Source organism: Eschrichtius robustus, chromosome 1, assembly GCF_028021215.1.
Source record: "Eschrichtius robustus isolate mEscRob2 chromosome 1, mEscRob2.pri, whole genome shotgun sequence".
Classification (NCBI taxonomy): Eukaryota; Metazoa; Chordata; class Mammalia; order Artiodactyla; family Eschrichtiidae; genus Eschrichtius; species Eschrichtius robustus.
In genome coordinates, this window is record NC_090824.1 from 166,873,990 (window position 1) to 166,946,078 (window position 72,089).

General features: G+C 44.1%; 1 protein-coding gene across 1 annotated transcript; it reads right to left on the reverse strand.

Moving 5' to 3' along the window:
- Window positions 1-476: 476 nt before the first annotated feature.
- On the reverse strand, window positions 477-56,313 carry ABHD17C (abhydrolase domain containing 17C, depalmitoylase). The gene is made up of 3 exons (XM_068558987.1): window positions 55,582-56,313; window positions 5,808-5,987; window positions 477-1,945 (listed from the first exon to the last, which is right to left on the reverse strand). Exons 1-3 carry the CDS (start codon window positions 56,169-56,171, stop codon window positions 1,726-1,728), a joined length of 990 nt encoding a protein of 329 aa, XP_068415088.1. The 5' UTR covers window positions 56,172-56,313; the 3' UTR covers window positions 477-1,725.
- Window positions 56,314-72,089: the final 15,776 nt, after the last annotated feature.

Sequence of the window (72,089 nt, forward strand, 5' to 3'; positions counted from 1 at the left end):
GTTCTCCCTCCTAGCCAGGTCACAGTGAGATTGCCTTCATCATTCTTGTTTCATAGCCAGAATCCATTGCCCTCTCTATTTGGATTCCATCTGTACTTTACTGCTACAGGCTTTATATCTTGGCTTCTCCAAAAGTAATCTATGGTCTTTTACAGAACAAAAACACACACCTTGAGACCTACTGTATAGCAGCACAGGGAATTCTGCTCAATATTACGTAACAACCTAAATGGGAAAAGAATTTGAAAAAGAACAGATACATGTATATGTGTAACTGAATCACTTTGCTGTACACCTGAAACTATCACAACATTGTTAATCAACTAGACTCCAATATAAACTAAAAAGTTTAAAAAAATATATACACTTTGAGAAAGGTAGTGACGTTTGTAAGCTCCAAGGGTTTCTTCTTAAATCTAGACAGAATGTTTTCTTTGATGGAGAGATGAAGGAAAAAACCCACATGAGCCCACACATTCTGATCCATGCATCCTTTATTCCATGACCAACCGCTGTGTCGCATCCAAGCAACAGTACACAAACTGGCAATCAACCGCAATCCAGCTGTACAACAATCTGAGGCTTACAGTACATTTAAGGCTTTTAAATTTGGAAAAAAAAATTTTTTTTAATAAAACCAAAGAACCCTCAAACCCAAACCCCCAACCAACACAAGTAGTGTAGCAATTTTAAGCATCTTACACTTCTGATGCTTACTGGCGCAACTCCAGTGTCAAAACCCAAATAACTCCTAAACTAAAAAGATTAGTTTAGTGAAATTTTAATTACATAAATTTTTCAAAGCATAAACTTGTAATTTTTTGTCTTGGAAATGTTATAAAATTTTTTAATAGCAAAACATAGGAATAAAAACGTATTAACAAAATGTATTCAATCATTTACATTACAAACAAGGAATCTGCAGTTCATTGTTGTAGCCTGACAAAAGAAAACTATCCATTAAGAATCTATGCACAATGTAATTGCAAATATGTACAGTACTTTAAAAAAGCCTACAAGGAGGACCTTACAGAAGGAAAGTCGGCTAGGTTCTTTGTTAGACCAACCAGACGATCAAAATATTAAAACTCTGTGGACTAGTAATAAATTTACACTTAAAAAAAACCCCAGTTTCCTTTTAAGAATATTCCAGTTATATTTATATGGTTCCAGTTGATGAAGCCGTTCATGATAGTTCCAGTAAATTACCCTTTAATTGATTTGTTTGGGGGAAAGATCGGAGTGTTAACAAAAATTAATGAAGGAATTTTCATCACGATGGTTTCCAGTTACACTATCACAGCTTCACAAATGGATTGGACCCATGAATCTAGTGGCTGAAAGAGAGATGCAGGTCACATACTGAGAACACGGGTGGAGAGAGGCTGAGTCCTGCATAAATGAATCCTACGTGGTGGGTAAGGAAGAGAAAGGGGTGTGAGCATCTTTTATAGCACGAGAAAACGGTCCCCCCACTCAGCTCTCATTCCCATTCTGCAAGGCAATGAAGCTGGGAATCACAACTGTTCAGTTTAACATGATGTGTGAGTTAGTAGAACCTCTGGATATGAAAGACCAAGATGCCCTCAGCTCTTTGAGTAGGACCCCTGAAAAGCTGGGCACTTCCTCGTGGTTATCCCGCCATGACAGCTATCCAGTTAAAGCATGTGCAAAACCGAGGATTCTTGTGTTCACAGTAGATGAGGTAAAATCAAGTCATCTTCTTCAGGAATTAGGAAGTTCGTGAGATATGAACTGTTTTAGCCTTTCTAGGTATTGTGCATAAAGCTCTATGTCATTATGGCCAGCCCCTTCGACCCAGAGGGGCTCCACGGCCCGGGGACAGCGCTCGTACATGGCCAGGCCGTGGGAGAAATCGATGACCTCGTCCTCTGTACCATGAATGACCAACACGGGAGAGGTAACTTTAGATATCTTGTCAATGCTGCAAGACAGGAAAGGGGGAGGGGGAGAAAAAGGACTCCTTTAGTTATGCTCACAGATGACAGACATCACACTTAATGGAACCGAGTCGGCGTTCACAGGCAAGGAAGGTAAGCACGCGAGGGTTCTTTCCCCCCTCACTTTTCTAGTAATTCACTTTTTAAAAAATTAATTTTGCATTTTGCAATAATTCTGGATTTACAGGAAAGGTACAAAGATAACATAGAGCTCCCATCCACCCCAACCCCTTTCCCATAAGGCCAACACCACACGTTACCAATAGTATATTTGCCAAAACCGAAAACCAGCATCGGTACGTCACCAAACTCCGGACTTTATTTGGATTTCATGAGTTTTTCCACTGAAGTCCTTTTTCTGTTCCAAGATCCAATTGAGAATACCACACTGAATTTAGCCGTTGTGTTTTTGTTAAAGTATTTTATTAAAAACAGAACTCCTAAATGTCATCAGACTAGCAATCCAGTAACTAATATTTCTGATATATTCATATTTTGGAGAGAGGATTTTTTTTTTTTTAAATAAACAAGCTAGACCTTAACATACCAGAATGAATACCTCTCTTGAAATCTGAGCACTGAATCCACAGCCACTCAAGTTTTCAGGACTCTTTCCGTGTAAGCCACCTTCAGCACCGATTAACAAGATCCTCAGAAACCTCATTTCATAAAAACAAATACCTCATTTTTAAATAAAAACCATGCTATTTAGCTTGAAAACTTAATGTACAACACCAAGATTGAATTCTGAATGATTTCTGACTGTTTACAAAAATCAAATCTACCCACAAAGGATGAATATTTGAGCATCTCCAAAAGAATGTGCTGCAGACTCTGAAAGCATTTCCCAAAGAGGAATTAAGAAGACTGTAAACCTTGTTGGGCTGCGTGTGTAGGCAACTTCTCTGACAGAGGTAACTGTCATTTCACCTGCAAACACATGGAGACAGGCGACCCTCTGTCCAGTCTGGCCTCCTGCCAGAGACCCCCTTCCTGTTGACTTTCTGTATCTGATCCTAGCCAAAGTTACAAAGGGATCAAATTGGTACTACCCGTAGGGATCATTTTGTTAAAAGTCATAGCTAACATTTACTCAGCATTGACCACAGCCAGGTGCTCTGCACTTTACATACAAAACCTCATTGCATCTCCAATGAGCCACAGTGAAAGAGGAAGGACCATCTCTGTTAAACCAAGGAGGGAACTGAAGCTCGGAGAGATCATTAAAGGACAGACGTGAGGCTGTGGTGATAGTACAGAGCTCTGACATCCATTACACATTGCAAAGATCTACAAACAGCTGTCGCAGAGCCTTATTAACAACTCAGGAAGTTGCCAGCCACCTCAAGACATCCGGGAAGACTGCAAAATCTCATCAGCCGTGTCATTTGCCAAGATCAGGGCCACTGTGGAAGGGGTCAATTTTGCAGATTAGGAATCTTGTTTAGAAATCTACTTTCCTCTTATATTTAAATTTTAAAGTGACTTCTTCTAAGAATGCAAGAGTCCAGTTATATTCAATTTAAAAATCTATTTACTGACAGCTCCACGCTGCATGAGTTAGGAGACTCTGCAACCTGGAGGATGGACGTACCTGAGGTTAAATGCCACCGTCTGATTCTAAATGTAAAGGAGGTAAAAGAAAATAAACCACCAACCAAATAATAATCAGGACTCCTTATCTCTATTTTTTTAGTACTAAAAAAGAAATGGGAAAGTGCCTTCCTTTAAAGACAGGGGCAGGCACTTCCCTGGTGGTGCGGTGGTTAAGAATCCACCTGCCAATGCAGGGGACATGGGTTCGAGCCCTGGTCCGGGAAGATCCCAAATGCGGTGGAGAAACTAAGCCCATGAGCCACAACTACTGAGCCCATGTGCCACAACTACTGAAGCCCGCGCACCTAGAGTCCGCGCTCCACAACAAGAGAAGCCACCGCAATGAGAAGCCCGCGCACCACAATGAAGAGCAGCCCCCGCTCGCCATAACTAGAGAAAGCCTGCGCGCAGCAACGAAGACCCAACGCAGCCAAAATAAATAAATAAAATAAATAAATTTTAAAAAAAGAGAGAGAGAGAGGGACACAGAGACAAGTGTGCATTTGGTAGCAATGGACAACATAAGAAAACATTCCCCAAATTCAATTAATGATGAAAGTCCATGTGACTGTTAATGGTTTGAAATCTATCATATTAATACTTTACGGTACTGAATAGGATGAATGGCCTTTTCTGGCTGTTTCCACTCACCAACCTTAATTAAGCTGCTTAAATCGCTTAACTTTCTAAGCCTCAGTTTCCTAACTGTAAAATGAGTCTTGTGAGATAAGAAGCGTGAAATGTTTAGCCGTGGGCTGGCAGATCAGACAAACCCAGTAAAGACTAGTTGCTGGTTTCCTATTAATGAATAAGCTATAATTAGTTGTCGTGGCTGTATTTTAAGGTATATGCTAATTTAAGAGTCAGGGGGAAAACCTATTCATTTTGTTGCCAGGGTAACTCTTGGCATAGCTTCCCACAAACATGCTAAATATCTCCCTTTCAACAAACTGGCCTCTCAATACCCATTCAGCACAAATAAGGCCACATTTGAGTCGCACATGGGCCCTACTTATTAGCATTCTCAGCCACGCCACTGGAAATTTGCAGTTCGTTCAACTTTCCCATGAAGCTGAACTTCATTGAACCTGGTACAGGGTGCACAGAAATGAAGTTCACCCAAGGTGTTAAGAGAAAGTTTCTTCTTGTGAAACAAGCCAGTCTGTGGAACAGATGTTTATGTAACCAAATGATGTTCTTTTTCTCTCCCAGCAATAACAGAATGACAGCAATGAATGGGTCAATCAAAATCTGAAAACTGTACATACTTCTGTTGAGGCTTTTTCTACAGTGTGGCCGCGTGAGTCCTGTTGTCAGAATCTTGGCCCGTTTAGCAATGTACCATGGGCAAATAGTTTTCAGTAAATACTTTCCTCAGCTTAGATTTTGAAAAACAAGCAGAAGTTTTCAAAGAGAGGTATTCAAGAAAGCAGTGTGCTTGCTGCTTTTGCGTGTATATACAGCTGCCCGTTTTTCTTCCTTCTATTAGGGGCCTAGAAAACAGCAGGGACTGGGCTGGCAGGAGTTCTGCTGCCCCTGGGGCGCCGGCAGGAGGGGGCCCGGCTGTGGGCTCTCAGGCACACGCTTCCAGCGGAGGGTGCCGGCCCCTCCGCAGGGGAGGGGGTCTTCAGTGGGCGGCAGGAGGAATGAGTGTTCGCACTGGTCTGGGGCTGTGGGGAGGGGAGGGAAGGACCATCCACTTACACGGTCCCTGCAGCCCATTACCAGCTTGCAAATAGCTCACGTCACTTTTTCTCTTACCTATTGGCCTGACTGAAAAAGTAACAGAAATTTCAAAATTGGGGATGCTTGCGGTTTTTCTTTGAGTGTCTAGACCACTGCTAATGGCCTCATCACAGATTTTGCATTTAGCTCTCGTGATTCAACAATACACGTCCATCTGAGCGAATGAACGAACACTGAACTAGACGTTTCTTTAAGACATGTGGGCACTTTTTTTTTTTATCCCGCACATCCAGCTAAACCAATTAATCCTGGATATCGGTACAAGCAAGGTCCTTATACATCATCTGGCAGATTGTTTTACAAATGAGTCCAGCCCAGAGGACCAAGTTTCTGGCTGGTGTACATGTCATATCCACCTCCACGTTCCCTGAGGAGCCCAGCACAGGGGCTGACGTCCGGCTGCATTCAGGAGACATTTATCAGTAGCCCACAATTAACGGTGGCATCTGATGTGAAGCTGGGTCACTGGACGCCTTAGCACTAGTTGGACAGGAGTGAGCTTACCTGGGGAAAGCATCAAAGCAGTACGTTTTCCTGGTATCGGGAAAAGCCACGCGCAATCCAGACATCAGAGGCGAATGGAGAATTACGGCCGCACACTCGTACCTGGAGGCCAGGTCTACGGTGGGGACAGTCCCAATGCTCTGACCATACAGGATGATGTTCTCGGGGCTTACGCCGTACCTGGAGAAATCAGAGGGCGTGGGCCGTTAGCTGATGTGTGAAAGAAAAAGAGAGTGAGACCAACACTACAGTATCATAAACTCACAAAACGCCCACACCTGCCAGTTTAAAACCGTATCATCTCACGGGTACCCTTTAGCTGAAGATGGATGTGAACGCCACAAAAATGTAAGGGGCCTAGCTCAGTACTAAGTGATAGCTCAGTACTAAGTGACTGAGATTCTGTCCTCCACAACTTTTGCAAAAATAATGAACATGACATTTTTTTCCGGAAATTAACTATATAAATGCCTCATAAACTTCATTTCAGTGTTCCCAGAGTCATTTCATTTCCTACTCTCCCCTCTTGAGTTTCTTTGGCCATCCTAAATGTATTTCTGAAATAAAAACAGAAGCGTGTTTACTAGATCATAATATTATTATTAGAGTCCTTTAAGTGAGGTTTTAATAAAATACGAAAGAAATTAACATTTATCATCAGGAAAAGGTACTGGGAGACAATTACTTTAAAGGCGAATATATTTTCTACAGCCTCTCCTTGGGGTTTAACCCTCCCGAGTCTTTCAATCCATCAATGGTCTCCCCCTCCACTGTCTGCCAAGGTTTAGTTGGGTAAACAGCTGTGTGGAATACAGGCTTCATTTCCTGGCCTGCCTGGCAGCCTGGTGTGCAGACAACTAAGCTTTGGGCGTAGGCTGTGAGCAAAAGTGACATGTACAACCTGCAGGTCATAACTTTAAATAGAAGGCTCCATGCCCTCCCCTTCCCGTTGGTGGGGAGTAGATGTGATGGTGAGCTACCCTGGCCCAAGCAGAAGAACAAGCACCCAGACGTGATGGAGGAACAAAATAGACGAATCCCAGCAAAACAGGTATGCTACATATGAACCTACAAAGGATATCCAGAATATATTAAGAGTACATAGAAATAAAGAAGAAAAAGACAGACAAAAGAAATGAAGACATATGGCAGAAAAGAAAACGTGATGCCTAATAAACACGTAAAAAGATGTGACGCTCAACCTCGCTAGTACGTGAACATGCAAATTAAATCCACGATTTATTTTTTTACACCTAAAAGAAAGGCAAAAACTAAAAAGTCAGACGATGTCAAGGCATAGCAAGGACATGGAAAAGTAGAAGTCTGTGACATTGCTTGCAGGAGTATAAATTGGTATGAGCCCTTGGGAAGATAATGTGATATTATCTGGTGAAGTTGAAGGCTATAACCCAACGATTCCAACTTCTTTGCATAAATACCCACTGTAGTTTACAGGGCAGTAGGACATGCTTTCTTTTCTTTCTTTCTTTCTTTTTTTTTTGCTGGGTAATGTAGTTTATTATTATTATTATTATTATTATTATTACATTATTATTTTTAATTGAAGTAGTTGATTTATAATGTGCCAACTTCTGCTATACAGCAAAGTGACTCAGTTATACACATATACTTTTTTTTTAATTTTTAAAAAATATTTATTTATTTGTTTATTTTTGGCTGCGTTGGGTCTTCGTTGCTGCGCCGGGGGCTTTCTCTAGTTGCAGTGAGCGGGAGCTACTCTTCCTTGCAATGCACGTCCTTCTCATTGCAGCGGCTTCTCTTGCTGCGGAGCACAGGCTCTAGGTGCACGGGCTTCAGGAGTTGTGGCTCGCGGGCTCTAAAGCACAGGCTCAAGTAGTTGTGGCGCACGGGCTTAGTTGCTCCACGGCATGTGGGATCTTCCCGGACCAGGGCGCGAACCCGTGTCCCCTGCATTGGCAGGCGGATTCTCAACCACTGCCCCACCAGGGAAGTCCTATACATTCTTTTTTTAAAATATACTTTTCTATTATGGTTTATCCCTAGGACATGCTTTCTGGTAACAGCCTTCAGTGAGAAGAACTGTCAGGCTAGAGCTGAGGCGGGTGGCAGGATTTCACTGAGCTGCCTCCCCCTCAGGCTCCCTCAAACTTCACAGGAAAATGAGGGCCCTTAGGAAGGAATCTGGGGAGGGAATGGCTATTTCTGGCTGGTAAGTGCTGTTCTGTGCTTTACAGAGAGGCGACATCTGGGCTGTGCCGTGAGGGGCGGACAGAGGCTGAACACGTGGGGATAAAGAGGACTGTCGTTAAGCAGCAGCAAGTCACACAGGGCCGGGGTGGAGCCCAGGGAGCAGCTGGGGGGCTGGGGGGCTGAGGCGAGGCTGCGCAGGCCAGCAGGGGGACGATAAGGAGGTAGCGCTTGTCCTGGAGGAGGTGAGGGGCCACTGGAGATGTTCAGGCCCAGGGGACAGGAACAAGGCTGTGCTTCGTGAAGATTCACCTTCCTGCGGCACGCAGGGCATGACAGAGCATAAAAAGGAAGCAGGGAGATAGGTAAGGGACTGTTAAGAATCCTACAGGGAAGAGGAAACAGGAACGTAAAAATCGAAGACAAACAAACCAACAAAAAAGAGATGCTCTCTCCTCCCCAGACGCAGGTAGGAAATCACCTGCTCAGAACGAGGATGCACCCTCTCTTTCTAAAGGGAAGTTTCCGTGTGGCCCCAGCCCTTTGAACTTTGACACCGTCTAATACAACTGTGCCTGTGGAGGAGGGTCCCAAGATGCACGTCTTGTCTGATGTTCTTGCCTGGGCTTCATTTCAGTTGGAAGAACAGGTTATTAAAAAATGGTCAGCAAAAGGAGTTTTGACGGAAGGTTTGAGGAAGGAACTCATGTCTGCAGCATTCTGTGCCTTAAATCCCTATGTCAGAGACCATAGCTTTTAAAACATAAATCCCTTCAATCAGGATGAAATGATGAGAGATGTGAGAAATGAACCCCGTTCTAGTGCATCAGCAGGCCATCACCCAGGGTGATGCTTTTTACTGGAGGGAAGTTATCCCAGGGACCTCCCTCCACTGTAACTGCCACTGAATTCCTTCTTTGATGGACTGGGAGGTCCATGTCAGTTGAATTTAACTGAGAGTTCAAAGTCCCTTGGAGGGGGAAGTATAAATAAGATTAGGGGTCTCCTTCTCCCTCCACAATTTTCATCAAAAGTAGGCTATGACATCCCAAAGCACGAGGGCCATCGGATGCTGCATGCGGTGGGGTGTGGGGGTCAGAAGGCACCTGAAGGTAAGAGTACCTCCAAACCTCACATTTGAAGTGTAGGCTCTTTCCACAGTGGCCATCCTGTGGCAGGATATTTTGCTATTAATTATAAACAAATAGATCATAAATCAAAAAAGGAAGAGGAAGAGGAAAATGAAAACTGAACGTAGTTATTGAAGGACAGAGGATTAAGAGATGATTAATACTAAAAATCAAAAATAAAGCAGAAGACTTCCAGACTGAAATGGCATCAGACTCACCCTTACCTTCTTTGATCAAATTTGTGGAATGATGAGAATCACATAGGATAACCTATCACAGTAATGAGTATTATCATTGAGTAATGAGAGTTATAGTCGAACCTATTTTCTCAGCATCTTTTTTTTTTAACATCTTTATTGGAGTATAATTGCTGTATAACAAAGTGAATCAGCTATATGCATACATATATCCCCATATCCCCTCCCTCTTGCGTCTCCCTCCCACCCTCCCTATCCCACTCCTCTAGGTGGTCACAAAGCACCAAGCTGATCTCCCTGTGCTATGTGGCTGCTTCCCACTATCTATTTTACATTTGGTAGTGTGTATATGTCCATGCCACTCTCTCACTTCGTCCCAGCTTACCCTTCCCCCTCCCCGTATCCTCAAATTCATTCCCTACATCTGCGTCTTTATTCCTGTCCTGCCCCTAGGTTCATCAGAACCATTTTTTTTTAGATTCCATATATATGTGTTAGCATACGGTATTTGTTTTTCTCTTTCTGACTTATTTCACTCTGTATGACAGACTCTAGGTCCATCCACCTCACTACAAATAACTCAATTTCATTTCTTATTATGGCTGCGTAATATTCCATTGTATATATGTGCCACATCTTCTTTATCCATTCATCTGTCAATGGGCACTTAGGTTGCTTCCATGTCCTGGCTACTGTAAATAGTGCTGCAATGAACACTGTGGTACACGACTCTTTTTGAATTATGGTTTTTCTCAGGGTATGTGCCCAGTAGTGGGATTGCTGGGTCATATGGTAGTTCTATTTTTAGTTTTTTAAGGAACCTCCATACTGTTCTCCATAGTGCTGTATCAGTTTACATTCCCACCAACAGTGCAGGAGTGTTTCCTTTTCTCCATACCCTCTCCAGCATTTATTGTTTGTAGATTTTTTGATGATGGCCATTCTGACGGGTGTTTTTCTCAGTATCTTGATACTGTGTTTTATATCCTGCTCCATGGACCTTGGGGGCCACGCTGAATAAGTAAAGGAGAAACGGGCACAGACTTGCCCAGACAAGGGGCAGAGGTGGGTGTATGGTTACTGGAACAGCCTTTTCTCGAGTGCCCTGAATCTGTCCATCCTCCGAGATCATGATCTCCTTGAAACGCCTTATGGAGAAGCCTGAGTATTTCACTGAAGGACCCTCAGCTTTCAGCTTTCCACTCACAGGCACCAGGACACACCCAGTACCAATCTCAACAAATTCCACCTTTGACACACAGACATTTGTAGCCTTAATGACAACAAACACTTTGCAACTCAACGTTTTCACTGGAAAACTTCATCACGTAAAACAGTAGCCATTAACAGGGGAAAATATGACAACTGATATTATATTAAAATGAAGAACTTCCGGTCATCAGAAGACATCATTAAGAAGGTAAAAAGGCAAGTGGGAAAAGATATTTGCCACACATATAACCAACAAAGGGCTCACATCTACAAAATATAAAGAACACATCAGTGGGGAAAAAAATGACCAAATACAGAAAAACAGCATTTCACAAAATGGGCATTTCATAAAAGAAGAAATCTAAATGGCAGGGAGGGAAGAAAGGGAGGGAGGGAGGGAGGGAAACTCAACTTCATTAGTAAAAACAAAATGAAATTTCACCAATGAAAACCACAATGTGATACTAACAAAAATTTAAAAGTTGACAATACCAAGTGTTGACAAAAATATGACCACAGGAACTTTCATTCCCTCCTGATGGGGGTGTTAAGTTAATAGAAGCACTTTACAAAAAGTAAAAGCGAAGATATAACACGTACCCAGTGACCTAGCAATTCTACTCCCAGGTATATTCACCACAGATTAGAAATGTCTTCAAGACCATTTGTGAGCGGTTGGAGACAACCCTAAGGGGTGTCAACAGCAGGGCGGATAAGTAAACGGGGGTGAAGTTGTGCCACAGAATATCATAGGGCAACGCTGATGAATCTTAAAGGCTTGCTGTTAATCAGAAGGGGCAGACACAAGAGAACACAGGCCATGTATACGACACCATGTGCAAAAAACTTAAACCCACCCAAATTAAACTTTACTGCCTAGCGATACTTAACTGAAAGAAAAGCAAGGAAGTGAAGCCCTAAAAACCAGGATAGCAGTTAAGGATGGGGGAGGGGAATGGGTTATGGCTTGGAAGAAGCATGTCATTTTGGGGAGGCTTATGGATCGCTGGTTATAGTCTATGTCTTTTTTTTTTTTTTTTTGGCTACGCCACTCGGCATGCCGGATGCTAGCTCCCTGACCAGGGCTCGAACCCTCGTCCCCTGCAGTGGAAGCGTGGAGTCTTAACCACTGGACCGCCAGGGAAGTCCCTATAGTCTATGTCTTGTCACGAGTGTTCCTTTTACAGTTCATTAAGCCGGATATGTACATCTTATGAACATTTCTATCTGGCTACTTCTGTTATATTTCGCAACAAAAAATATTTTTTAAAAGTTCACCAGATATTTCAGATATGGAGACAACCCTCCTCAAAACTGTTACAACTCATGATAGATTTTGTGCTAAAAACAAATCTCCTAAGGAAACATGAGGCCATTAAAAATTATGTCTCATCAAGAGCTAATGTGGGGAAAACTCATGTTGAAAGGTTCCATAAAAAGCAGCCTACAAAAAACAGGGTCACAATTATGTTCCTTCCAACAAAATCTCTATATGGAAAAGGGACTTGAAAGTAATATATTAAAATGATAATAATGGTTATCTTCAGGTGGTGAGACCAGGTAATGTTTCTTCTTTCAAATTTTCATTTCTAATTCGGGTAATTATTAGGTAGTGATTTGTTACAATGAATAAATAAAGGAAGCGGTATTGCCGGACCTTTTTGCATGGAGTCAGCAAGCTTTCTTTACAGTGTCTGTATTTGAAAAGGCTTTGAAAACTGTAACGTGCTAGTGAAGTGTTCAGATTTGTCAGTATTACATTAAGGACTTTTCCACTGTTTTTCCCTGTTTATTATACCGTCTGACAACACATGAGATGCCTGGGAGGTGGGGATGGGGGCCAATTCTTTGAAGGTATGGAAGATTTTCGGGAAAACTCTAAGAGACCTCTGTCCCAACACCCGCCGCTTGCAGACGAGGATGTTGAAGTGGAGGGTCCTTTTCATGGCACCACTAGGGTGTTGTGTTTGACAAAAAAAAGCTAGAAGACTGATGACCTCTATACCAGTGGTTCCAAAATGAGAAGTATCTGAATTTCCTGGGACTTTTTAAAAATGTAAATTCCCTTACTTATAGAAATCTTCCGTACGTAGAAATTCCAGCGGGTTTGTGGATCCCTCAAACTAACCACTGTTTGATACTGAGTAAAAAGGGTCAGACCAGATCCTACAGACCTTTTAGCTCTCAAATTCAATTAAAAGATAAAGGATAAAAAAGAGAGATGGTAAATGGAATCTATTACTAAGTCTGTGTGAAATACAGGGCATTTAAAGATCACAGCTTTTCACAAAACAGCAGGATTAAGTGCAAAGTATTTTTTTCAAAAACATCAACAATCCCAAAGTCCAAAACCTTTATCCTAAAGTAAAACAGATGTTACACCCTCCCAACCTGGAACAGGACAGTTTTGTAGCAGGCAGACATGATACATAGGCAGGCAGGATTTTTTGCATTTTTACTCAGAATTTGCTATTTCCGGGTACGACGATAGCAAAACATTAAAAGTGATTTCTCCTCGCTCGTACCACCTTTGTGGGCAAGATACAGGGACGGGAGGAACGGCAGCAACGGCCTACGAACAATGTTTCCTTCAATGCGTCCAATCCCCAAGGCAGGCTTTTACAAGTAAACTTCCGCATTGCTCAGCTACAAACACACCAGTCGCTGGGTGGATGACTTCAGGTCGGGAGACAAGGATGCCGTCCCTCCCTTCCTACGCCTACCAGCTCTCCTTCCTCTGCTGTTTCCCCTTGCTCCCTGGTGTGTCTGGAAGAGGCACTGCTTTTCCATCCCAGGGCTAACCTTCCACCTGAGCGCTGGACTCCCACCCTCCCATGACTTTAAGAATTTCATCGCCACCCACGCCGAATTCCAGTCTTATTCCCAACGCAACACATGTCTCCAAGTCTCTGAATCTAAGAAAGGGCCTGTCTTCACAGGTGCTTCATCCTTTAAGTGACGGCCCCATCTCTCACCTCTGTTTCCCTACTGCATCCTCAACCCTAACAAAGGCCCCTGAAACCCACCCTCTCCTCCCACAATGTCCCGAAAGCTGCTATCAGAAGTGCCAGGTCCGGGCTTCCCTGGTGGCGCAGTGGTTGAGAATCTGCCTGCCAATGCAGGGGACACGGGTTCGAGCCCTGGTCTGGGAAGATCCCACCTGCCGCGGAGCGAGTGGGCCCGTGAGCCACAACTGCTGAGCCTGCGCGTCTGGAGCCTGTGCTCCCAACAAGAGAGGCCGCGATAGTGAGAGGCCTGCGCACCGCGATGAAGAGTGGACCCCGCTTGCCGCAACTACAGAAAGCCCTCGCACAGAAACGAAGATCCAACACAGCCTAAATAAATAAATAATTTAAAAAAAAAAAAAAAAAAAAAAAGTCCTTGTTCTCAGGGGACTGAGTTTAAAAAAAAAAAAAAGAAGTGCCAGGTCCAACCGCTTTTTCCCACTCCTCATCCAATTTGACTTCTCCTCGGCAGTTCACGCTAAGAATGATGCCTTTCTTCTTCAACTCCATTCCTGGGCCTCTGAGACATTGAGTCACTCTTGGTTCCTCCACCATCCCCACCACCAGCGGGCTTGGCCCCTTCCCTGACTCCGCTCCTCCTGCCGTAGACTTCCTACTGCACTCTTTTTTTTTTTTGCTTTTGTTTTTTTTAAAATTTTATGTGGCCGCACCACGCAGCATGCAGGATCTTAGTTCCCCGACCAGGGATCGAACCCGTGCCCCCTGCAGTGGAAGCACAGAGTCTTAACCACTGGACCGCCAGGGAAGTCCCCTTCCTATTGCACTCTTACATCTTCTCTCCAAATGATTTCACTGAATCCCAGGCCTCAACTATTAACTCTCTGCTGGCAAGTCTCAAATATTTACTTCCAGCCCTGGCCTTTGTCCTGAGACAGAGCAGAATGCCCCCCTGCCTGAAGGGAGGGGAGGTGGATCAAATACAATGTCCCCTGCGCCCACCTTTGTTCTCAGTACTGGCCCTGACCTCACGCCTCATTCCATCTTCAGTGATCCTGGGAGGGGGATATTCTTGTCCCCGTTTTATATCTGAGGAACTTGATAGTAAAAGTTAAGTAACTTGTCCAAGGTCAAGTGAGCGGTGAGGCTATGAATTTAATACTGTTATCTGTGACAGATAAATTCCAAACTCAACGTGTCTAAAACCAAATTCGTTATTTTCTCCCCTCAAAACCTTCTCAATAACTCAGTCATCAGGTAGAGTTCTAAAAACTATATTCCCCTCTGTTGCCAATCCAGTATCCAAAGTCAGGATGAAGACAAATTATGAAAAGGAGTGGACGGTTACATGACAGATTCAGCTGAACATCTAAACTTACTTCTGGCAGTGACCGATTAGCTTGGTGATTATGCAAACTGTGGATTAGTTTCTACACCTGGAAGATGTCACCTATTTTTTTTAAATAATGCATTCAAAAAATAGTTACTGAGCACCTCTTTTGGACTAGGCATGGAACCTCTGGGGGTGCAGAAAGATGAATGTAAAACATTTGGTGGTCTCAAGGAGCTTATAGTCCAGTTGGGGAGGCAAGGAATGTATACAAAAGTATGGGGAGACAAGCAGAAGCCAGGTCTAAATCTGAGTCATTAGGACACAGGATGTCACAGCAGATGAGGCAAGAGATTCAAGGTCAGGCCAGGGTAAAAGCCATGTGGACAAAGGCCTTCATTTGCTACGAGCCAACTACAGCTATATTTGCATGTCAGACAGACACATGTTCTTACCAGACTATCCCTGGACCTCCTTGTGAAATCTGTGGGCCTGACTTAAATATGTAAGTAGGTGTTATTTGCACATGGATCTCTAGGGAAAAGCCGTTCTTAGCCAGTGAGATTCAATGCATTCATTTTATAGCAGAGTCTCAAGTTAGAGCACCATCATCTCCTGCTGGGGTACGTCTAGGACTGCCACAGCTGGCCCTGGGGACCCACGGCAGGTCCCGACACTCAGATCTGACCCTTGGCATGTGGCTATATGGAACAGCTGAAAAATGTATTTATACAAGAGCTATAATTGGGCCCGGCGGTCCCAATACTAATGATCAGAATTCCAAGGCTGCCAATGAAGAGGCCCTAGTTTCACAGCATCTTAAACATCAACATCGTACCAAACAAAGGTCTCCATCTCTAAGAGTCTCCTCTTGAGTACCATTCCTTAACCCTTCTTTGGCTGGATCATAAGCTCTCATCCCTCAAATTTCTCCCAAGCTAGAATTCTGATTCCGTTAAGTCCCACACACCCAAGCACAGTCCCTCTGGTCTTCAATTCCCAGTGTTACAACCCCCAGAATCCTTGACCTCCTGACCATCCTGCTTTTATCAATCCCCAGTCCCCAGACTTAGGTAAGAAGAACTGCCAGAGGAGAAGGGGTGGGGGTGGGGCAGGTGGTGGATGGATCCTCTTCCCACCACGGAGACCATGGCTCTATCCAAATGGCCAGAGCACCAAGTACCTTAAGTCCCCTACATGTGAACCCTCAAGTTGCGAACTTTCAAAGATGCGAACCAATCACATATGTTAGTTCACGTGTCTGGCGAACATTGTCATGTGCGTGCATCCTCTACAAGTGGCTGTGCTTCTGTGTACTTTACTGTACAGTACTGTATAGATTCCAGTAGTATAGTTTCTTTATTTCAAGCCCAGGATGTCCAGAATCAAGCGTAAAAGCGACGGTGATGTAGCTGGTACTACTGTACTTTTCAAGGTACTGTACTGTAAGATTAAAAATGTTTATTTTTTGTGTTTGTTTTTTATGTATTATTTGCGTGAAAAGTATTATAAACCTATTCCTCTACAGTACTATAGAGCCGATTGTGTTAGTTGGGTACCTAGGCTAACTTTGTTGGACTTACGAACAAACTGGATTTAGGAACGTGCTCTCAGAACGGAACTCGTTTGTATGTAGGGGACTTACTGTATAGCCTAAAAGATGGAATTCATGATGCTTCTCATCAGAGTCTACAGATGAGCCTGAGAGGGCTCAGAACCCATTAGGTCTTGGAACTAACATTTTTTCTAAGGAGCTCGAGACATAGCTTAGGAGAAAAGATACTAACATGGTGGTAATAGGCATATGGTGCTGCATAGGGAAGACAAGCAGGGAAGAGTCCCAGAGGTAAGTACTGAGGTCAGGATGAGCTACAGGTCTGAGGAGGTGGAGGGGGTGAAAGCTGCTGGATGTTGTATCAAGGGGTTAGTTAGGCAGCGGAATCAGGAAGTCTGCATGTGTGGAACAGGTACGACCAGAAAACAAAATAAACAAAAGCAAACCTAGGCACAGACTGGGCAGCCGGGATTCAGAAGTCAGACAGGGAGCTGGTAGAGCCCAAAGGTGACATTTGCAGAGGCATGGATGGACCTAGAGACTGTCACACAGAGTAAAGTAAGTCAGAAAGAGAAAAACAAATATCATATAATATTGCTCATATATGGAACCTAGAAAAATGGTACAGATGAACTTATTTCCAAGCAAAAATAGAGACACAGGCATAGAGAAGAAACGTATGGACTCCAAGGAGAGAAGGGGGGGGGGATGGGATGAATTGGGAGATGGGGATTGACTTATATACACTATTGATACTATGTATAAAATAGATAACTAATGAGAACCTACTATATATATAGCACAGGGGACTCTACTCAATGCTCTTCCTAAATGGGAAGGAAATCAAAAAAAAGAGGGGATATATATATACTTAGAGCTGATTCATTTTGCTGTACAGCAGAAACTAACACAACATTGTAAAGCAACTATACCCCAATAAAAATTAAAAAAAAAAAAGAATCTGCAGAACACGTATGTGACACCAGCAGTTTAAAAAGGAGGAAGAAAACGCCCACAGAGGAAAAGACTTTAGTAAAGAGAAAACTCAAGCAACAGCTCACCTGTAAATTCGTAGAAATACTTGGATGACCCAGAGTGAAGGGGGCAAAGGTCAGGGTGGGTTCTGATAAACACATACTAGAAAACTCAAAATGCAGCACAGTAACTAAGGCACGCCACGTGAGTTGTTATGTGGGGCCCTGGGGGTCAGGACGAGAGAGAGCTCACGGGTAGGTGGTGGGTTTGGTGGGCAGCGAAGGCTCTGCTGCCTTTCAAGGGATGGTGTGAAGGGTGAAGTGTTTCTGCGTCAGGGAGAGGTGCTCAGTCAACGTTAGCTAGAGACGACCATGCCATTCTTTAAATGCTCTTCGCCTGTGGCTGCCCCAGTATCACACTGGCCAGATTCTTCTTCTCGCTCTTCTGTTTCCTTTGCTCACTCCTCTCTCTTCTCCCACACTTACCTGGGCATCCCTCAAAGGTCAGTCCTCACCCTCCTCTGGAATCTTTTCCTATGTAGTCCCTTGTTGAACTCTTCCAGTGCCAGAGCCTAGCATAGCACAGCGTCTCTTCTATAGTAATCGTGCAATAAACACGTGGTAACGGAATACGTGGGTGGCGAGGGTTTCTACAATGTGTTGATTCACTCCCGATATCTCGCCTCTGCTCCAGCCCCCGGCCCCTCTCCTTTCTGTTGATATTTCTTCCTGAGCATCCCAGCACTGCACACTCAACACCTCCCAAACCGGACTCTTCCTAGTCTCTCCCCAAATCTTTCCATTTCTAGCTATCACTCTACCCTCTACCTCACAGGCTTAAGAGTTAGGATGAACTTCTCAGTCTTTTCTCCTTTGCCTCTCACATAGACTTTGTCACTAAGCCTTGTCACTTCTATCTTGGAGATGGTTTCCAGATGATCACGCTTCTGACACCACTTCTGTTGCTCCGTGGTGGCATCTTGTGGTCAACTGATCAGGAGCTGCCTGTCGGTTCAGTGTAAGAATGAGCATTGCCCCGTGATGAACGTCCCCACTGGTACCCAGGGTCTGTTCCCCAGAGGTCTTCCTGGAATCCTCACCACCGCTGACTCTCCATCCCCATGGCACGTACCCTGCTCCAGTGGGTCCCTCACTGCTCAAACTACTCACCTGTCCTGTCCTATCCTTTTGGTTCCTGTGTATCACTTTATATGGCTGGTGAGGGGGTGGGTATCCTAGTTCCTGACCACTGACCTCGTCTCCACCCACCGCTCACTCCGACTCTTGCTAACTGTTTGCACTTAGCAGCTTCCATCCTGGCCTCTCCCTTCTTCCCAGGGCAGAACCTGGGAATCTCCAGGCCTAATCAAGTCTCATTTCTGACTTCTCCTCTGCTCTCCCAGACCTGCTTTCTCCCCGGTTCTATCTATACAAGCTGCCACACTCATGTCACTCCCCATGCCAATCCATCCTGTAACTTCCCATCAGGTAGATCTTCCAAAAAACTTTTGTTGCGTTACTTTGCTCATCAAACCCTTCGGCAAACCACAATCCCTGGGATAAAAACCCATGGCCTTAGGGTAACCTCCACAACCTGGCCCCATCTTACTACTCCAACCCTTTCTTTTCTCTCCAAGTAAATCTTCTGCTCCTGCAATTAGACTCCCCACTGCCTCATCACAGCCCCTGAGCCCCTGTCTGGACTGTCCTCACTCCTCCCCACAACCTAGAAAACCCTGGGGTCCTTCAGGTCCATTCCAGTCCTGCCGCCTTCAGACACTTTTCCCAAGCACCCCAGTCTACCTGTGGTGTTTTCTTTCCTGAGCCATTCACTTGTGCACCAGGTCAACATGAGGTTGTATGTGATGAACTGTTTTGTGGCATGTCCTATGTTGTCAGTGAGATTTTGCGCTCCCCAAAGGAAGTAAAACTGTTTATCTCTTTGGGAACATTAAAAATACCCAGGGGACTTCCCTGGCAGTCCAGTGGTTAAGACTTCGCCTTCCAATGCAGGGAGGGCGTGTGGGTTTGATCCCTGATTGGGGAGCTAAGATCCCACATGCCTTGTGGCCAAAAAAAACAAAACATAAAACAGAAGCAATACTGTAACAAGTTCAATAAAGACTTTAAAAACGGTCGTCAAAAAAAAAAAAAAATCTAAAACAATACCCAGGCTCAGGGATCGGTACGCTGGAGGCACATCTTGCTTTGAATGGAATGTGATTCTGGCCAAAGGCTGTTTCTGAACAAATTAAAACTAGATCTCATATATCGTTATCATTCCAATGGCTAGACAATCCACTCCAAGTTCAATGTCTTCTTGGGGATCTGGATAGGAGCAGAAACGATCTCTTGTCTGCAACCTAGCAAAAATGAGTCAGTCCATGAAGGATGACAATAATATTTAGTAAGCGCTAATGTTATTTTAGGCATTACGTTAAGATTTACTTAAAACACGACACAAGGAACTAAAGTCTCCCAAATTTTGCTAGGGGAAAGCCACGACCCTGAATGATTACTTTCCATAACAGGCAATGCCAGGTGTATAGTTATCCCCTTGGAAACCTACAGTTTTTGCTCCCTGCCTCTTCCAAACGTCTAGCACCTTCCTGCAGTCACCAGCTATGCTGAGCTCAGGTTGACAACACAAATTTAGGTTTTGGTTCCCACTCAGCACACAGGACGTGTCCCCAGGAGCCTCACACCCCGTACCCAAGGTCCAGCAGCATCAGCTGCAAGGGCAGGAGCTGAGGTAGGAGGTGCCCACGGAGGTGCCCACGAGCGCCAGGGGGACAGTGTCCAGTGGGAACGCTCCCTCCACTCATAGGGTAAAACCCGTTTGTTTTTGTTTGAATGTTAAGGCTTGCTCTTCTGTCTACAACCGCGGCCAAGCTGAGCCTCTCTAAGACATACCGCATCCTGTTTAAGTTAATGGGCCTTGACTTTGCCCGGTGTCAAGAGCATTTCCATTTATCTTCAGACGAAGCATGCTTGGCACGGTTCCACTGACTTTGAAGTCTATATTTTAAATATTTCAGAGCTAGAACTCCTAGTGGAAATATCTTTAGACGGAGAATGAAAATAAATACACAAGGTAACGTGAAAGTTAATTGAAGGATGAGGTCTGAGGATACTGGGAAACCCTAATAAACTTCAGAGCAAAGCCTCAGAGTAAAAGGACTGGCTGGGAGGGACGCAGGTGGGTAAACACGGCCGGCTGAAAACACAGACGGCCTGTGGAACTCTTGCCTTCAGGCACAGAACTGGGAAATCCATCTTTTACTTTCTGTAGCCAAAGCTTAACAAATGCGTGATTTATATTTTAATTATGAGGAAGATAAAAAAGTATCAATCCCCTGGAACAGGCTTATTTTTCCTTTTTAAAAATACATCTTTGTAGGTTTAGACTTTTTAAAATGTTATACTGATGTTTCACAAACAGATTTGTATCGGTCGTTAACTCCAGTGGCAAAAGCAAAGGAAACACATTTTATTGTTTTGGCCGCAACGTGAGGCACGCGGGATCTTAGTTCCCCGACCAGGGATCAAACCTGAGCCCCCTGCAGTGGAAGCGTGGAGTCTTAACCACTGGACCGCCAGGGGATTCCCGGAAGCACATTTTAAAGTGAGCACCTGCTGCATTAGCGCTGTTTGAGACAATTAAAAATCTTAAAGGTTAGTGATGTCAGTTGATTGCTTCCTTTTTTCTGACCAAGGGAACTTAGTTAAAAAGGACCTTTAAAAGCAAGATAACGATATAACTGTGAAAGTTCCAAAAATCTGAGCATGCTCAAGGTATTCTCTCAACACTGCTTATAAAATAAAATGTGCCAATGCAACATTAAAAGTAGCCTCCTTCAACGAAATAGTGCCATTTGCAGAGCGTGGATGGACCTAGAGATTGTCATACAGAGTGAAGTAAGTCAGAAAAACAAATATCACACAATATCACTTATATGTGGAATCTAGAAAAATGGTAGAGATGAACTTATTTGCAAAGGAGAAATAGAGTCACAGATGTAGAGAACAAACTTATGGATACCAAGGGGGAAGGGCGGGTGGAACTGGGAGATTGGGATTGACATATATACACTATTGATACCATGTATAAAATAGATAACTAATGAGAACCTACTGTATAGCTCAGGGAACTCTACTCAATGCTCTGTGGTGACCTAAATGGGAAGGAACTCTAAAAAAGAGGGGATATATGTATACGTATAGCTGATTCATTTTGCTGTACAGCAGAAACGAACACAACACTGCAAAGCAGCTAAACTCCAATAAAAATTAATAAAAAAAAAAAAAGTAGCCTCCTTCACCTGAAGCATCAGTGAATGTAATGGGGATAAATATGAGCTCCTGGGTTATTCATCTTTGAGGAAATGAAGAAGGAAATGAGATTCAGACCAAGCAATAACACTAAAACCAAGCGTAAGTTTAGGCAACGTGAACATTATGGTCAGTAAGCTCATCAAAGCACAGAGAAGGGAATGGTCCAAACTGGGGGCCAGGAAATCAGGAAGCACAGGAGTCGAGCTTGAAGCCAGTCACATGGGAGGGGATATTTGAAAACATCCAGAGAAGAAAGGCAAGAGCTGAAGGGGAGGCAGAGCGTCCTGCAAACGTGGATGGCAGGCTGGCCTGGCTGGGGTGAGAGTTTCTGCTTGGGAAGCAGAGGGCCATCCAAAGGAGGTGGCGCGTACTCTGGAAGCATCTGGGAAGTGTGCACAGGGTCCCTGAGAGGATGGAGACGTGACAAGTTGTGCCGCAGGAAGGAAGAGAACGTCTGGACAAGACGTGTTCTGAGTGGCTCGCATCAGGTGTGTATGTAGCAAGTCATGGCGGGGAAGGGAGAGACTTGAAGATAATTTTGCAGTTGAGGGTTGGAAAATGGGCACAGATAGAGAAGTGGAGAGGGATATCATGGGCGGTTGGAATTTCGTTTTGTTAGAAAATACGTTCAGCTTGGGAAGACACTGAGTTCCAGGTAACTGTGGAGTATCCTAGGAAGGCAAATACGAGTCAGACTCTCAGCGTTCCTTATAAGAAAAATCTTCCTGAATCGTACTGAGGTCGGTGCTAGACAGACAGACGATCCCGAGTGCTCTTCATTGTGCCTCCTGCCAGGAAGGCGAGCAGCTGGAAGGAGGAGTCTGGGAATATCTGCCCAGGCCAGCAGCTGCAGGAGTACCTACGGCTGCAGGCAGAGGCTCTGGGGGGACCAAACGGCCCAGGTCCCATGGAGATGGACAGATCAGACACACCAAAACTTACATCTGTAAACGAAAAGATACTGTGTCCTTTTCTTCAATGGACTGTGGTGACAATGACACAACGCACAGAACAAGGCCATTCCAGCCAAACTTAACTCTCCAGGAGGCATGGTATGGCGATGCATGCTCAGTCAATGGAGCCTTTCTTTTTTTTTTTAATTAATTAATTAATTTATTTATTTATTTTTGGCTGTGTTGGGTCTTCATTTCTGTGCGAGGGCTTTCTCTAGTTGCGGCAAGCGGGGGCCACTCTTCATCGCGGTGCGCGGGCCTCTCACTATCGCGGCCTCTCTTGTTGCGGAGCACAGGCTCCAGACGCGCAGGCTCAGTAGTTGTGGCTCACGGGCCTAGTTGCTCCGCGGCATGTGGGATCTTCCCAGACCAGGGCTCGAACCCGTGTCCCCTGCATTGGCAGGCAGATTCTCAACCACTGCGCCACCAGGGAAGCCCCAATGGAGCCTTTCTTATAGGTATTCATGTATTTCAAAACATATCAAGACATGCATTATCTAATTTTTGTAAAACAGCATCCACCCTCAGGTACGGCGTTTCATTCTATCCTAGGTGTCTGAGAAGTTTCCTTCCAAATGGTGGTGCAGGGAAGGGCTTTCTGTGCCAGGTCTAAACCCACCTTCAAAACAACGTCATTCTTTATGACATTCAAGACTGTTCTCTCCTCTACAATACTCTTTCTCTGTGTCAAAGCAAAAATAAACAAGACTTGGCATGATTTAATTTTTTAAAAGAATTACTTTTCAGAGGAAAAGTTACAGTCCTAAAGAATACAAAATCAACTCTCTTTAGCTCTGTTACAATTAAAATAGAATAATTTGCTTGAACTTGTTTGAGTATAATTGGGCATGAAATTGTTCTAATGATAACTGGGGCATTCTTTTGGCATTCTGTAATTATCTAACATGTTGGAAAAGCCGAAAAATGCTACCTTACCCCCTACAGCTGCATAAATACCTGTGAAATGGTTAGAATACCACCTACCCTACAGTTTTTGAGAGGATTACATGAGCTGGTTTATGTAAATCATCTGGCACAGGCATCTGATAAAAAAGCCATTAAATAAATGTCACTTCCGTCCATACCAAATACAGATTAAAAACAGACACTTGACCAAAGTAAAGCCTTAAAGGATCTCCCTACTTCACACCCAAGAAACACAGTCAAAATTAAGGGACAGAGCTCATGAAATCTCTGGGATAGGGAAAAACATTTTTTAAAAATCTAATTTAATTATCCACTTGAGGGCCAAGGCTGAAAGTCATTTCTTAGAACTAGAAACCCAAGAATCAATTCCTAATTATTTTATCTCACTGTAAGGTGCATTCTCACAACAGCTGTGGCACACAAGACACTAGATGGTAGGTGTGTCTGCCCCGGCTCACACTGACTTGCAAATGGAATTTGACAAAATCCCTTTAGTTCCAATGCTACAACTGCTGAGATGTCCAGTAGAGAGAGGCTCTGAAAAGATACAGCAGGTCAAAAATGCTCTCTGTCCCCAGTAGGTGACCATCTAAGAATGTCCTACTGGAGCTACAGGTATGAACACAAGCCCACTCCAGACCCCCTTGGCCAGAGTGACTGCTTCTGGGAGGAGCAGAGTTGGAACCAAGACCGGTCAATGGGAGTCCCTCCAGGATGTCTATGCCCTCTTCTGCCAAGCCTGGGGGAGATCACCTTTGTCACCACACAGAAAGAACCTCCTCAAGAATCACTACAAACAGGAAAGCAAAGCCGAGAGAGGGAGCAAGCGAGCTGAACCCTGAAGCTACCGTTGTTGGAGACCCGGCACTTGGTCGCGCCTGGCCAGGGGGCTCCCAGAGTTCTGACCTGGGCGGAGCTTACATTGTTCTCTCTTGAAACTGGGCTAGCATTAGTCTTTGGTGAGCAACTCCGAGTGTGTAGTCACGACTGTGTGGCTGTCTGGGGGCGGGGATGGAGGGTGGAGATTTGCACAGCGGGTTAGAAGAGTAGGCTTTGAAATCAGACAACTCAAGGTCTGGAGCCCGGCTCTGCCTTGCACGGTGATCCGACCTCTTTGCAGTCCTGTTCCCTGGACCGGAAAGGGGTGTAAGTTGCCTCAGGCCTGCGGTGAGAATTAAATGAGGTAATGAGTGAAACTCCATGGACTCCCCTCTCCTCCCCCTTCTGGGCTGCCTTCCTGTGTCCACATCCAGACACGGCACGATTGGGAATTGAACATGACCCATGATGACACCTAATCTGAAACCAGAATGCTGGTTCGCTCGTCAGCTAGGGCTTGGCACTGTTTGCTCCCTTAAATGTTTTGTGTACACTCAAAATGGAAGTCTGTTAAATAAACATCCGCCTTGGGCAGACCCAGTAGGGTCCTTTGCCCTTCCTTGATGACGTCTTCAGTTCCCTTTCTCTTCAGTCTAATCCTTTCTTTGTGCCTGTCTTTTTTCCTTGTGTTGCCTACTCTTCACTTGACTTCCAGAACCTTCCATTTTCTCCCCTTTCATTCTTCATAAAAGCGGGAAAAGTTCACAGCATCGATTACGGAAATAACTCAAACCACAGGTCAGGTGGCTGGAAAGGCCCTTAGAGATCACACAGATGGGTCCCTTTAAGATAAGGAAACTCAAGCTTTGAGAGAGGTTAAAACTTAACTCAGAACTGTAATTACCAAGACAGCTGCTATAAGTACATTATGGCTCCAGAATATGGACAAACTAGGGGAAGAATTATGAATCCCACGAATTACAACCAAGCTAGCAAAAGCATCACTTAGTGGAGGGGGAACAGCACAGCTTCAGAATCAGGCAGAACTGTCAGAATCACGCTCTGGGTTTTAGTCGTCTCGTGCGTCAAATGAGGTTCCTACCTATCAAGGCTGGTGTGGTGTGTAGCTGCTCAATCATGTTACTTATCACCCCCTTGTAACTCAAAGGTAAAACAATTTGGAATTAGCACGTCCGGAGCACCAACCTAAGCATGTCTGATATAAATACTGCTTTAAAAAGTGAACATTCTGTTTAATGGGTACATAGTTTTCATCTGGGACAATGAAAAGTTCTGGAGACAGATGGTGGTGATGGTTTCACAACAATCTGAATGGACCCAACGCCACAGAACCGTCCACTTAAAACTGGTTCAAAGAATCAATTTTATGTTATATATAGTTGGCCACAAAAAGAGGGGGAAAAAGTGAACAATCCTCTTAAATCTGACTTCTACTATTTATTTCCTTATTACAGAATACAAGGGAGAAAATCTAGCTCTCCTGAATTCAAAATGAGATTTTTAGGGAATTGCCTGGCAGTCCAGTGGTTAGGACTTGGCGCCTTCACTGCTGGGGCCAAGGTTCGATCCCTGGTTGGGGAACTAAGATCCCGCAAGCCGTGTGGTACAGCCAAAAACAAAAAAAAAACAAAAAACGAAAGAGAGAGAGAGAGATTTTACTACAAAAATAAAAATAAATAGTAAATATAGTTTGCTTTTTTAAAATTGTCAACTGTCTAGAATCCAAAGGCATTAAAATCTATCAGTAACATAAAAAAGATTCTAAAGATATACATGTCACTAACACTGTGTTCTTTTACAAATCTGGTAGAATATTCTACTCAAGATCCATCTTCAGGGAAGCTAAGTGGCTATTACAAAGCTGGGATCCGGTGACAGCTCGATTTTACTTGAGCACAAAAACTAGGCACAAAGACCTTGTTATCCTTTCCATTATCTTTCCACCTTGCCTGGATTTTTCTTTCTTTTTTTTTTTTTTAAAGCAAAACAAAGAAAAACCACCGCTTAGCGCAGCCCAAAAGTTCTGCCATCCTTCTCTTCCGGACATGAAAGGCCTCCCTCAGGAACATCACGAAAGGACGCCAGTTCAGGAGGTGGTGATGGAGAGAGACCCCTCTCTTTTTAGCTGCACCTTTCGTTTGAATAACACCAGGACAGAATTCCAATTCTATATTTGAACACTCAAGGGTTGTTGTTAGAGAGATCGGCTGCCTTCTAAAATATCACCCCCTCGTCTGTCAAGGATGGAGGATTTGGGACTGTAGGTGCTGGATCCAGCCTTGTAGCCTCCAAATAGCAGACAGCGTCTGTGTGACTCAGAGGTCTTACCCACACGGAGTCTTCATTTCCTTTTTCAAGTCAGCCTAAAATACGGCCCTGAGGCAACGTCAACATTACATTTTAATTAAAATACTATGTAGCATATAAACATAGAGGCAAATGCCATGTCCTTATTTATCGTAAACAGGAAGCCTACATTTGGCCACTATAGACATTGTGTACTGTAACATTACTAATTCAAAAATACCCAGCTCGGGACTTCCCTGGTGGTGCAGTGGTTAAGAACCCACCTGCCAATGCAGGGAACACGGGTTTGAGCCCTGGTCTCGGAGGATCCCACATGCCGCGGAGCACCTAAGCCCGTGCGCCACAACTACTGAGCCTGCGCTCTGAGAAGCCCACACACTGCAATGAAGAACAGCCCCTGCTCTCCACAACTAGAGAAAGCCCACGCACAGCAATGAAGACCCAACACAGCCAATAAATAAATCAATAAATAATTAAAAAAAAAAAATACCCAGCTTGCCACATTCTATTCCATACACTTCATGGTAATCCGTTCTGATATCCTTATAACCCAGTCTTTGGAGTCTAATGTAATGCAGCAGCTTAAATAGCAGATTCAGTTTCTTTTTGCAGGCCACACAAGCCCATAATAACATGGGCTCTGAAGTAAGAAATTCGCAAGTTTTTTCCCCTTAAACCCACATGTCAATCCATATTTTCTACCTCGGTGTCCTACATTTTTCCCCTTGGGGTCACGGCTTGTCTTTGGCAGGATATAAAATACTATGTGCCTCTTATTTTAGATCACTTCGGAAACACACAGACTTCATGCAAGCTGCATGCCAAGGATGTTTCAAACAGGAACAGATGTGGACCTGGGTTTTGTTCTGAAATGCAACTGTTTGGTCATTGCAGAAACTTCAGACTATAACAACTCGATGCATTTATTATACACAGTAAGGAGCCTGGTGGGGGTGATCTCCATCCCCATCCAGCCAACGGAAATTCAGGGAGGGCAGAGCAGGCCAGGCCACCAGAAGAAGTGGATCCTATGTGCTATGTGGGACACAGGACCTCAGGACCCACCGGCGGACACTGGGATTAAGATGCTAAAACAAAGGATGGGAGATGAAGAGTGGAGGATCAGACACAGTTAGGGGTACCCCTAACTCAGGCAATGCTCCTAGAACCTGCGGCTGGATCCGTCTTCCTTTCCTTTGTTCTGAGCATAAGAAATGTATTCTACCCCTCTGAGCGAGGCTGATCTATAAGCTCCAGATGTCTGCTCCTAGGCACTTACCTTGATTCTCTCTTGTTCCAGTTTTTATCACCCCATCATTCCAGTGGTCCCCTGTTCCAAACTGGCTTACCTGGCTGGGTTCTGTCTTCTCTCTAAGCCCACTGGACCTCAAACAGTCCCCGTCTCTCTAAAATTCCATCCAAGACACCAATGGGCAGTCTCTTTGCTCAGTTCTGGAATGTTCCTACGTTATTATTTCTAATACATTTGACTCCCTGTTGACAATTTACCACGGTTTGTGGGTTCCCGTCAAGTCAAGGCAATTTGGAAAAGGAGAGTTTTGACTACAGAATTGCAAAGTTAGTCAAAAAAATTTGCCACTCAAGACTGGAAAGAAATCAAAATGATACAAATCTTCTATAAAGTATTAACCATTTTTTCAATACTATAGCTCTGTTTGTATGCATTTTTATCTTGAAAAAGAAGCTAATTTTTACCCTCTTTTACAACATATCAGAACTCCTCAGATCAAAAAAAAAAAAAAGTGAAAGAGTATAGCCAAAATGTTTATGAAAATATTAAGATTTTATTACAATTTCAAACTTGCTACTTCTTTGGCGCAAAGCAAAATTTATGGGCAAGGTTATAAGTTTTCATAAAATGAATATTTGAATCAAGTATTGCATAAGAAATATGTCAGTTGAGTGGTCCCCATTCCCACTTGTTACATACATACATGCTGACCAGGTTCTATCCCAGGACAGAGATAGGGAAGACGATAATTTATTCCTCAAATAATCACTGAGGGACCACTATGCATCTATGGTGCTACAAGCTAAGGGTATAAGAATGAACAAGAAAGATTTGGGTTTTGCCCTTGTGGGGCTTATAGTCTAACGGCGTGATTATGTAGGTTCTCTTTATTCTAAAATAAGAATGCCTGATTTTAAAGATCTGGGGGAGGCAGATCCAGGCCTAATTCATTCCCTTCAGTTGACAGATCAGAAATCCAAAGTAAATCACCTGATTGCTAATGTCCCCACATGGTCAATGCCTCCAGGCATTTTCATGGGGGCATTTCAGGGCCTTCGACCTCATTTTCTAAGGGGATTAGGCCCATATTTGCCTCCTCCGTCCCCCCCGCCGCCCCCCACCGCAATCACTGCCACTTTGCCCTGCAGGCTTGGGTCATAAATCACACCCAATCAGGCCAGACCAGAGGTGCTCGCTCCAGGGGAGGTTGGCATCTCATCTACCTGCGAACAACAGCCAAGAACCACTGGGGGGCTGGCTGCTGTTCATCACTAGAAGGTACTTGGCAGACAGCAGGATGACCCAGGATGAACCATGGCGATGATGAGGAGGAGGAGGAGGGGGAGGAGGAGGGGGAGGAGGGGAGGAAGGGGAGGAGGGGGGGAGGAGGGGGAGGAGGGGGAGGAGGGGGAGGAGGAGGGGAGGAGGGGAGGAGGGGAAGGAGGAGGAGGAGGGGAGGAGGGGAAGGAGGAGGAGGGGGAGGAGGAGGGGGAGGAGGAAGGGAGGGGGAGGAGGGGGAGGAGGGGGAGGAGGAGGGGGAGGGGGGAGGAGGAGGAGGAGGAGCTGCTCTACATACCTTATTTCTCAATCTAACAACAACCTGCCTGGCGCCATGAAGGTGCTATCATCAGTTCTTTTCATCTATAGTTCTGGGAGTTTGGTGGCTTTCACCCAAGGCCATGAAGCTTGTACGTTGTAGAGCCTGGCTCTGAACTCACATCCAATGCTTGCCTCCAAAGCTAAGCCCCTCTGCCCTGAGCCCCACAACAGCTAGAGAGGAGTGGCAGCACCCACACCATCCCGTGCTGGCCGGATGAAGTCAGGAGTGCAAGAGGCCTAACGACCCTCCTCCTTCACCAAGGTGCTTAAGGATGTCACCTGGCCCTTCCCCTAACTCCACACTCATATCTTTTTTTTTTTTTTTTCACACTCATATCTTTAAATCATAAAGCACCAAAACCTTACTGGAAGCCCCAGAATTCATGGTGCAGCAGAAATCAGCACACACATTGCCAGCCCAGTCCCTGGTTCCACGACCTCGGGAAGTCTCAGACCCCACTGCACGTAGACCTGAGAATTATAGGCTTTGGACCACTGTTCTCACAGGTGCTCTTTCATTTCCTCCCTCCTTTCTCACCCAATATCTTCCCAGTTCTCTCAGGAAAGTTACCTCTATTTATGGAGACTGATTCTATTCTAATTTTTAAAAGAATGCTATATTAGGACACTGATTGTTAAAGGATTGGGAGTGACTCAAAAGAATGCGTACTATTCAACCCTTCCAGGGCAGAGGCTGGCTAAGCCTCAGAGGACATTCTTCAGCTAAGGTGCAATGAACACAGGAGGTGTCACCTGCCAAACAACCAGATAGTTGGAATTTCTCAACTCAAATTCTTCAAATAACCAGATACTACAACGCATCCTCCGCTGGCTAACTGCCCAAATCTCTGCCTAAGTGCTGCACGGACCCACCAGCCACACAAAGCAATTCAGATCTCTTGCCTCGAGGGAGAAGAAAGAATTAAAGCTGAGCTCTTCCAGGACGTGGAGAAGACACCGAGGCAAGTCTTCCTAAGAATTCATCGTAGCCACGAGAACATTTTCAAATGAGTCAACGATATTTTGATTTTGCACTTTAAATGCTTCTCTCTGCCTTGGACCACAAGATTTGAACAGGGTCACATATGACCTCTGATAGAACTTATTTCAACTCCTAATACCAGGCCACTCTAGACACCCTGAAGGAACAGGCAATCAGAGGAAAATCAGTAGACATATGAAAAAAAGCTATAAATTCTGAAAAGGGACTGATTTGAGGGATCAAAGTAAATAAAAGCTATGACACGTTGTTTGACTGCAATGCAAATAACAACAGAAGTAGAAGCAATTAACCAAGAGAGGAGGAATAGTCCATGAAATTAAAAAAAAAAAAAAAAATATATATATATATATATATAATTTTTCTATACAACTCCTGAATCAAGGAAAAATCAAAACCACAATGATAGACTAGGTAAAAAATAATGAGATCACCAGGTATTGAAAGGCAAAATAACAGTAAAATCATCATCGTCGTCTTGCCCTTCAAAACAGCCAAATCTATGATAATGCTAAACTAGCGTATGGAATTCAGAACTTAAAGAAAGTGCAGATGTCCACACTTGCTAACAGCATGGGGCAGGAATTCGTGACCTTTCCAGGTCTGCAGGAGCCCATCATTCCCAGAGAATGTCTGAGGAAGAGATCACAGATAATCTCCATTCCCAGAGTCTGTTAATGCGTAGAAACTGCAGAGAACATTTTCTGTACATATGGGTTAAATGTTTGGGGCAAGTTTTGGTTGGCTAGGTTTTGTTTCTTTTTGAGTCCCCTACTTGCCTAGGACCTTAAATCCAGTAGCACCTGCACCTCTGAGTGAAACTCCCCCACAGACTAAACAGTGCTGGGGAGACACACCCCCTTCTACCGCTGTGCCCTTTCCTTGAAAGTCTTTGACTGTTTGACTCTGGTTATTCTCCAAGAAACTAGAGTATAAAAACATAATAACAGTGGTTATATAACTAAGCTAACAAGGAAATACTATCTGGTACAGGATTTAAAGACCAGTAATGGGACTTGTCATAAAAATTGGCAAAGTAAAAGCATGCTTCTCTATTCTCCCCCCTTGAAGCCCACTCAGAACAAAAAGAAAAAGTTTTTAAATAAGAAGGAGGTGAAAAGAAAAAAGAAAACACTGCAGAGAGCCCAGTGTAGGGGCATCACTATCCCCACAGACCCACCAAGGGCAACGACACTCCGGCACAGAACAAGCAGAGCCTGTGGAAGGCATTTTTTAAATCTCATTTCTGGCTCCATTTTCTGTTTCCAGCCATGTTCTTATTTTTCCCTTATTGTAACTTATCTCCCCCTTTTTATTTTATAGAACATTCTAAGACAAGGTATAAATAGATCAATCAATCAAAAGTCACTGTATAGTACAACACCCAATTTCCATATTGATGACCGTGGGTCATCAAAATGATGTATTTTCTGCTTAGGATGGAAAAGTACATACAATATTTTAGAAACACTTCATCACAAATTGTAAGTTTTGGCGCTGAAAATAACGCACACCGGACCACTCTGAAGTTCTGCGGCCGAGAACCAGACTGGGGATACTGTCTCCGCTGTCTCTGACCAGTGCCCAGCACACACCCCTCAAATGCCTTCTGAGCGAATGGAACCCCTTAAGAGTCCCAGGTAATCCAAGAGGACAGGCCTCCCTGACGGCAAATATCTGGTTCACATCATCTGTGGGACTGAATTAGGAGGGAAAAATACTATTAACTATTCAAAGTCGAAGCATCTCCTTCTGTGGTGACTTCATGTGCTCCAAGAAACCTTTGGTAATCTAGCTTTCTCTGAATTTCCCCTACATGGAGACAATGAGTTCTAACAATGCAAACATCAGCTTTACCAAACAGTTCTTATTGACAATTAATAAAGTGTCTCATGAGAGTCTTTTAGTGTGCCCTGGCTGAGTCTGATCAACTCTGGAAAACAGGTAAGCTGTCCTTCTGGAGTCCCCAGTGTTATGTGACCCATGGCAAATTCTCTTTGGACTGTGGCAGTTCAACAAGATTCAATGAGCAGACGCCCTCACTATGTGACCTAGTCAGTTCCTGCATAGTATTAGATACTAAGACAGACCGAAAGGGCTGTCAGCATTGACAAAATTACAAGAGAGTCTCACCTGTGGGGAGGCTCACCTATAGCTGCACGGGTTGTATTCAGGGCAACTCTGGGGGTGCCACGTGCACAGGCTACAAAGTGAGTGGTGTCCCCGGGGTCGTGTGATGGGGAAGCCCTGATCACTAGCACAGGTAACAACACTGGTAGCTCAAAGGAAAACTCCTGGTTTATGAAACTGTAATGAAGGAGATTCCTTTGGCTTCTAATTTAAAATGAGGACCCAAGCCCACGTGTTTGCTTCTCAACCAACCCAAACCCCACTGAAAAAGAAGTATAGAAGTTCAGAAAGGAATAAACCCACAATAGCAGAGACAATAGGAAGATGGGGCAAAATCAAGACACAGAAGATTTCAATACATTTCTAGTGACAGGAGAATGGAAATGTGCGGTAGAGAAAGTTGTCCAGAATACACTACATGAGGGCTGCAGGGAAGGCGGGGGTCACCTGAGTCACAGAAAGTCTTCTGGCTCAAAATTAGCATGAAACTAAAAATAGATAAGTTATAGAAAGTCTGCACCGGGAATTACACAATCTAGTCCCCTCCCTAACACAGAGTTTAAATCCTCTGGGTGAGCTAAGACTTCTAGTTGGTGCTCCCAAATCAAGTCATCCTCATCCTGGCACTGGAGGTCTCCTTCACCTGCCCAGGCTGACTTCCCTTTCAGGGGCGAGGCTGAGAGAGGAACACATCTGCTCACACCATGTGGAGGAAACCCAACCTGATTATCCAATCTTTCTTCCTTCAGTAAGAACAGATAACCAAAAATGATGATGATGATGACAGCCATCATTTACTGAGCATTTACTATATCCCTGGCACAATTCTAAAAACTTTACAGGTACTGACTCATTCAATCCTCAACAACAGCCCTAACAGGGAGCTACCATTATTATTATTAAAGTGCTTTATAAGGACCAAAGGCAAAGCCAGGATTCAACCCGAGTCTGAGCCAGAGACCAAGCTCTTAACCACTAAGCTAAACTACCAACATATAAGGAAAGCGAGCAGCACAAAAGACCCAAATGTGTCCTCAGAAGAACAGACAATTATGGGACCAGCATTTAAGGCTTACAAAAAAGAAGAAAGATACATTAAAAAAAAAAAAAAAAAACCTCACAAATCTGAGAAAATATATCCATAAAACAAGAACAGTATGTTAACGAAAAAGGGAAAGTCAAAGAGGAAAAATGAACTCAGAGATGAAAAATGATGGCTAAAATAGAAAATTTAACTCAGAGGCTAGAAAATAAACTTGAAGAGACCTCCCAGGACATCAAAGTAGACAAAGAGATGGAGACCATGAGCGACAAAGGGGAAAATAAAATCCAGGAAGTTGGAGTAACAGAAGCCATACTCAGAGAGAACTAGGACAATAGACAACCTTGACACTGTAGCAGTAAAGGTCAAACTGACAGTAAGTGGGAGTTGAGGGTAAAAGAAGGTGAACAGAGTTCAGATACTGACTAAAGTGGATGGAGCTGGACGTAAAGTTTAAGTATATTATTTAAAATCATGAACACTGCCAATGAAGAACCAAAAATAACTACCAAACACCAAAACTAGCAAAAAGAAGTCATCAGGACTGGATAGCTAACAAAATTCCCCATGTTTATTAGCAGGAAATCAATAAACACTGTCTAGAGTTGCTCCTGGGTGCTGGGGGTAAGGAGGAAGAGGTGTCACTATTACTTTCCACCATAATCTCTTCTCTTTGATTTATATTGTCTGCATATGTTATTTCAGTAAAAATGTTAAATTCTGTCATTAAAATGTCATTCACCTCTTATGCCATGCATTACTAAGTTTTCTCACCAGCATGCTGGCATAACTTGGTGCCTAACGATACATCCTACCGTATTTACTGTGGCATACTCTCCACAGGTACCCCGATGGCACTTTCTTTAGAATAAATGAGGGGTGTGGTTTGAGGAAATGAAACTCAGGCGTTATTCGGACTGATTCTCAGAGTTATTCTATCCCCTCCTGTGCCTCTTTCTGCCCTTCACAGATCAACTACATCTCCAGCTGAAGCAAAATGACGGCACTGGGTCGGCCTGGTGCCGCAGTCCTCCAAGTCACCAGAGTCTAATTTGCTGTCGTTGCATTTAAGAATCGGATCTAAAAATCAAGACTGAATATTAACAAGGCCAATGGCAAGGAGATACCGATGGGCAAAGCATGGGGCCTAAACTTATAGGAAGAAATTTAATATAAATATGTTTAAAATCTTCAAAGGTGGTGTAAGAAAATTAAACAACAAGCAAGAGATCTGATTTGACAACAGTGCGTGTGGGTGGAAAAAAAATTGACGGGACGGTCTTAAAATTGACAAAAAGGGACTTCCCTTGGCGGCCCAGTGGTTAAGACCCCGCGCTTCCAATGCTGGGGGGCGCGGGTTCGATCCCTGGTCGGGGAACTAAGATCCCACGTGCTACGTGCTGCACAGTGCAGCCAAAAAAAAAAAGATCAAAAGATTGGAATGAGGCAAAATTCTGAGTGGGCTGTGGAGAACGCTTCTGAAGGCTATGTTCGGTTCTAGAACAACCCCACTTTCCTAACCTAAACCACCTTCCTGAGAGACCACCCGTGTGGACTTCTGTGTCCTATGGTGATGATGAACCAGCTGGTGGTTCCGTTAGGTCAGCAGCAGCCTTACTCAGTGGTGTGTGTGAAATCATCTGAATATTTTATTGCAACCATTTAGGGACTCTGTTCCAGGGCATCTTAAGCTCTTCAGGAACCCAGACAAGGGGAGAGGGTGGGGCTTCCTACTTGGATTCAACTTAATTGCTCTGAAGAAAAAGGGGTCAACTGCCAAATAAGGATTTTCAAACCTCTGTTTAAACACGTTTGGCTCATATTTTGTCAAATGAGTGGAAAATAGAAAAAATGAAAAGAGCTAACATCAATAAGCGCAAGTCTCATAAACTTAATACAGTTGAGGCAAGGATGAAAAGTATTCGATGGACCAAAGCTTTGATTTTTTTTTTTTTTTTTTTTGTCTCCATCAAATGCCCACTGGCCTCTGACTGAGAGTATATGTTCAATTGTAAAGGAAAAAAGAACACTTACAGAGCAGGCATGGGGTTCCCTGGTGGCGTAGTGGTTAAGAATCCACCTGCCACTGCAGGGGACACGGGTTCGAGCCCTGGTCCGGGAAGATACCACATGCCGCGGAGCAACTAAGCCCGTGCGCCACAACTACTGAGCCTGCGCTCTAGAGCCCGTGAGCCACAACTACTGAGCCTGAGGGCCACAACTACTTAAGCCCACGTGCCTAGAGCCTGTGCTCCGCAGCAAGAGAAGCCACCGCAATGAGAAGAAGCCTGCACACCACAACGAAGCGTAGCTCCCACTCACCGCAACTAGAGAAAGCCCGCGTGCAGCAATGAAGACCCAACGCAGCCAAAAAATAAATAAATAAATTTAAAAAAAAAAAAGAGCATGCATGAAAAGCTAGCAATAAATGGAAATTGAGATATAATTCAGGAATTTTAAAAACTGAATTTTCAAAGAATGAAATCTTCCATATAACATAGAAGTCCATCATTGCGCTTGATCCGATATTTTCAGAGATGCGTGCTGCTTGTTCATAGTTAGGCTGTACCAACTGGTGGGTCTAGGCCCTGGGAGGGACAGTTCCATTGCACTTCCCTCTGGTCAAACCACATCCAAAGTACCGCTGTTATAACTCTAGGCCTGTCTCAGAAAAGTCGCTAAACAGGAATGCATTCAGAGGAGGACCAGGATGGTGAGGAATCTGGAACCAACTCACACGCAGCGTGCCCCGGGGAACTGGGGATACTTAGCCTGCAAAAGAGAGGAGCAAGTATGAGAAGAATTTAATTCAGCTGACACTCACTGAGGCTCCACTTGTGTTCGACGCTGCAGGTCATTCAGACCTGAAGGAGATGCCACCATTGCCCTCATGGAGCTTACCTGATAGTGGTGTCCAAGTATCTGAGAAATGTTGTGTGGAATGACAAGCAAGAATTGGGACCAAAAAAAAAAGAATTGGGACCAAGGAGAGAAAAGTAAAAGACAGAAGACAGAGTGGGGCTTAACAGAAGAAAAACTGTTCTTCTTGGAAGGACTCGACTGCTGATATGCAGACATTAATTCAGGTATTCATTCAAACATAAAAAAGGAATTATTGGCAAAGATAAATTCGGGATTCAGGTGGTTGGCTACCTGGGAATTGGAGGCGGTTGCCAGGGCTGGGGGAGAGTGAGACAGGGACCAGATGGTTAGAGGTAAATTACTGTCATTTCCCTAGCTTTTACCCTTTAAGGTAAAGCTCTGGGACACTTATTATTAAAACAAACGTTAAACAAACTAATTAACTGATAGCAGATCATAAAAGTGTACTAAGAACCTAAGATTATGATGAATCAAATTTTGCACTTGATGTTAGAAATTAAAATAAATTCTTAAATAAAGTATGAGTTAGACTAATTGAGCAGCTCCTAGACTTCTAGATTTCAGACACTAGGCAAACTGCCCCTTCCTTCCCTACTCCAGTAAAATGGGGAAATGATTTAGGTTGCCAAATGAAATATTTTTCAAGGTGATTTTAACAACAAAAGCAACAGTGGCAAAAAGCTCAGAATATCCAAACTTTGAATACTTCCACCTTCAGGAAACCTGCATTGCCTTTATTTTTCTTATTTTGTTGTGAAAAATAAGTCAAAGTGTCTTCTTACACCATGGATTGGCATTAGGGGTCCACCAGATCACATCAACTCTCAGGTCCCTTCCGAGGATCATCTGACTGTATGCCCTAAGGGTCTACCTGGCAGTGGAAGGTCAACATCTTATAATCCGTTGATAAATATAACGGACTTACAGAACACAGCACAGTTAACCAGAGAAATGACCATGCCCTTTAATATCTCTGGCCGTAATTCAAGAAGACTAAACTTTAGTGGGGTGGGAGGAGAGGGGAAGGATTTAAAATGATCTTCTTTATGAATGGTGTCTTACGCCAGGGATCCATTCTGCAGAGAAACCTCTAGATGCCCTGGACATAACTCTTCTACTGCAAGAGCCTCTCCTTTTAGGGTTAAAGAGACCTTCTCACTTCCAAGAAACTGTAAGGGACCTAGAGCCTGATAAGAACCCACAAAGCAGAGAGGTTTCCAACAAGGTCAGAGGACTTATCTTACTAGTTGTCCCGTTGTTGCTGAGACAGAAGCATGTCCAGATCCAGTCTGGGGTTAAGTCAGTAAATCCTTATTGAAAACTGCCAAGTACTAGGCTCTTGGGCAGCTGGGTATGATAAACACCCTATATCCCTGGAGGGGACACGACTCCAGGAAACCATCTGCAATGGTAATTCAAGCTCTTGAGGATAAGAACCCCATTCTTAAGTTATCCCTCAAGACCAGGTCCATAAATATCAGATGGCTTTTTAAAGATTTTCACTTCCCATCTAAAAAGAGAACTGCAATTCTGTAGGAAAAACTGGTCCAACTTAAAATGCTCAGGAATAAAACACTGCTCTATTATTTAAAATAGGTCATAATGGCTCCTTAAAACCAATTTCGGGAATGAAAATAAACAGACGAATGAGAAAGAAAACTCAATTGCACTTTTAAAAAAACAATAAAAATAAAAGGGTCAAATACGGAAAGACTATGTTGCCGGACCATTTGTACACGACTGCTTTATTTACAGACTGACAAAATCATTAGAAAACAAACTACAGAAGTAATTACTAATGGCAACAAATTAAGAGAGGCAGCCCTGGAACATTTTTTAAAGTCTAAAGAAATACACTGAAGCCTTGCACTTACTACTTAACAGCCACATGGGGTGATGTGAGTCATTCACTCTCCCTCCACTTCCTTCTACCTTTGGATCGAGTTGGGGTAACAGTATCTGTCCTATCTTTCTCACAGAACTATTCTCAGGAACAAAGACAGTGTCTGTGATAGTGCTTTGGAGATTACAAAACCCTTTAGAGATACAGTAGGCTGCTATTTTTCAAATCTTTGAAGGCTATCTACTATAAACTTTTTCATTTCTTTCCCTCTTTCTTTTCAGCTTTTTAAAAATCCATTTGATCTAACTTACATATAAGCACTTTACACTGACTCATTTATTATTCATAACAAACACTACTACATATACTACTATTATTTCTCCATTTTACAGAAGAGGAAACTGAGGCACAGAGGAAACAGCACAGGCAGGATTCAAACCCAGGCAGTCTGGCTGTACTGTCCTTGCTCTGCACCATGCAGCTCAGCTAAAGTTATCAAGCGTTCTGTTTACTAATCTTCAGCCATCTTCATTTTATCAGGATCCATAAAACAAAAGGCAACTTCGTGAGAACCATCCAATCCAAGTGCTGAAAGGAATCTGAGTAGACATCTCAGTAGAAAAGAATCATTTCTATTCTTCCTTTCATCTGATTTCCAAAGGTTCAGGAGACATTTTTTGTCTTCAGAATACTGTTAGACAAAAGTACAGAATTGTGTGTGTGTGTGTGTGTGTGTGTGTGTGTGTGTGTGTGTGTCGGGAGTGGTGCAGTGTCACCTCCCTAAGGGTATTCAAAGTCATCTTTTAAATGCAAACTAAAAATTTTTTGGTACTATAGAAGATCTGGTAACCAGGCAAGACTGTACCAAGCATCTAGCCCAGTACCTGACACATCAGGCAATTTGTCGAAGGATTGTAATTTCTGAAAATATTAATTTCTCATCATGCTCAGATCCTATAATTCTGAGAAAAGAAATCAAAAAATATTAGGTAACGGTATTAATCTAGAGCACTGATGTCTAAACTTTTCATTATACACCTTTTTTCGTAAAAATAAGAGCATGCACTCCTGATGTGTGTGTGTGTGTGTGTGTGTGTGTGTGTGTGTGTGTGTAGATAGATAAAAATTTATATATACATTAGTGTTTTAAAACACTGTATAAAATCTTATGAACATTTAAAACAATAACATATACTGAAAAATAGTAAATGATGAGCAGAAATATAAGTTCTGGTATTTTCTTTCTGCATCCCAATGTACAGTCTTGAGCACCTTGGAAGATGCTCACCCCGTACCCACCCCATCACCTTGGGAGACTAGTTACACAGGGAATATTGTGTGATTTTAGAACAGGAGCTCCAGGGTCAGGATGCCTGGGTCCACATCTTGGCTCACCTTTTAACTCTGCATGACCCTGGGCAAATCATTCATCTTTCCTGGTCCTCAGTTTTCAAATCTTTAAAATGGAGATAACAGTCCCCACCTCACAGATACGCTGATGATTAAATAATGTAATGTGTGAAATGTGCTTAGCACAAAACAGCCAATCAATGAGTGATGGTTAAACCAGAACTGACATTTAATGCAAATCTCCTTTTTATAAATGGAGAAAATGAGGCCCAAAGACATTACCTGACTATCCAGGCCACACAGCTGGGATCTCAATGGTTGCCTAGAAGCCACATCTCCTAGCCCCAGACCAGTGATCTTTTAACTGTACCCCACTAATTCTAGATAAATGGAACATACCCCTGGGGGTCCCCAACTTATTGTATCTTTACAACACTGATACTGAAAACAAGGGCCAAGACTCCAGTGCCTTTCCTTTGATAACTATTGGATATTAAATCTATTTAATATCTCCCTTAAACCTGTTCTCACATTGCAACCCATACTCCGACGGTGTGACACCCCAGCACACCAGGAAAAGCTTGAGTCTGCAGCTAGCTCATCACACGCCTGAGTGCTGATACAGACAGCAAGAAGATACTGCTGGGGAAGCAGACAGCTAAGATTTGTGCATTTCAATGATGCAGATTTTTTCTTAAAAAAAAAAAAAGACCTATTATAAAGTAATAATAAAAGAGTAAGGATGGGGCGTGGGTTGAAGTACAGATGCTACAAGAATGGCAGAATGTTGATAGCTGTCGAAGGTGGGTGATAAAGACATGGGGTTTATTTTAATATTTTATTTGCCTTGTATATCATAATAAAGTTAAAAAAAAAAATGGCAAGGGAAAAAAAGTAGCTGGTGTAGAGGCCTCAAGGACCATGAGGAAATGAAGGCAATAGAGAGGCAGTCAGTGGAATTTGAGAGACATTTTTTTCCAATTCTGCATTCTCTTAATTGTCAACTGAGATGAAATATACAAACATTCCTCAATAACAATAACCACAACCACCTTTTCCAAGTCTTATAAAAACATGAGATGGCCGTCAATACAGGTATGGAGGACTGTGGGAATTCACTTTGATAGTAGACAGACTTGCATCCACTCTTGGCCCATCAACGACAAAAAAGACAAACGTCACCCCATTGCCTCTAAGTACTCCTCTACCCTTCTTGGAATGGTCCCACAGACAGGTGCCTCTGAAGAAAACAGCTTTGTCTTCCAGAAGAAGGGCCGGCCATGCGGAGTATCGGATGGCGGGCTGCCGGGAGGATCTCAGTTCCCAGGGTCCTTTATCACCCCTCTCTCTCCCCTGCTCCCCTGGACTGGGGTATACATGCACACCCAACCCAGGAAAGAGACCTCAGCAGGAAGCTGGGGTGGCCATAGATACCTGAGGCCCAATCAAAGGAGATTAAGACTCTGAATCTTGAACCTGAAAAGAAAGAGGCCTCAGTACAAACACCACCCCTCAGTCATTCTCACCATTCCTTTGGCTGACACTCAAGGGTCTTCTGTACAATACAAGGGGTATTGTACTGGGGTCTCAGTGTGAGCAAAAGGAGTCAGAGGCTGGCCCTGTCCTCAAGGAGATGGCATTCTTGTACAAGAGTCAGACAGTCAGAACAAACCAAAAGACCAGGTGATAAGAGCTAGAGCAGATGTATAATCAGAGCTCTGGGAGCAGAGGAAGGGCCGGCCGCCTGGATGGCAAGGTTTTGTAGGGGAGACGTGTCACTGGGGGCAGGGGGCGGGTGGGGGGTGCAGATCCTGAACAGCCTGTGCTGGCCAGAGAAGGGCATTCCAGGTAAAGACACAGAAAGGCCAAGGCATATTTTTCTTTCATAAGCATACAGGCAGCAGTCTTTTACTCCAAGCACTTTCCAGAAAAGAGGTGTTGATGGAAGAGAAAAACTCCTAAGAGGTTTAGATTCCAATTGTCTGGGCTGTTAATGAATTAACTTTGCAATCCTTTAGTAAAGGTGAAGATGGGAGGATAACTCAAAGATAATAAAAGAGTGGATTTTAGAAGATACAGATGCCTATAGAAGTCCCCCAGAAACTCTTGTCCCATTTTCGGTTCAGAGAGAAAACACGTGGAAATAGACAGGCAGGAGGAATTATGCAAATTAAAACTGTAATCTTCACCACACTTAATCCTGCAAAAGTAATTATGGTGCTCTCACATTTTACACATCAAGAAACGCGGGTCCAGGATTTCCCCGGTGGTCCAGTGGTTAAGACTCCGCACTCCCAATGCAGGGGGCATGGGTTTGATCCTAGGTTGGGGAACTAAGATCCAGCATGCTGCACGGCACAACCAAAAAGAGGAAGCAATTATGATACAACTGTGAGTCATTCTGGGGGGTCCTCAAGCAACTTAAATGTCTCACTATTCCTCAAATACAGACCACCCATCCTTTGTACCAGGCCTGCTGATATAAAATGCTTTAATCCTGATCTACTATATCAGAATCTCTGAGGGTGGGGTCCAGAATCCATTTTAGCAAGGCCCCCCAGGCATTTCTTACACTAAAGTCTGTAAACTCATAATCACCAACACATCCATTTATTTACTCAACACATATTCCATAAGCGCTCATTATTGGCCAGACAGCACTGTCCCAGGTACGCACAGATGTAAGCTAGAGCTGGGCAGTGGATGGAGCGTCTGGAGAGGATGTGAGGCGCGGAGAGCGGGCTGTCACAGGAATTCAGGTGCAAGTCTTCAAGAGGAAAAAGAACAGAAACTTGCGGCTGATGTACAGATGGGGAGGAAGGCATCAACAGGGACTTGCAGCTGGGAGCTGGGTGAATGAAGGGTGCTGTGTGGTCAGAGCGACGAAGAGCTGTGTTTACGATACACAATACGATGAGTCGGAGGTATAGCAGGACTGCCCGGTGGGTGCAGCCCCAAAGCAGTCGGAACCCCAGGACTGGAAACTCCCACTGAGCTTCAGGGAAGGAGACAGAGATGGGGAACCCTCTGCAGTTAGATGACAGCCCAAACTATCTTAATCCCTCTTTTGCAATTATATTTTAGCTTCCTATGTTCTTTTTTTCTTTTTTGGCTGTGTTGGGTCTTCGTTGCTGCACGCGGGCTTTCTCTAGTTGTGGCGAGCGGGGGCTACTCTTCTTTGCGGTGCGCGGGCGTCTCATCGTGGTGGCTTCTCTTGCTGCAGAGCACGGGCTCTAGGCTCAGTAGTTGTGGCACACAGGCTTAGTTGCTCCGCGGCATGTGGGATCTTCCCGGACCAGGGCTCGAACCCATGTCCCCTGCACTGGCAGGCGGATTCTTAACCACTGCGCCACCAGGGAAGCCCAGCTTCATATGTTCTTAATACATCTTTCTAGGGTTTTCTTGATGTTTTTAGTAGGAAAAACTAATGTATTCCAATTAAACATATGACTCCAAGTTCATTTAAAAATCATTTTAGGGCTTCCCTGGTGGCTCAGTGGTTAAGAATCTGCCTGCCAATGCAGGGGACACGGGTTCGAGCCCTGGTCCAGGAAGACCCCACATGCCATGGAGCAACTAAGCCCGTGCACCACAACTACTGAGCCTGCGCTCTGGAGCCCGCAAGCCACAACTACTGAAGCCCGTGTACCTAGAGCCCGTGCTCTGCAACAAGAGAAGCCACTGCTATGAGAAGCCCACACACCACAACGAAGAGTAGCCCCTGCTCGCCGCAACTAGAGAAAGCCCGTGCGCAGCAACGAAGACCCAACGCAGCCTAAAATAAAAAATAAATAAATTTATTAAAAAAAATATTTAAAAAATCATTTTATGTAGCCTTGTTATATGAAATGTTTAGAAATGATTAACACGTGAATGGTTATATGTATGTATATATACATGTATGTAAATTTAAATGGTATGAATGTTATGAGAATAGTAATCGTTAAACAACATAGCAACCAAAAACAGAGATTCTGAAATATCCTTGCATTATTTACGACAATAGGGATAAATCAAATTGTTTTAGTTAAACCAGCATACAAGAATCTTGTTCTGGTATCACAGACCTTTTCAGTCAATATAATTATCGCTCCACATGGTCTGGTTCTGTCTGTGACCATCACTAAGAACAGTTTTGGGTAAGCTGGAATTCTCACGAGATTACCAACTATAATAACGGAGGTGTCGGCCAGCAGAGTTATAATTACCGTCTGGAAACTCACTCTTTGTGGATATATTCTGAATACAGGCTTACTTTACGTTTTTCCCCCAATGTAACTGCCCAGGTTTCATTTTAACCATTTAAAAATGTAAACTGGAGGAACAAACTAATAATCAGCACTGGAGGTTCCTTCAGCGCTCCTTTTTGATTTGACTCGGTTCACAAGTAATCTTGAGGTAGGGCTCCTCTCAGTGATTCAGCAAGTCAATGACATGCAACAGTTAACAGTCTGAGCACTGAATGTGAATGACCTAGACTTCCTGGAAACAGAGGTTTCCAGTTTCACCATGGTGCCATGGTCCTTTAACACTCTGAAGTAAATCAATATTGTAGAAGTTAGCAATGAGCTCCATTTCACACAGCCTTGAAAACTCAACAGGGATGTGAGGTACAAGGCATCACGGAGCATTCATATTTTAGGAGGAAATGTGCATTCAGGTCCCTGGGCCAACTTTCAGAAAAAAAGATAACTCTTATCTACTGAAGGTTGTCCCATTAATAAAGAGCAACCAGAATGCCCTGAGTGGTGGAGAAAGAGGGAGTTTCGCCTCCTCGTTCTCCCCATCCCTGACTCTATGTCTGAGGAAGTCTCCGGTTCCGCCCAGACCACAAGCTCAGCTCCTGAGGAGCTAAGCCTGGAAACAGCAGCACAGAGGGAAGGCAGCAAAACAGGAAGGGTTTGCAAAGTAATTGCAAGGTGTTGGATTACAGGTAAGGTTTCTTCTCCTTTTAAGATCTCCTTTGGGGATATAAACACCTTGGTAGATGAAGTGCTATCCGATTTAAAATACTAATGCACACCACTCCCCGAAGCCAAAACATCATACATAGAGCCCTTGAGGCCAGAGGAACAAATTCAAAGAACCTCTTCCCCCTTAGCTGCAAATAAAACTAAAACTCCTTTACAGTTCCTCTATAGCCACACCCATCAAGCTCCCTCGCCCTGGGTATTATGTACATCTATGGAGAAGGGGGAAGGGAGCAATTTCTTTAACACCTGATCTAAGCGTCTGGTCTACAGCATGATCTGAGCATTTGGTGATTACAGCTCTAATGCTCTCAACGATCTTAAACAACAATAGCTTCCCATTTGTTGTCCTCTGACTATGCGGAAAGCCTTGTGTGCTAGAGCATCTGACATGAGGTCGTTGTTGTTATTATTGTTATGATTGTTATGATTATTATTATTACCATGTAGGGGCAGAAAAGTTTTCCCTTCTTCCTTTCTAGGTTCTTTGGCCGGTCTACTAATTAAATTGATATAAGACAGATTAACAGGAGAAAAGCAAACAAAAGTTTAATAACATGCATACATGGGAAAGACCCAGGAAAACTGAGTAAGTCTCTGAAATGGCAGAAGTCCGCACCTTAAATATCATCTTCAGCTAAAGCAAAAGAAGACGGCGGTGGGGATCAGCTCTGGGAGGTCACCAGGAAAAGCAGAGGAAACAAAGGTGATATTGTTATGCAGATTTAAGTCCTCACCTTCTGCACAGATAAGAGCTTCTAGAGATAAGGTCACGCCCCCTCCCCCCCCCCCCCCACCTTCCTGGAGCAGCCGGGGAGACACCCTTACAAATGGAGATTTCCCTTATACGTGTAAATGTCTCTTACAGAAAGGTAACATCTACTCGGGTTTTCCAAAGCTTCTCCCGTGGCTGCAGTTTCTTAAAATAATCAGCCTCAAATAATCCTTCTGCCAAAGAGACACACGTTGCAGTGGCCCATTTTGCGCCCCTATGACCACCACTGTTATTACTTTAACTGAGGTTCAAAAAGGTTAGGAAACTTGCCTGAGGTCAAGCAGTTAATAAGTGGCCCAGGCAGGACCTAAACTCAGATGTGTTCGACTCCAAAACCTCTGCCCATAAACATTAAAAACATCAGAGAAAGAGAAGCTGGCAGCCACACTCCTCTTCAGGTTACCCTTGAGGTTAACCTTGCCTGAGCTACTCTGACGTAAGAGCCACAAATCGGTTCCAGCTGTAAATCACCTCAATGAAGAACTGAATCATTAAATCATTTCAAGGTGGGGATCTCTTGTGACTCGGTGACACAGGAGTCCGCTGGCTCCTGCAGAGTTGGGGGCCTCCCTCTCCCCGCCCCCTTCACCCACCGCCTCCCTGTCTCCTTTGCCCCAAGGGCGGTGCAGAATTCCGTCCACACCACAGACCGTTTGCACGGCAGCCCCCGTTGCAGGGCGGATGGCGTATCTGCTGTAGGGCAGAGAGGGGGGAGGCAACTCGAGAGGAGAGCCCTATTTTTCCACAATCTTCCATTTCCAGGCTCACAAAGGGAGCCGCACGCTGGTCACGAGGCAACCATGTCACTGGTCTACTGACCTGGTTTAAGGTCTATTAATTACGGTCTATTCTTCAAGGTCCGTGCCCTCTGGCCAGACACAGGCTGGGGCACACAGGGGCTGAGCGGAGAGTGGAGACGGCCCCGGGCGACCCCCTCCGCCTGGAAGAGCTTTAGGAGCGCGACCCACCGAGGCCCAGAAGTGCTAGTGACGGCTGTGCGGGGCGGTACTCATCCCAGCCACAGCCCCACCTCATCCCCAAGGAGGGAGCCCTGTTCGCTTACACCGCCTCGGCCCCAGCCATCACCATCCCGGGGTACAACCGGGGGAATCAAGAATGGGAACGACGCTACTATATATAAAGTAGATAATGAATGGGAACCTACTGTATAGCACAGGGAACTCTACTCGGTGCTCTCTAATGACCTATATGGGAAAAGAATCTTAAAAAAGAGTGGATATATGTATATGTATGGCTGATTCACTTTTCTGTACACCCGATACTAACACAGCGTTGTAAATCAAATACACTCCAATAAAAATTTTTCAAAAAAGAAGAAGAATGGGAACGAGGTATCTAGAAGCCAGAGGGAGACCAGCTCCTGGGCAGCTGAGTCGGGGGTAAGCACAGCTGGGGTGAAGTGATGCGCAGAGACCAGGAACAGGGAAGAGGCTTGTTGTAGAAAGAGCCATGGACCAGGCATGCAGAGAGAAGGAGCTGGGAGGCACCAGCTCAGACAGAGGAAGCTGAGAGCGTGAGGGCCAAGGGCCAAGACGGCTTTCGAGTCCCCAGCTTCAGTCCCCGGGAGGCTCAGGAATCTTGCAAGTATGAACATGGCTGTGTCCTCTCAACAACTACTCCCCGACTTGGTCCACGCTAGCGGGTTCCTGGCCACCAAAGACCTTCAACTAAAACCATCTACATAAGCGTATAAAAAAATCTCCCCTAGCATACTGTTTTCTTCAAGTGTTAACCAATTGTAATTGTGGCCAATCTTTAACTGTAGTTTCTAGGTGAGTGCATCTCAACCCTGGCTGCACATGTGCACGCACGGATGCACACACACGTGAATGAATACATGCTCACTTATATATATGTACACACACAGACACACACACATGCATGTGTCTAGATACACACACACACAAAGATAAAATCTACCTGGAACTGCTGAAGGGCAGCCAGGGTTGAGATCCACTGTAGAGACTTGAATCCACCAAGTTTCTCTGTGTAGCCAGGGAAAGCAAATTCAAAAACATTAGGTACTTCCTCTGAAAATCATGAAACACAGCCTTACTTAAAGAAGGCACCTCAGAAGCCATGTACAGTAAGTCCCCTACATATGAACCAGTTCCGGTCCGAGAGCATGTTCGGAAGTCCAACTTGTTCATAAGTCCAACGAATTTAGCCTAGGTCCCCAGCTAACACAATCGGCTCTGTAGTACTGCAGTGGAATAGGTTTATAATACTTTTCACACAAATAATACATAAAAGAACACAAAAAATAAAGAAAGATTTTGACTCTTACAGTACAGTACCTTGAAAAGTACAGCAGTACAGTACAACAGCTGGCATCCAGGGGCTGGCATCGAGTGAACAGGCAAGAAGAGTTACTGACTGGAGGAGGGAGAGGAGGTGGGAGATGGTAGAGCTGAAGGACCGTCAGCAATAGGAGACGGAGGGCGAGCTGCGATGTCACTCACACCTGACGGTGATGGCACAGGTTCTGGTTCCTTGCTGGAACCAGATGCACATTCGCATCTTTGAAAGCTCACAACTTGAAGGTTCGTATGTAGCGGACTTACTGTAGTTGAATCCCTTGCTTTTAAAACAATGGAATGTAAAGCCCAGAAGTGTGGAGCGTCTCCCTGCATGAGGTGACATCATGGATTAGAGGGACTGCTGGAATTAGAACTAATTTCCCTTGTTCAAAAAGTTTTGTGTACATCTAATTTTCACAAATTAAGTCTTTTACAAATCAGCAAGCCTATTATTTAAAGCAATCCTGAAAAAACAAAATCATTCTGATATCCAATTCATGATCTCCTAAGTGTATCTGTGTTGAGACTTTGGATTCTTGTACCTGAAGCTTCTTCTTTTTTTTTTTTAACAACTTTATTGGAATAGAATTGCTTTACAATGGTGTGTTAGTTTCTGCTGTATTACAAAATGAATCAGCTATACGTATACATATATCCCCATATCCCCTCCCTCTTGCGTCTCCCTCCCACCCTCCCTATCCCACCCCTCTAGGTGGTCACAAAGCACCGAGCTGATCTCCCTGTGCTATGCGGCTGCTTCCCACTAGCTATCAATTTTACATTTGGTAGTGCGTATATGTCAATGCCCCTCTCTCACTTCATCCCAGCTTCCCCTTCCCCCTCCCCGTGTCCTCAAGTCCATTCTCTAGGTACATGAAGCTTCTTAAAATGGAGCAGATTTATGGCCTCCAACACTAGCATAAGCAAAATCCAATAGAGAAGGTAAATCTGCTACCACGATGAACAGTAAAATTCCTGAAGCCATACTCTCGGAGTCTTATGTGGGGTTATTAATATGGGCACAGCGGTTACTGAATTTGGAGAGAGGAAGGAAGTGCAAGCAGTAGCAGAAGGTCGGGAGTGAACTTAAGGGTTTGCTCTAAGTGACCTCAGGATAGTATCATTCAAAAGACTTCTTCAGAAAATTAAAAAAAAAAAAAAAAAAAAAAGAGGGGGCTCTTCCACCAATATGCCATTGCACTAGTAGAGTTTTCAGACTGAATTTTAGAAAACTGAGCCTCCAAGATTACCCTAAATAAAAACAGGAAGAGAAAACCCATTAAGGAGTTATTGACCATTAACACAGAAACATGAAGAGTCTTGTCAGATCTTTGGCATCTGGGTTACTAGAGGAAAGTAAGGCCCCTCAAAAAATAGAACCATGGGAAAGTAAGCTTTGGTGGGATAGGGGTGACAGCGCAGAATCTGGTTGTGCTAGAGAAAAGAAACCCTGCCTGATGGCACTGGCGAGGGCAGCCTGAAGAACCAGGAACAGCCCGAGGGCACTGGAGAAGGGCAGTGGGGACATTAAAGAAAAGGCTCTAAGTGAACCCCCAAAACACACTTCACCTATGTCAGTTTCAAAAGGTCTCTTCTTAGGAGTTGCGTTCTTCCTAATGGGATATTTTCACACTGACTGCCTTGAACTGCAAGCTGATATTCTATTTCCATTCTAGAAAGATCATTGTGCATTCACATAACACATTATTCATAACACATTCTGTTTTCCTTGTCGCTAATCAAACTCAGGGAGAAATCATGAGCATTCTTCCTTTAATGACACCATAGAATTAATTCCCTCTGAGAAAACTGAGAATAAAGAAGTAAGGCCATTAAATTCAACAAGCTCAGGAAAGTAGTAACAGTTTTGCTGCTCCCAGGAGAAATCCATCCGGAGTCATAACTGTAAACAACATTCACAACCAACAGAAAAAGGTGCTTTTCAAGGCTCTCACTACCTGAGGATATCCACGACAGCCTTCCCATGACTTAGGGATTTTCCAATTATGGATCCTATGAATCACAGATGCAAAAGTTATAAAAGAGCAACACATGGCTACATATTCAAAATGCCTCTAAAATTTAGTCCATCCTTTCACACAAAAAAGAAACAGTTTGAGATTAATGATACTCAAGCAAACCTTAGTGTCTGGTACAATCACAGTATCAATATATGTGTGTTCAACGGTTAATGGTTTATTAGCTGAAAGAATGAATGAATGAAATAGTAAGTCTCTCGTAACTTGCCTTTTGTACCTAGGCATTGAAAGTTCTTTTTTTATCCCCAGCCTCTCGGCTTGCGGGATCTTACATCTTAGTCCCCTGACCAGGGATCAAACCCCGGTCCTGGCAATGAAAGCACAGAGTCCTAACCACAAGACCGCCAGGGAATCCCCTGAAAGTTCTTACTTACCTTCCTCTCTCTGCATTTGCTTTCTCTGATTAGGTCAGTTTCTCTGCCAGTGTTACCAAATGCCTCTCTCGTCCACAGTCTTTGCACGAAACAACTTCTGTGAATGGTGATGGGAAACACTAATAACATATTGAATCGTAAATGCCTCTACTCTCCTGTTTCTCAAGATTAAAATGTTCCAGCCAAAATTCTCTCTGTGTAACTTACACCTCATTCTCTGGGTTATTTGCTTGTTTGGGTTTACACCTTCAAATCAGCTTGATTCACTCCCTCTTGAATCACAGGTCCCAATTCTGCAGCCTAAATCAGCTTACATCCGAGAAGACCCCTGAAGGATGTGTGTTGAGGAGACTTAATCCGCCTACTTAATCCCACCTTAACCAACAGGCAGCCTTTCCTGCACAAATTAATCACACCAGCTCAAATTACAACACTACCCTCCAATAAGGCTACACTGATTTTCACAGTGTCCTTTCTACAAATATTTCTAAGTGATTCCAATTCATTCCCTCAATTGTTTGGATTCACAACATGCTTATAAAGTGTATTAGTAACTCAAATGTAAAACATGTCCTAACCTTCAAGGCCTCCACCATGTTTAGATTCTAAACTGTCTCTCTCTGTTCTAAAACCAGCTGCCAAGGGGCTTCCCTGGTGGCACAGAGGTTAAGAATCCGTCTGCCTATGCAGGGGACACGGGTTTGAGCCCTGGTCCGGGAAGATCCCACATGCCACGGAGCAACTAAGCCACTAAGTTGTGCACCACAACTACTCTAGAGCCCACAAGCTACAAGTACTAAGCTTACGTGCCACAATTACTGAAGCCCATGCGCCTATAGCCTGTGCTCTGCAACTGCAACAAGAGAAGCCACTGCAATGAGAAGCCTGTGCATCGCAACGAAGAGTAGCCCCCGCTCGCCGCAACTAGAGAAAGCCTGTGCACAGCAACGAAGACCCAATGCAGCCAAAAAATTAATTAATTAATTTTAAAAAATTAAAAAAATAAAACCAACTGCCGGTAGGCTGAATATTGTGTGTTTGTGTGTGTGTATGCATGTGTGCGCGCGCACGCGTGCATACATGCACGTGTCCCATATGTTGAAACCTAACCCACAGGGTGATGTTATTAGGAGGTGGGGTTTTTGAAAGGTGACTAGGTCATGAAGGTGGAACCCATATGAATGGGATTAGTGCCCTTATAAACCAGGCCAAGAAACCTCCCTTGCCCCTTCCACCGTGTGAGAAAACGATGAGAAGTCCGCAACCAGAAAAAGGGTTCTCACCAGAGCCTGACCATGCTGGCACCCTGATCTCAGACTTCCAGCCTCCAGAACTGAGAAATTTTTGTTGCTTTTAAGCCACCCAGTCTATGGTACTTTGCTACAGCTGTACAAACCTAATAAGACACCAACTTACTTCTTCCATGCTGAGTCCATGCTCTCCCTGGCTCTTTCAAATCCTACCTCTTTTCTACACCCTTTTCAGTCATTTTTCAAATGCTTAAAATAATCATCTATTGGCCAAATAGCAATGACCACCTTTCTTGCCTTCGAATTTACTTCCTCCCCAAACCCTTATTTTAGATTACTGGCCCACTCTACTGGTTATCATTTAGGGAATTTGCTACCTTTACCCATGGAAATACTAGGTAGTATTTGTGTTTGAAGTCCTCCATCAAGGACTGGGCAGCCCACTAGAGCATGCACAGATAGTAATGGAGAAAGGATGAAGAGAAATACAAAAGGGTTACTGTTACTCTTCTGTTCAATACAGATACTTCAATGTTGCAAATATGGGCATATAATAGATACAAAGTGGATCAGACCTCAAGCCAATACATTGTAACCCCTTTCTTTGCCTATGGTTATGCCCATGGATACCAAACCCTAGATGGTAAAATAGATGCAACTCTTTGTAAGAAAATTAGGAAAATTTGAATCTATCCCATTTATTTATGGGGCACCCATATGTGCAACTCATTAAACAAACATTTAATGAGTGTCTCTTATCTTAAGGCACTTTGCCAGTTGTTGGGAAAACAGAAGACAGGGAGTCCTTGCCCTCAAGGAACTTTCAACTTAGTGGGATGCAGTCACACACCAGGACACAGCAACACTGTGATAAGTGCAGGTAAAGGAGCTGAGTACCATGTGCACAGGAATACCAAGGGTCCTGGAACCCAGTGAGGATCCAGACAGGAGAGAGAATTCAGGGCATAGGAAAAGGGCATATACAAAAGGCCGGGTGTGAGTATGAGGAGGGACGGCAAGTACTGGGCTGGGTACTTTGGGGGATGCACAGCACTGACACACACACCTTACATTCCTCCTGGGGTAATAACACCTGAGTGCAGAGATGGAGATGATTTAGGATAGGGTGGGCTCTCCAATCAGTGTTCGGAGCAGTGTTCTGAGTGTCTCTTCGCATCAGGAGATCAGAAAAGAGAAAGATCCCCAAGGAAGACATGAAGGCTGGGGGTGGAAAACGGGATCTGAGGCAGCCTCGAACAATGGGTACATGGCGGGGGGGGGGGGGGGGGGGAGGTCCTGCTGCCATGGCAATGACCTGTACAGAGCTGTACATGGGCAGAGAAGAGGGCATCTTCCAGGCAAGGTTAGAGCAGAAAAACTACAGAGAGCAGAGAGGAGGTGGTTAAGGGACTGCTTAGCTTCAGAGTCAAGTAACTCCTAGCCTATTAGAATAACTGAGACATGTACATGCACCTCTAGAGAAATCTGATAAATAGGACTGCATGTGTGGAAAGAGTACTAAACTAGCAGTCAAGAGACCTACTGCTCTTCCCCAGTCCTCTGTCAAATGAGGGTGCACAAGGACAGTGTCCATAAATGATATGGGAAATAAACTTAGTCCTTCACAACCAGCATTCTTTTTCTTCTTCTTTAAAAAAAAAATAATAATATGAAATAAAACAGAACATAGTGGGACTTCCCTGGTGGCACAGTGGTTAAGAATCCGACTGCCGACGCAGGGGACATGGGTTCGAGCCCTGGTCCCGGAAGATCCCACATGCCACAGAGCAACTAAGCCCGCGAGACGCAACTACTGAGCCTGCACACCACAACTACTGAAGCCCACGTGCCTAGAGCCTGTGCTCCGCAACAAGAGAAGCCCCCGCAATGAGAAGCCCGAGCACCACAATGAAGGGTAGCCCCCGCTCGCCGCAACTAGAGAAACCTCGCGCACAGCAACAAAGACCCAACGCAGTAAAAAATAAATAAATAAATTTATTTTTTAAAAAAAGAACATAGTCTGCACGTGTATTGCCCACAGGCAAAAATATTGTTTTGTGAGACATTTGCTTCTGATATATAGACACAGATGTGTATGTGTGCGCTTGATCTAAATGTAAAATGTGTCTCCTATTGTGGGGTCACAATCCAAAAAAGTTTGAAAAGCACAGGACAAGAAGATGTGAAAGGTTTCTTCAAATCCTAAGATTCTCATTTAGCCTTTAAGTTCTAACCTATTTTTACAGGTGAGTAACTCAATCTAGACATGAGTTCTGGTATAAAATTAAATAAATCCTGGGCAAAGTTAAGCTATACCAGCACATAATTCAAAATGTAACCTTACCTAAAACAATGCCTTTAATTAAATTCAATATGAGAAGTCTCCAGGAAATAACTATGCCTCACATATGTTGTAACACAGACACACCTGCATATTCAGGGCAAAGGGTTAGCCTTACATCTGAAAGGATTTCATTCTAATCCAGACACGCACACCTGAAAGGATTTCATTCTAATCCAGACAGGCACATACAGGAACAGTGTTCTGCAGAAATTTTACCATAAAACCTACTCAAGGTAGGATTTTAATGTTTCAGTTTAAAAAGATCTAAGGCCAATCCTTATTTTTAATACCTTTACCAACAGCAAATTCTAGCAATCTATTGATTGTGTGTGACACACATACTTTTGAAACCCTTTACTGGAACAGGTGGCTTTTTAACTTGTAGATTCTGACTCAGTGTCTCTGCCTATGGTACCATCTCAGCCTAAACCACTTTCAAAAAGCTATCATCCAAATGAACTCCTTCAGGACTTCAGGAGAACGTGAATAAGCAACATATTAAATCCTAAGTACTTCCCTGTTGGACAAGTCATTTTCCCAGAAAGGCACAGGGTAATTTATGAGCATATGTATGAACAGGAATGGAGACAAAAATCACTAATGTTGGCAGTCTGTATGAGCCGAGCAAATACATTTTAGATAAAGATTATACGTGTCAATAGCCATAACAGTGCCAATTACACTTATTCTGGGGACTCTTTCATCTGAAGCAATTGGATGTCATAGAAGATGATCTCAGGTATTTTCACCATCCCCGCTACCAGGTGGCTGCGGCAAAATCATAGATACCCAAACCGGAGCACAAACAGGTGACACGACTTGCCCACTTACCGGACTTCTGCCTCACTTGGACTACTAACACTCAAGTTTTGTTTGCTGGTCTTACCAGGTCTAGCCCCGAAACCACGCCCCCAATTTCTGCCTTGCACATAAAAGGCCCTCCCTCGATAAATACTTTGTAGTTCTCCTGTGAATGCTAACTCAAGGTCAAGAGATTCCCCAAACCCTGTAACGTAAGATTCCAACTCATCCTGGGTTTTTACTGAGGCTCTGAGGAAGATGCCAGGCCCACAGGCACGAGCTAACTCCCTGCCCGCAGTGCCAGCTACTCAGCCCCACCAGGAGGCAAACTTCACACCACCCGACCCTCCGGCAGCCTCCACGGATGCCCAGACATGGCCCCTCCGAGCACTTTACAACCGGAACGTATTTTTGGAAATCTTCCCGTCTCGCCCCCTGATTTTACAAGGAAGGAAACAGAGGTATGAGACTCGCGCGCCTTGTCCAAGGTCACTTCAGCCTGAGGACCTCCAGCCTCTGGCTGCCAGCTCACACAAACCAAACGTGAACCAAGCTGTTTCCGCCCGGTATTGAAGCACCCCAACGTTGCCACTTGCGGTGATCAGAACCACAAAAGACCCAGCCGGTGGATCGGGGGCACCCGGGCGCGCCAAAGCAGGCAAAATCCTCCGAATCCGAACTCCCCAGGAACCCGAGGGCTGGCGGGGATTTTGGAGGGGGTGAGAGAAAGCCAGGGAGCGAGAAGAAAAGAGAATCCGCGGCGGGTTGGGGGGGGGGCGGTTCTCTGCTCGCCCACAGCCCCAGACGAGGGGCCCCCTTCCTCTCAGGCCGCCCCAGAGGCCCCCAGAGGACCCCCAGCCCGCCTCCCCGCAGTGGCAGGCCAGGCCTGGCGACCGCCGCCGGGCTCACCGGGTGCGCAGCGCCTGCCACGCGGCGTCGATGTCGGCGTAGAGGTTCTTCTCGGAGGGCTTGCCCGAGCTGACGCCGTAGCCCGAGTAGTCGTAGGAGAAGATGTTGCAGTTGATGCGCGAGCCGAGGCCGATGTAGAAGCTGCACATCTGGCCGAGGTCCACCGCGTTGCCGTGCGAGAAGAGCAGCGTGTAGCGGCTGGAGGGCGCGCAGCGCACGAACATACAGCCGAGCCGGTTGTCCCGGGCCGTGCGCGAGAAGAAGACCTCGACGGCGTCCAGCTCGCGCTGCGAGTACTGCCAGTCGGCGCGCTCGCTCAGGTGCAGGCTGCACGCGCCGGGCCCCGAGCCCGCGCCCTCCTCGGGCTGCTGCGGCGCCGGCTGGGCCGCGGCGGTGGCAGCGGCTGCGGCGGCCGAGGCCGGGGCGGGGGCGCCGGGGCCGCGCTGCTCGGGCGCCAGCACCGTGTAGGTGGGCTCGGGCGGCAGGAAGGCCAGCTTGGCGGCGATGCGGCTCGGGCAGGGCGGGCAGCAGAAGAGCCAGCACAGCTCGCCCAGCGAGAAGCCGTTCATCCTGGGGCCTGGCTCGGGCATCGGGGCGGCCTTGAGCCCGCCGCCGCCGGTACGGCAGGCAGGCAGGCTGGCTCGGGTGCGAGGGCGGGCGGGCGGCCGCGCGGCGATGAGCGCGCGAGCAGAGCACGGAGGGCAGCTGCTGCCCGCCCGCCCGGCGGCAGGAGGAGGGGGGAGGGGAAGTGCAGGAGGAGGGAGGCGGGGCCGGCCCGGCGGGCGCCGAGGTTAGAGTCGGGGCGGGTCAGCGGCGGCCCCGCGGGCCGGGCGAGGCGCGGGCGGCCGGGGCCCGCGCGCGGCACACAAAGCGGGCGGCGGCGGCCATGCCGGCTCGAGCGCACCGCCCCCCGGCCCCCGCTCCCGCACGCCCGCCGCCGCCGCCACTTCCGGGTTACCGAGCGCCCGCGCCCCCGCCGGGCCCCGGCGCCGGGCCCGGCATCTGGGCGGGGCTCCCCGGCCACCTCCCCCGACTCCGCGTGTGAGGGCGCGGGCACCTGCTCTGGCCTGGGAAGCGAGTCCTCCTTCTCGGGACGGACCGGGGCCCGGAGCATGGGGCGCCCGGCTTAGGTGTCTGCGTGGGGGGGCAGGGGGGCAGATCCCCAGAGGGGGCCCTGGAAGGGGCGCCGGCACCTTTAGCCCCCTGGGAAGCACGACCTGGGGCCGACAGGGGCTCTCCGGGAGCGCAGGAACCCGGAGGAGCGGGGCACCCGGGCTTAGGCATGGGGGGCAGGTGGGCCGATCCCCAGGCAGGACAGTGGAAGTGGCGCGGGTATCCTTCCCGATCGGACTATTCCCCTCTCTCCCCTCCCCCTGGAATTCCCTTCCTCAAATCCAAGTTTTCTCATGCATGGAGGTTCTTGGGAATCTATTGAAAAATTAACGAGTGGAAGAGAGTTGGAATGAACCTGAAATACTTGACTCTTTGGGTCCATGGTGCTTTCTGAACTGCCTCTTCCCAAAGCCTCAGGACCATAAAGGGTACTGGTGGTGTGGGATAGAGCGGCGATCGCTGTATTTCCCTGTTACAGGAGGCTGTTTCTGCATATGTAGCCACAGTGTTGCTTTCCTAGGGTCATGACTGGGCCTTTAGTAAATCCCTGTATCTATAAAAGTCAGCTACTATAACAGGGCCGCACTGTATAGTTAGCAATATATCACGTGGCCGTTGTCATTTCTAATCCCACGGGCAGTAGATTTTCTAGTAGCAGCTAGGCGTCCTTTACAGTGTTAGTTTCTCTAGACTTGTTTCTCGGGTCCCGGATTTTTAATGGTCTTAATCAGGAAAGATTTTATAATGATTTAAATCCATTGTAATCTTGGCATGCACCTTTAAGTGATTTTTGTTTTCCCTGCAAATATTACTCTCAGTGCCTTGAGACTGAGTAAGCTCCGGTGCCAACTTCGCAGAGCCTTCTATCCTTCCTTCCTCCTCCTGAATTGGCAGCTAAATTCTCTTTCAGGAATTGACAGGAGATACCCTTCCTGGACTGCCAGCGGGGCAGCTAAATACAAGGAGGATGCCAGCATCACCACTCTGGATCTGTTGTTTTAACTCACAGACATCCAGGAGAATTTAAACTATTGTTGTGACTTTTGTGGAAGGTGTATTTCTGAGCACCTTCATCTAAATGAATTTACCCATACTGATTTCTTTTTTCTTTCTTTCTTTATTTGGCTGTGTTGGGTCTTCATTGCTGCACATGAGCTTTCTCTAGTTGTGGTGAGCGGGGACTACTCTTCAATTCGGTCCGCGGGCTTCTCATTGTGGTGGCTTCTCTTGTTGCGGAGCACGGGCTCTAGGCGCACAGGCTTCCGTAGTTGCGGCACGCAGTCTCAGTAGTTGTGGCTCGTGCGCACAGTAGTTGTGGCTCGCGGGCTCTAGAGCGCAGGCTTAGTTGCTCTGCGACACGTGGGATCTTCCCAGACCAGGGATCAAACCCGTGTCCCCTGCATTGGCAGGCAGATTCTTAACCACTGCGCCACCAGGGAAGTCCCCATACTGATTTCAATAACCTTCAGGACCTGATTTTAAAAGATTATTTCTTCACTAAAATATTAATAGTTTTTAAATGTTTTTGAAACTGTCCAAAAACTTGGGCTAAAGAAAACTTGGTTGGCAAAGCCTGTTCAGACTAAATATTTGAAGTCTTATTTTAACATTATTTGCACTTGGTGATGTTTCACCCAAAACCAAATTTTATCTTCTGGAGATTAGGTTTCCCTTTCTAAAAAGCTTTATAACTTGCTACTGTTTAGGCACTTTGTTTCTTGTATTCAACATATTGATGTAATGTTTTTCATGCTCACAGCACCTAAGATGTTAGAACTTTTGTGCTGAAGCTATAAAGATAAGACAGTCCCTGCTCTCAAGTACCTTACAGTTTAATTAGAGTATTGGCAGAAGATTCAGAACACTTTTCCCCATGCATTCAAAACAAAACAAAACAAACAAAAAAACCCCATATCCCTGTAAAAGCTGAGGAAATGGTTTTGAATCCTGGTTCCATGGTGATATTTCTGTGGGAAGGTAAGGTGATAGCCAAGTGTGTTACTCCCTAGTCTAATTCAGAATAAAATAGAATTCGGGGAACTGAAATGGAAAAGTGTTTAACACGCCCCTTGGTCAGTCTTTCTCCAATACTGCTCTCCTCATCTGTCTTTTGATGGGACTTGAACAGCATGGCAGTTCATGAAAGAGTGAGAGTCCCAAGTAGGTGTGTCTAACGTGCAGCTGACGGAAGAGACCGGCTTTATATTCCAGATGGCCTGGTAGTAGTAGTGTTAATATTGTTAGGAAAATTTTAAAGTCAGATATTTGTTTTTTTTACATCCCTAAAGGATTTGTGGAGTGTCACGGAGTATAATACCAATAAATAAATAAGTAAATAAATAAAAGCCTGGTTTTTATTTTCATCCTCTTAGAAGGCTACACAGAGGTGGATTCAAAGAGCATTTATTGTGGGAGGGAGATGTAAGAGGGAGGAGATATGGGGATATATGTATACGTATAGCTGATTCATTTTGTTATACAGCAGAAACTAACGCACCATTGTGAAGCAATTATACTCCAATAAAGATGTTAAAAGAAAAAAACAAAGAGCATTTATTTCCCTGGAGAGTATGTTGGTTCAGGTTTGTGGGAATATTAAATTGAGACCCTCTTTTAAATGAAATTGCCCATATTGATTTCAATAACCTTCTGGACCTGGTTTCAAAAGACCATGTCTTCACCAAAATGATTTTTAGATGTTCTTGAACTATTCAAAAACTTGGCTAAAGAAAAATCTGGTTGACAAAGACTGTTCAGACTATGTATTTGAAGTCTGTTTTAAAGTTATTCACACTTCATGAAGTTTCACCTAAAACTAAAATTTTATCTGTGCCATAGATTAGAGCTCCCAAATGTTTCTCACCTCATGCCACATATAGTCATGGTCAAGTTTGTGTGGCCCCTTGAGACAATGCCCCCTCCCACCCGGGGGGCTCAGCCTCCCCGGACAGAAGGGGTTCAATATCTGCACATCTCTCGCACCCACAACAAATGTGGCAGCGTGCCTTGGCATTGGTTGGAGAAATTCAACATGCAGCACAGGAAGAATAAATTTGCCCTATAGAATGCAAAAGTCAGGGATTACTAGCTGTTCACTTTGACCTTAAAGAATGTCTCTTTGGCTCTTCCTACATTTTAGTAGAGAAAGACGTAAGTTTGGGTCTAGATCAGCAAACGTATTTACTAGCTACTTACCATGAGTCGGTCACTCAGTTGATGTGCAGAACGCAAAGGTGGCTAAGACACAGTCCCTCCTGCCCTCAACAAGCTCATTGGTCTGCTGCTCAGACTAACTCTGCGTCCTGCTAAGCCAGTCTGGGTCAGTAAACTAAACGATATTCCAAGTAGCTAAATGCCTTGGTCTCTATTATTTAATATTGGCCCTTTACACATTGAACTTTTCTTCCAGATCAGTCCGCTTGATTTTGAGTGGCTCGAGATGGCCTCAGTTGTGTCAGCAGTGTAGAGGAGAATGATTTTTCACTGACCATAAGAGGAGGATATTTATGCTTCAAAACTGAATATGGTGGTTTCGATGGAAGGTAAAAGAGAAATCTAAGATACATTGCCCCCCAGGAATTCCCTGGTGGTCCACTGGTTAGGACTCGGTGCTTTCACTGCCGGGGCCCTGGTTCAATCCCTGGTCGGGGAATTAAGATTCCGCAAGCCATGTGGCACAGCCAAATTAGGAAGAAAAAAAAAAAATGAGTGCCCTGTTTTACTTTTGCTTTTCTTTTCTTTTTTTAAATTTAGGACTGGATGTTCTGTGAAGGCAAGGATCATATCTATTTTGGTCACCACTGTTTCTTCCATGCCTGGCTAAAAGAAGATGCTCAGTAAATATTTATTAAATTGATCAAGTAAAGAATGAGTGAGTGATTTAGTGAGTGCATCAAGAGATCAAGACTGTACCTTCTGTTTTGGGCAGTATTATTGAAGGACAGGCTTTGAGGAAGACACAGAAGTCCAAAGCCCATGCCAGCATCCCCCTGCAGGAATAGACTACACACATCCTCTGTCTAAGGAGTTGTGGCATTCTCCCCATCTTTCTTATCAACAGAGCTCAGGTTTTGCTCTGGGTAACAATGCTCCCAGTTAAGATGCACAGTCACCTGGCCTCCCCTGCTGTGAAGATGGCCACAGGACACAGTTCTGGCTAATAGTCTCTATGTGGAGAGTTTTGCAGAGCTTCTGGAAAGACTTAACAGAGCCAGACTCATCCGGAATGTTTCTCTTTGCCCTTTCCCTTGGTTCCCACTTGGGTTGCAGGCATTATTATTATTAGAGCTATGGGAGCCACCTTGCCACTATGAGGGTGAATTTCATAGTTGAAGATGGTGGAGAAGAAAGATAAAATTCTAGATCCTTCATGGCATCGTTGAATAGCTGCCCAGCTTTGCCTTCATCTGGGCGTCTTATTCTGTGAGAATGATAAGTCACTGTATGTAACTGTAGTTGAGTATTTTGTTGCCTGTAGCGTAATGCAATAATTAGGAATCGGATTCAGGAATCAAAAGCAAAAGATCTTACGTTGTTCTTAACTGCTTTCTCAATAAAATCAAAGAATATTTGTTGATCAACAATGAAACAGTTATGCCTGAATCCTGCTTTTTCCCCCATTTAAAAAAAATATAAAAGTATGACTGAAGATGGGATAGATTTTTGAGACGATATGTATTAAATGCATTGGAAATGTGAAGAAAATCAAGCTTATAATTTTGAAAATAGTATAGATGACATTTGAGGCAATTCCAGGAAATCTAAACCAGTGTTAATTAGGGGAAGGGCCCACCATTCAACTAAAAGCTTTTGGAGGCAAAGTATCTTTTCCCAGAACCTTTTTCAGCCTGAGGGCTCTTATCAAAAGTGTTGTAAATGAGGTCACTGGAACCCAGCTGGGGAGAGCTGGAGATCCCTGAAATGCTGAGAAAGCACTGCAGAGATAAGGATTGAAAGAAATAAAACACCAGCAACCCACAGATAGGTGTTTTCACAGTTCCATTCTTCTCATGGATGATTATGTCCTCAGACCTGCATTTCTAACTAGTCTCATCCTATCACCTATTCACGGATTCTTAATAGGAGGTCCAGAGTCCCTGAAATTGATCACAGAACTTGGACTTGGTAAGCTACTTGAAGATAGGAACTGTGTCCATCTTGCTTTTCCCTGTACAGTCAGCACCAAACATTATGTCCTAGCACATAATAGGAATCCAAAACATATTTACTAGTTATTGGGATTCAATTTCTAGTAATTTCTAATTGCTTTTTTAACGTGCAAAGATGTAATAGTTAGGTTATATAAGTGATTTTTTTTTAAATGGGAAGTGGGAAGGAACAGCCTTTCATATGCTGAGCTTGCAAATCTAATTTTAAGGTGATAATGAACAATATCAAGGCTTCAATTTTAAGGTTTGTTTTTTTTTTTTCCAGAATTTTGGATAATTACACATGAAAACAGTGTACATGAATGATTGATCTATAGTGTTATTCCAGGGAATTTATAATAATGAAAGTTAGAACATACTCAAAAAAACAGTAGTACTAGCATAAGACCGGACAGATCTAGCTGTCTGTAAATATTTCAGGTGTGATAAAGTTGATATTTCAAATTTGTAGGATTATATTAACTTATTTCGATAATTGGTTAAATATTGGAAAGAAAGACAAAGTTCAATTCTGATGGATCAAAAAAATCAAAGATTTTTTAAAAGGAAACCAAAAGACAACTGGAAAATATAGATGAAAATTTATATATTTTTGAGCTTAATACCAAAGGCAGAAACCACAAAGGAAAAAATTGGTGATTTGACTACATAATTTTCAGTCTTCTATATACTGAAATATTTACAGATGAAATGAGATGATGTTGAAGATTTGCTACCAAAAAAAAAAAAAAAAGGAAAGAGAAAGAAATAAAAGAAGAAAAAAAAGGAAACAAGATTGATTAGCTATGAGTTGATAATTGTTGAATCTGGGTGCTGAGTTGATGAGTACATGAAGGTTTCAGATATGAGTCTCTCTACTTTTGTATATATTGGAAATTTTCCAAAAAATTTACATTTTTTTTGATTTTTAGGATTTTGAAAAACTAGGCCAAAATATTTGCCATGAATTCATTTAAAAAAAAAAAAAGACAAAACACCCCAATGGGGAAAATGGACAAAATATATGAACAAGCATTTTATAAAAAGGAGTACAAATAACCAATAAGTATATGAAAAAAGTTTAGACTCAGTTTAAAAAAGCAAATTTTAAAAATTTACTTTTAACCTTCTTGCACTGACCCAAATTAAAAAAAAGAAAAAGTAATAAAAAACACTAGTGCTCTGTTGGACATGATATAGAAAAGTAAACACTCTCAGATACAACTTTCTGGTGGAAGTATTAATTGATATAACTTTCTGGAAGGAAGCTTGACAATATATATCAAAATGCTTAAAACATGTCAAATTTGTAATCAAGTAATTCATGTTGAAATTTAGCCTAAGGAAATCATCCATTTTGTGCATAGATTTTTAAATACTAGGATGTTTATAAGAGCATAGTTTAGAATGGCAAAAAAAGCAAAGCAAAACATTGAGAACATCAAAGTCTAAAAAAGAAAATGATAGCACATTCAGGCAATAGACCAATTTGTGCCATTAAAACCGAAATGAAAGAACCGTATTTGTTATCATAGGAAAATATCCACAATATTTTGAGTGAAAACAACACAAAATATGTACAACAATACGTAAATATACTTTAAAATTTTAGGCCCAGAAAAAACATCACTGGTCAATGAGATTATGGGGCTTTTGTTTTGGTTTGGTTGGTTGGCTGTTTCTGGTAGATGTGTATATTCTTTTAGTTCTGGGCGTGTTTTATTTTATAACTTAAAAGGAATAATACAGGTTATTATAAACCGAACAGGGGGAAAAAAAAGGAGGAAAGAAAGTACTTTAGAATAATGAAGATGTTCTTCTGGCTAGTTTAAGATTCTTCAAAAATTAACATCCCAAAGATTTCGAGCCCTGGTTCGGGAAGATCCCACATGCCGCGGAGCAACGAAGCCCGTGCACCACAACTACTGAGCCTGTGCTCTAGAGCCTGTGCTCCGCAACAAGAGGAGCCACCACAATGAGAAGCCCGTGCACTGCAAAGAAGAGTAGCCCCTGCTCGCTGCAACTACAGAAAGCCCGCGTGCAGCAACGAAGACCCAACACAGCCAAAAATAAATAAATAATTTTTAAAAAAATTAACATCCCAAAGATAAAGTAATTTTCCATTCACATGAGAGTAAAATAATTTTACTACAATTGAGTTAAGCAGAGCTCTACCAAGACTTACTATGTGCCAGAAATATGGTGGTTTCTGCAGGAAATACAAAGATGAACAAGATAACCCACACCCCAGCCTCAAGAACCATTTCTTCTCTCTTGGAGTCCATATTATCTGGTTGCATGGGCTTTCATGGTGTTGGTACCTGCCTAGCCCAGGGATGTGCTTTTCTGCTCTGTGGTGGGTTTTTCTTTTGCAGCGGGTTTACCCTCCTTCTCTCCTCCCTTCTCTGCCTCCCTTCCCTATGATGAAGGTGGTGCTCACAGTGACAGCACTCCAGGTGAAGAGCCTGACCTCACAATTCTCTGTTGCCTCATCTCTTCTGACCTAAACGTTGTCACCACCTGGCCCTTGTTATCATGTGGCACTGTGTCATTTCCCGGGAGGTTGCCATTCCTTTCCCTGACTACAACTTCCCGTTCCTTCACCCTCTTCTTCCCTCCCATTGAACCTCTTACAGATTCTCTTGTTACCCGCTCCTTCTTTGACCGGACAGCCCAGAATGCTTGTCCTGACCTTGGTCCTTTTTTTTTTTTCTGGCCATCCCACATGGCTTGTGGGGTCCTATATTCAGTATCTCAGATTCAGACAACCCTCCCTTCTCTGCCCCAAGCTCCACTGTCCAGCCAAGAGAGCCTAGAGAACTATTAGACCCAAGGAAGAAGGAGCAAGGAAATCAGTTAACTCAGCTTAATGGTAGCAGAAGCACTACAACAGCTCTTGCCTTGATAGAATAGTGGTTGCCAGGACACTTGGCTCCAGAGATTCCATTGCTCTGGCTGGGCAAGTCCAGTCCTCAGACCTTTGAACTAAAGACAGTGTCTTCTTGCCTTTAGTCCCGTGTCTTAGCATCCCATTGACCTACCCAACTTTACCCAGCAGGCCTTTGTTTTTCGGTGTGAATGCTTAACCACCACTGGCCTGCCCAAATGACTTGAGACTGTAACTCTCAGGTTCTATCATTGGATACTGGTCCACGCCTAGTTCCTCCATCTGGTAGATCCAGAGAACAGGAACAGCCAGTATCCCAAGTATGTTGAAATATTTAGATTAAGGCAACCCACATACAATATGATTAAAGAGCACTGTGGAAATGTCAAATGCTATAAATATGAATAATATAATAATAACTGAGAAGAAGCTTGGTTAATTGAAGCCAATCCCCAGAGCTCTCCTGTAATTATGGTATGATTGTATCTGGTATGCCCTGAAGCATGGCAAGGACATCTTATGCAAATAGGCAAGTCAAATAATTTGCATCCCACTAATTTCTGAGATATAGCTTAAACCCAGGAGATGATGAGATGCATTCTTAAGAGTTCTGATAGGTCAAGAGAATTTCTTGACCTGAGCACTGTGTCTGTCTTTACAGCATATAACCTTATCACCAGTTGGCAATTCTAAGAGACACTGGACCTCTACAGTTCCTCGGGCCCTCTGCAAATCCATCTGAGTGTAAAATGCTAGGAAAGGTTTTTCTCCAACCTGAGTAGCTGAGAAAGAAAAATGAAAAGTCAGGGATGAGGGATATACACTTTTAAGGTCAATAATTTCTAAATCAATAACTAGGACTCCAATGTTTACAATAATGATACAACTCTTGTTGAAATATTAATAGACATCTCCATTCTCCATTTAGCTCTTGATGTTTGCCATGTCCCCCAAGAAGACAATTATGTTCTTACTTTGACAGACTAAAACCTCCAGGGCACCGAACCCTTATAGATTTATTTATTTAAAAGAAATGTTGTTGTGGCATAAGTATGAATGGAATTGGTGTTTAAAAAAAAGGTACATATTCTGCAGTCTGCTTCCAATTATCTTTCACAGATGTGGGTAAATGCATTATAATATTTTGAGGGCTTGTCTCTGGATAATCTCAACGTCTAAATCTTGAACAGTAGCCCACCACTTGCCCCACATCTTTTTTTTTTTTTTGGCTGCATTGGGTCTTCGTTGCAGTGTGCGTGCTTCTCATTGCGGTGGCTTCTCTTGTTGCAGAGCACAGGCTCTAGGTGCTCGGGCTTCAGTAGTTGTGGCACATGGGCTCAGTACTTGTGGTGCACGGGCTTAGTTACTCTGCAGCATGTGGGATCTTCCCGGACCAGGGCTCGAACTTGTGTCCCCTGCATTGGCAGGTGGATTCTTAACCACTGTGCCACCAGGGAAGTCCCTGCCCCACATCTTTAAATTACTCTTCCACTTGCCTCCCAGACATCCCCATTTGAATGATCCACAGATGCCTTCTACTCAACATGTCCAAAACCGAGCTTTTTTCCCCAACCCGAATTCAGTGAGCCAGAAACTCCTCCCATATTTTCAACTCAGTGAATGACAGAGCCAGAAATTTTGATATTGTCTTTGATGCCTTCTTCTTTTTCACTCTCTATTTCCAATTGACCTGGGTCTTGCCAGTTCTAATTCCTAACTGTCCTTGAATCCATCCCTACCATAACCCAGGCTATGATCCTTTCTTGCCTAGATTGCTGTCTTAGCTTCTAATCTCTGCCTCAATTCTTGTCCCCCATAAAATTTGATCATGTCATGTCTCTGCTTTGAATCCTCAATGATATCCCCTTGATATGAGAATAAGGTCTAAACTCCTTCATATGGCCTCTGAGTTCTTTAACTTTGTCTCTAACTACTCCCTACCTCACAAGAGCCTTCTCTCAACTCCTTAAATTGGTCACCCTCTCTACCTTCAGCCCCACTAGACTGTAAGCTCCAAGAGGGCAGGAACCATGTTTGTCTCAATTATCATCACATCTCCAGGGCCCAGTGCAGTGTCTGGCCCTCAATATACGGTCATGCTCTGTGGGTCTGCAGCCCTAGTCCAGTTTCCCTTATAACTGGTCATTTTAAAAGTGTATACCCGTTTTAATCCTCATATTCCTATCTTGAGCTCCTATCACACCAAATCAGCCTATTCTTACAAGATTGTATTTACTACACTACATCATGATCTCAAATCCACATTACCAGTGAAATGTGCATTATTATGCAGGCAGCAGAGGTTGTATGTGTCATTCATATAATCATTCAAATAATTTTCTCGTGTGAATCATGTGGCTCTTCCTGTATACATTGAACCTGTCTTCCACAGTACCTGGTTTCACAGGTTTTCTAGGTTTTTGTCTCCCTCTTCTTCTTCTTCTTCTTCTTTTTTTAAATTATTATCTATTTATTTTTGGCCACACTGCACAGCTTGCAGGATCTTAGTTCCCTGAGCCCTCGGCAGTGAAAGCGCAGAGTCCTAAACACTGGACTGCCAGGGAATTCCCTCTCTCTCTTCTTCTAAATTCAGTCAAAAGCCCTTCTGATCTGATCACATTGTCCCCATGACATAAGTAGTCATCTCAACCCTCTTGAGGGGCATTCCTTCCCTAGTCAAGTGTTGATTCCCTATTTCAAAGAAGGTTGACGTTTGGCTTTGTTGCAATGTTATTTGAAGACTCTGATAGTCAGAAATTTTTCCTTTATGACTAAGAAATTACCCCTGCTTTAATTTCCACCATTCTTCTTCTTTGAAATACTCAACCTAGGAAGGGAGAGTTTTACACATTCCCTCCCAATCCCCCCACCCCATACTCTTCCAGCCAAGAGTAAAGATCTAGGAAACCCATTCCTTCATGGCACCCAGCCTCAGAGCCTGATTCTCACACACTTATGGAAGAACCCTAACCATAGATGACTTAGAAACTCCATTTCATTTCTGAAAGTCTGATGAGACAAAGTTTATTTTGTTTTCTTATGAAATCTCTATGAAAGGGATCATGAATCTATCCAATTTTAAGCAACATATTATTAGGAAAATAATGTGAAAAGTGTCATATCCTTCACTGTGTCAAATAAGGAGAAGAGACAGATTTTTAAAATACATCAATCTGCCCTGAGAATGTAAAGAGGAAAGCCTGAACAAATTCACTTTTTTTCTTTTTCTTTTTTTGGCCGCACCTCGCAGCTTTCAGGATCTTAGTTCCCCGACCAGGAATTGAACCTGTGCCCCTCAGCAGTGAAAGCTCAGAGTCCTAAGCACTGGACCACAAGGGAATTCCTTTTTTTTTTTTAACAAATTCACTTTAGATGTCAATGTCTTCAAGGTACAGGGGGACCAAGATGACGGCGTGAAGGTGGTATAATTGGATGGAATGGACTTCAAGAGAGGTCCTCTTCTCCGTGATCCTTCAGGACTGTTCGCTTGTCAGTCTCTAGCCCTGGATAAACACAAACACCTGTCTCTTTCATTCTTAATCATGGGCCACTGAGCATTGCTATGACAAACTGTACCATGTTATGCAATGTCAAGTGTGCCCTCAATACCACTCACAATCCTTCTCACTCATTCCTTGTTGAGGTCCTGTTCCCAATCTGACCACACCTGGGTATTGCGTGCAGTCTGGAGACACACATCCAGATAGTTCGAGACAGGCTGAAGCATGCTCAGAGGCTTAGCTACTCACACCCTGCCTTCTGAAGAATTCTTCAAAGAGCGTTTGATATTTTTTTTTAAGATTTTTTTTTTTTAAAGTGGACCACTTTTTTTAAAGTCTTTATTGACTTTGTTACACTATTGCTTCTGTTTTATGTTTTGGTTTTATGGCCGTGAGGCATGTGGGATCTTAGCTCCCTGACCAGGGATTGAACCCACATCCCCTGCATTGGTAGGCAAAGTCTTAACCACTGGACCGCCAGGGATTCCCTTGAATGTTTGATATTTAGTCTGAAGAACATGAGAGCTGATTTCAAAAGTCCGATTGTCCTTCTGGAGGTTCCTAGGGTAGAACTTGGAGTCCCCGACATGAGTGGCAGAGAGCAGGATTCAAGGGTCAGTCTAAGGGGGAACCATACCAGAGCTCTCCAAAAGTAGAATGGGCGTGTCAGGAGAGAGTTCCCTTTCACTGAACCTGATTATATCAAAGTTCAATCTTCAGTGGGTGGCTGAACTAGAGTTGGGGGATCCCTTGTAATCAAGAGAGCCTATTTTGTGTTGTAGCTTTAAAATTTATTGAGACATTTACTCACTATTTTATGTATAGGGGGTACATTCATTATGATTGAAACTGGGTTGCTGCTTGAGGGTAAAAGGATGCAAATCAGAAAAGATCATTACTGTGTGGTGTTACAAAGGGTGCATAAGACGGCACACAGGAGGAATGAGCACTGCTGAGGAAGGGAGAGAAGGTTTTAGTGAAGGAAGTGGGTTTTAAGCTCAAACTTATAGAATTCGGCCAGTGTGTTCATATAGAAGAAGCAGCATATGCAAAAGTACAGAAGAATAAATGTACCTGGTGTATAGACCCCAATGGGTACAAATGGAAAGAAGCTTTTAAAAATATATTTATTGGGGACTTCCCTGGTGGTCCAGTGGTTAAAACCCCGCGCTTCCACTGCAGGGGGCACGTGTCCCATCCCTGGTCGGGGAACTAAGATCCCACATGCCATGTGGAGTGGCCAAAAAAAAAAAAGAGTTTAAGACCAGATTTTGAATGACCCTAGTGCCTTATGGTTGTCATGGGACAACGAAGCAGAGAATGAAATGATTAAGTTGGTGTTGTAGGAAGCTGTGCTGTGTTGTATGAGATAGTATGGACTTTGGTGGGATTGGGGCTGGGAGAATTCTGAATTCAGGTAGTGGAGCTGGGAATAGGGAGGATAAGATGGAGCACATAATTATTTCAGGGGCAGAATTGACAAAACTGAGACAGGGGGATTGTGAGGAAGCAGGATCAGTTGGATATGACTCAGAAATTTCTGTCTGGAGCATGTGAACGGGGGAAGAATACCCTGCAGATGATCAAGAGTTTGATTTTGATCCTATCAACTTAGAGGTACACATGGGACATGCAGCTGGGATAGTCTGATGATGCTCAGAAATATGGAAAGAGGGAGAGGCAGGTAATAAAGCCAGGAGCCAGCATGGGGCAGACCCTCTGTACCCCGGATTCCTCCCTTCCTTTTCCCCTGGAAACAAAACTACCTTTTTTTTTTAAAAATAAATTTATTTATTTATTTATGGCTGTGTTGGGTCTTCGTTTCTGTGCGAGGGCTTTCTCTAGTTGCGGCAAGTGGGGGCCACTCTTCATCGCGGTGCGCAGGCCTCTCACTATCGCGGCCTCTCTTGTTGCGGAGCACGGGCTCCAGATGCGCAGGCTCAGTAGTTGTGGCGCACGGGCTTAGTTGCTCAGCGGCACGTGGATCTTCCCGGACCAGGGCTCGAACCCGTATCCCCTGCATTGGCAGGCGGATTCTCAACCACTGCGCCGCCAGGGAAGCCCAAGAACTACCTTTTCTTCTGAGAACAGCTCCTCCCTGGCTACCCTGGAGTCCCAACCATAAGAGTTGCCAAGTTCCCCACATTCCCTGGTTACTATGGCTTGATTCAGAGGTAGAATCAAGACAGGCTAACATATTGATAATTCCTTCTCAAGGATTTTCTCTTTTTTAATTTAAAGAAAATTTCCAACATATACAAAAGTAGACAGAATAGTGTAATGAACCCCCATGTACCTAATAACCAGCTTCATCAATGATCATTTCATGGCCAACCTTGTTTCAGCTCTACTTCTATCTTCCTTCCTTTCCTTCCATATTATTTTGAAGCAAATACCAGATATCTGGGGTTTTATTCTCTGATATTAGAAAGTGTAGGATATCAACAAAAGATAGGAATTTTTGCAATCATGTTTCTGTCATGTTGAGGAAGCCAGTTCCATATAAGAGAGGATGACCGTGACATAAAATAATAATAATAATAGGGAGAAAGAGTCTTGGCAGCTTTTGGGTCTGTGGTTCCTGATGTTCCAGAGCCCTCTCCACCTTTTGGTTGTTCAGTCTATGGATTCTATGAGCTAAAAATCTGCTTTTCTGCCTTAACCAGGAAGTGGGTTGAGTTTCTGTCCCTTACAACCAAGCGTCCTAAGACACATCAGCATTGCCCTAAGGATTAAAGCCCCACCAGAGAGTGTGTCCTCTCCTGTAAAAACAGCTTCCCTCCACTCCTGAATGTCTAAATCCTTCAGCACAAAGGCCACCTCTTAATGACAGCCTCTCTAATCCCAGTAGCAGGAAGTGACCTCTCCCATCTCTGAATCACAGGACACTTTATCTAACCATCCTCATTTCACGACCCACATTCTCTTCAGTTCTGTAGCTATTTGGGTGGGTGTATTAGCCTTCTGCTACAAACTGTAAGCCCCCTGAAAACAGGAACCACGTCAGTAGTTTTTTCTGCCCCATCTCCCCTGTCCACATCACTCACAGTGTAAATTCTCAGTAAGTCTGCTGATTGAATGAGGAAAAAAGTTTCATTTTGTTAAACAAAGGTTCAGTACCATTTAAAGCTTGAGAGAAATGGATGGAAAGAGATTTAGGACTGTTTCTCTGGAGTCTTTTCAAGTCACATGCATGCAATAGATAAGGAGTTCATAATCATTCAGAAATATAGTCATAATAAAATCGAGAAAACAACATTACAGTTATATAATACTAATTTAATGAAAACATAAAGGCTACGAACTTGAAGTCACAACTCCTGCCATTTTCAACAGTCCCCCACAATAAAAATGCGTTGTTTTCTTTCATCTAAAAGCAGAATAGCATGTTTTATATACTGCTTCTCAAACTTTAGTGTGTACTGGACTCACCTGGTGTATCCTATTAAAAGGTGGATTCTGTTTCAGCAGGTCTGGCCAAGATCTGAGATGATGTATGTCTTTCTTCCTTTCTTTCTTTCTCTTTCTTTCCTTCCTTTCTTTCTTCCTTCCTTCCTTCCTTTCTTTCTTCTTTCTTTCTTTCTTTCTTTCTTTCTTTCTTTCTTTCTTTCTTTCTTTCTTTCTTTCCTTCTTTCTTTCTTTCTTTCCTTCTTTCTTTCCTTCCTTCCTTTCCTTCCTTCCTTTCTTTCTTTCTTCCTTTCTATTGAAGTATAGTTGATTTACAATATTGTATTATTTCAGGTGTACAACATAGTGTTTCAATAATTTTACAGATTATATTCCATTTCAAGTTATTATAAGATACTGGTTATATTCCCTGTGCTGTACTGAGATGATGCATTTCTGACACCCATGCTGCTA

Excerpts from the sequence above, each read along its gene's own strand:
- ABHD17C (XM_068558987.1), bottom strand. The coding sequence starts at position 56,171 with ATGCCCGAGCCAGGCCCCAGGATGAACGGCTTCTCGCTGGGCGAGCTG. Across the intron at positions 5,988-55,581 it reads TGGCAGGCGCTGCGCACCCG|GTACGGCGTAAGCCCCGAGA; the intron begins GTGAGCCCGGCG and ends TGATTTCTCCAG. Across the intron at positions 1,946-5,807 it reads TGCTTTGATGCTTTCCCCAG|CATTGACAAGATATCTAAAG; the intron begins GTAAGCTCACTC and ends CCTGTCTTGCAG.